This window comes from Chenopodium quinoa, unplaced genomic scaffold, assembly GCF_001683475.1.
Source record: "Chenopodium quinoa cultivar QQ74 unplaced genomic scaffold, ASM168347v1, whole genome shotgun sequence".
Taxonomy (NCBI): Eukaryota; Viridiplantae; Streptophyta; class Magnoliopsida; order Caryophyllales; family Amaranthaceae; genus Chenopodium; species Chenopodium quinoa.
The window spans coordinates 165,234-237,322 of NW_018742385.1; the positions used below are offsets into that span (position 1 = coordinate 165,234).

A 72,089-nucleotide genomic window follows, 5' to 3' on the forward strand; every position below is an offset into this window, starting at 1 on the left:
GTTTGCGGTTATCCAATTAACATATATTGTTTTACGATTAAAAACAATCCCAGATTCATACACGAATCCAAATTTCGAATGAACTCTTCACATATAATATGTAAATCGATGCTTATTTTCAATTTTCGTTGATGTGCGAGTGTATTTACGGGACAAAGCTTACCACAATGGTAGTTAATCTCATCTGTGGATGAACAAACTTGAAGAACAATGATGAATAATGAACATTGATGAACAATTTTTTGATTTTGATTTTTTTAATTTAATGTTATTTTTTTATTTAATTAGATTCTGATTTTATAAATAAATTTCAAAAATTATAAAATAATTTTCGGAAATTCAGTAATTATATTTTGTAAAATAAAAATTGAATTAAAATTCAGTAATTATATTTTGTACAACCCGGTAATTAGAAGCTAATAAATTAATTTTTTAGAAATCAGAATAAGGGCAGAATAATAAAATAACGTGGCAACGCATATCGGCTATAGATATACCAGTAATAATATCGGCCGTATTGCAACCACTTAATACGCCGGTTATGCAGATGAATTGTAACTAGTCGGCCAAGTTTTTATTAATTATTAGGAAATGTGAAAGTTGAAATCTTGCCTTTATTAATGCACTAGCTATGCAAAGAACACTCCTTAAACGGGAGCATAATTAGTATAAAAAGGTGTCGTATACTAATTAATCGAGGTCAAACGTTTATTTTTTCTTGGTAAAGGCAATATGGAGAGCCTCGCTGAAATCTTATTTGACTAATTTTTTTAAAAAAGATTGTGAAAAGTAAATTCTTACAAACAAAAAAAAAATATATGCTCATTAGATGAACTTTGAATCTGAATACAATCAAGTGCAACATTGATAGCAATAGCGATAGTAGTGGATTTTGCAGAAATAAAGGGTGTTTTAGATGACAAGGTTATAGTCGGCAGACATCACCACAAAAAGGGTACATGCCGATAAACAGCATTGTAAAAAAAAAATTATAAAACTTACAAAAACAAAGATTCAAAATAAAACATTAAAACAGATAAGACCAATCACACAAGGGCCACATGATGATGTCAGTACTTTGGACATCGGAGAGTTCAAAATTTTAGGGTACGTAGGAGCATCATCTCCGCTAGGCGCACTACATTGAGGAGGTCTTCATCAGCAAATTGCTACTACTCGAAGCCGGTGGCAGTTTTATGAGCTTTGTCATTAAAGGCTTTTTAAACTTAGCCCAGTCGACTCTCTTCTAGCTGGTAACCTTAACTATACACCTCTGAGCCGCTGTCCATTCACCATCATAATGGTTTTGCAGCCTCTCAATGAAGTTTCCAGAACTCAAATATCGGCCAACAGCTCTTTGCCGAATGCCAGGCTTGTTTGCCTCTATCTTTTAGACCTTCCCCTCTAAATGGCCAATGGAGCTCTTGGCATCAGCAAGCTCCTTTTACAGTAATGGCAGTTGCTCCACTACCTTACTCTTCTCATCAAGTTAAGCACAGAGAAGCTTAACTTTGTTTTCAGCAGCCTCGAGCTTGCCAATCCTTTCCCTGAGAGCCTTTAACTCCTCATTATATTTCCACTTCACTTGCCTGATACCGTCAAGTGACACTACGACATTTTTCAAGGCTATTTGCAGGGTTTCTTGGGTTGTTGAGGCCTGGTGATGCTGCTCTTGGTAATACCAGTACATCTGTACGAGTTTAGTACTAGACGCGACAGCCTAAAAGAAAATAAAAGTGTTAGTTAGGACATGAATAATAAAAGCATTTGGCATAGTTTAGGCCAAAAGAGAGATACCTTCATTAAATCATGCATATGTTGTGCAGCAATTGGCTCGACAAGGCCAACAAGCCTGTCAACTAGAGTGCCAAGTTTTGAAGAGGTCAATATCCAAGGTTCCCACCTGGCATTGGGTCATTGATAAAGATAGACTCATTTTGGCACACATCAAAATCGGGCTGCCATCGTTCTCCTGAAAGACCTTTAGGGACGGAAAATCGCTTAACAACCTCGTTAGGAAGTTTACTAGAAAGACATTTAATCCATTGGTTAGCACGATATCCTCAACAGTGACTCCAACCAGAATCGTCTTCTTTGCAGGCTCTATGGAGAAATAAACTAGTTTATCTTTTGGGACCTCAGGTTACTGCTTGGGAGTTGATGGTTTTTGCTGATCTGGAGCTTGCCTAGATCTGGAGAAATAAACGAGTGAACTTGCTGGTTAGACGAATAGAGTAGTAACAAAAGAGAATGCAAGTAGAGAAGACGAGATGCGATACAACCAAAATACATAAGTACAAATTGCAATAAAATGCAAGGTAAGCACCATAATTATCGGTCCAACACAGACCGACATGGAACAAAGGATCATTGCTGAGAATATACTTCACATTTGGCACCCAAACTTTAAGGGAAATATGAATTTTACCATCACTTACATCAATTTCCTCAACGTCAAAATAGTCAAAAGCCCTGCGTTCCTGTTCGCCGAGTTCCCTATCAACAATATAACCAAAACGGGGATGGGAATGATAGAAAGTTTGCCTGATAGGAAAACCCTTATGAACACACAAAAAAGAACTTATCTTGCTAGCCTTTACAGTTAGGTATCTTAGGATGGAAGGTATACTTATGGGGTGTTATGTATAGCGACCACCATCTCTCAAACTACCCATCACGTTTTAGTGACAACAGCTTCCGGAATAAGTTAAGGGTCAGCGGGAAGTTCTTGTACAACAAAACCCAGACCGGAGCAAAAATGGCCCGAATGGTGGGAGGAGTAAGTTGGGCAAGGCAGACATTCCAAACCTTAAAAACCTTGACCATAAATGGATGAAGGGGAAAACAGAGGCCGAAATCGAAGTGCTTGGTATAGTTGGCGACATGTCCATTTGGATAGTCGCGAACATTAGATTCCAGGGGGGAAGGGTAAGCTCATATCCTTCACCAACTTGTAAAATCTTTTGGCATGTCGGCAGTAATCCTTCTCAAGAGCTAACTTGTGCCAAAATTCGCTAACTTTATCCTTTGCCACTTTGCTGTCGACGGGAAGATTAAGGGGGTGGCAATGGTCGGCATCGTCGATCTCAGAGTTATACTCATCATCAAGACTTTATTCATCAGTAACCTGCGCCATTAAGTATATTAATCTATCTTTCTCTTTGGCGTCAACATCTTCTTCTTGATTAACCTCTTCACCCCCTTCGTCTTCGTCATTCAACACAGATTTAACAGCGGAGTCATGGATAGGAGATTTGGAACCTCTTTCTAACTTAGAACTTTTGGAGCTTACCACCTGAGCTTGCTTAGGCCTCTTACTAGGCCTAGCCTTGTCAGAAGCGCACTACTAGAATCCGCGAAAACTACAACAATTTGATTACGAAGACCCATAAAACTGTCGCAAAATTTGAAGTTTACAACAGTTTTCACTAGCTGTCGTAGATTTACGACAGTTTTTTCCTCCGTCACAAAATTACGACAGTTTTGATCCATTTAAACTGTCGCTAAGGTGTCTAAAATAAATGGAAAAAAAATTAAATATCTACGATGGTTTAAAACTGTCGTAAAAATGTTACATTAGGACAGTTAACAAAACTTTCGTTATTAGCGACAACCAAAACTGTCGTAAATAATATTTTTTAAAAAAAAGAAAAAAAAAACAGGTATAAAACCCTTCCCCTTTCTCCATCCTAACCCTAAAATTTTATCAGCCGCCACTCTACCCCTTGGTCTTTCTGACTCTCTCTCTCCGCTCCCTCTCCATCTCTTCTCTATCTCCTGCTCTGTTTCTCTCTCCTTTCTCCTTCTATTCTCTGTCCGCTTCCATTTCCTTTCCTTTCTATCTCCTTTTCCTTTCTTTCTCTGCTGCCATTTTAGCTTCTTTTTTTTCCTTTTTTGATGAGTTAGCATGAAATTCGACCATGAAATTTAACCTAGATTATGAATTCACCGTATAATCGACCATGGTTTCGAAGTTAAGGGTTTTTAGGTCAACTTCGACTACGAAATTCCAGATTTGGAGTTTTCAAGGTCGAATTTGACCAAGTAAGCCCATAGAAGAAGCATTCGAGAAAGGTATGTTGTTTTTGTGTAATTTTTGTTATTTTTGTTGTGGTTTGTTTTTCTTTGGTATATTTTTCTAATTATGTCGGTTTATTTTCGATATTTAGGGTTTTAATTGCTTTTTTATTTGGTTATTTTTATTTTCGTTATTTCTTGGTTTCGATTTCAATTCGTTTTTGTTAATTTTGTTTGATTTCAATTTATGTTTATTCTGGTTTATAGTTTATTTATGTTTTAGTTTCATTAATTTTCGTTTATTTTTCGTTTATTTTTGATACTTTCATTTAATTTTGATATTTGTTATTTGATTTGAATTTCAATTTTGTTATTTTCATTTCATTTCGATTTATATTTGTTTCAATGGTCATTATATTTGTTATTTTTGGAGTTAATTTCAGATTTACTATATGTGTGGGTATTTGTGTTTTTGGGTTTCATTTGGGGGTTTTTGTTGGTTATTGGTGGCAAACTGGCAATAGGTAGTTTGGGATGAAGGGGCTGCTGGTTTGTGCTGGCGATTAAGAGTTACTGTGGATGAAGGCCTGAAGGGGCTATATTGGCTTTCGTTTTTTTTTTTAAAAAAAAAATTTGCGACGGCTTTTTACGATGGTTGGTCGTTGCTAAATTTGTTTTTTTACGACAGTTTCCTAGACCGTCGTAAATTGCGACGGCTATAATCTGTCGTAAGTTTATTTTTGTGATAAAATTAAAAACTGTCGTTGAAATTAGTAAAACCGTCGTAATTATTTTTTATGACAACCAAACTGTCATTAAAATGAAATTTTGCAACAATCGTTATTACGACAAACTTATTACGACGGTTGACTGTCGTAACTACTTATTGCGACGGTATTAGGTAATTCAGCGACGGATTTCGGCTATCGCAAAATTGTTAATTTCTTGTAATGGCGACCTGAGGTTGGTAGTTGGTTTGTTTGACTCTCGGCATTAAATGTAATAACCCTTATTTTCATACGTATTTTCTAATTAATTAATTAAGAATTATTTTATAAAAGGGTATTTTAGTAAATTTATTATTTGGAGCCAAAATAATATTTGAATTTTGGCGCCAAAAGTATATTGAAAATTAATCATTTTTTTATAAGATATATTATCCATTTATCTTATCTTAAAAACCGGATTATTTACATATTTTAGAAATTTTAATTAAAGCAAAAATAATATTTATATTAAATAATTATTATGGCCGAAATTACCTAATAACTAGCTAGGACTTTCGTATTTTCCATGAATGGAAAATCTGATTTTTTTTTTCTTGGTTATTTATTGGTAAATAATTGGTATTTTATTATTTAATTATTTATTCTATAATTTTATACAATTATTTTATTCCTTAAAAACCGAGAAAAATCTTCCGAAATATATCTAGAGGAATCCGAAAATTTGAGCTATGGTAAGCTCAAAATTTTCGGCCCTCATGAATTATTTTGGGGGAATTTATTTAGTAAGATTATATTTTTAATTATCTCCCAAAATTTCTTATTTTCCTTAATTTTAATTCTCCATCATTTTAATATCTAATCATCATGTTTTCTTTTCATTCATTCTTCTTAATTATTCCCCAAGTAATTCTAATTTCCTTATTATTTTTCATGGCATACATACCTTCCATATTCAAGTATACACAATAACCTTAATATTCAAATTTTCCTTAATTCTTTTACTCACTTCTCCAAGTAATCCCATAAACCCTACTTACCATAATTCTTCCCACTGCACATTCTCTTTCCATAATTCTTGCATGAGATAGCCTATAAATACCCCTTCATACCTCTCACATTTTTCACACCAATTCTCTTCTTTTCTTCTCCTCAATTTTACACAAATCATCCCGTTTATCTTAGAATCCAATTTTCGGGCTCTTCTGGCCAGTTTTGGGGTTTGTTTCACTGATGATTGTTCCTCTCAAAAAATCCTTGAGGTTAGGCTCAAGAATCACCCAATTTGGAGTAGTATCAAAGGAGTTATAGCCTCTGCAAGTTCTGCCTATTCTTTCCAATGCAAATCTAATTCTTCTCTTTTCCTTGGTTTCTTATCTTTTCTTATTCTCTCTCTTATTCAATTATTATTATTATTATTCTTATTATTATTATTATTATTATGGGGGATTTATAAATAATTATTATGAGTAGTTTTAATTATATAAAATCAGATTTTTAATGATGTTTATGAGAAATTAATTTAAAAGGTTCATGTACATATAGATGAGGGTTTTTAATTATTTGTTAACCTTATATTGATTAAGGTTATACTTATTTGTAGGGTTTGTTTGATCAAGGTTCTTGAGGTTCTTTTTGTGTGGTTTTTCTAGCAAGGATCAAGGTACGTTTAGGTGGCTAGATACCTTTGAAAGTGATTAGTTTGAATAACATGTTTTACATGATTTGATTAGTGATTGAATGAAATTGATTTGAATTATGATTTTGAAATAAATTATGTTTGAAGGTATTGATTTTAATAAAAGTATTTTCAATGATTGATTTTTAAACCATGTTTTGAATGGTTTGGATTACTTATCGTGTTTAAATAAAGGAATTGATTTTAAAAAGTTTTTTGAATTAAATAAAGGTTTTTCAAGGAAGAGTTGTTGATTTTGAAAAGTTATTACTATGAGATTTTAATCTCAAGTATTTATCTACAAGGTTTGATTTTGAAAGCATGTGGAATTATTAAAAAGGAGTTTTAATTATATTGGAATTATTGGATATTGTAGGGAATAATTTCAAGCCCTTAAAAATCCCACTAGCTTGAACCCCACTGTGATCATACACTAAAGTACGGTGGCGTCCAAAAGGGAAGAAGATAGAGAAAAAGAGTCGCCAACAAGTTTTAAAGGAACTTGTAAACCGTTCACGAGGTGAAGGTTACACCCCTTAACGATCCAAGAGATCGTCAACTCCATAAGGTCATGAACCAAATAAGGGTTCGGGGATGATGGTACAAATCCAACCTAAAAGAGATTGAATCTGCCCTAATAATAGGCCTCTACTTTATTCTGCTCGTATTCATGTGCGCTTTCTGACTAACATACAATCAATAGATTTAACCCTAAACCTGTTTAATCTATGTTGGTTGAATATTAATGCACAAATAAATCTATTATTGACGATCACTTGAATTTATAATCACAATTAACCTAACAAGATTATTAATTATCTTATTAAGCGTGATTGCAAATACCAATTCCCTTTAAACATACATAAAAGGTGATCAAGCAATAACAATATATAATATATATCGAGCAACATAATCAATAATAATAATATCAATCATAATAATAAATATTAGGAAGAACATAGGAAGCATCATACTTTTAAATCGTACTTGATATTAAAGATACCCTAGACATGATACTAGGAACCATAAATAACAATCTAAGCGTGATATCTACATCATAAATCAATTAAATAAAATACTTACTTGGATGCCTCGTACCTCTTTCTAATAACAAAATACACACGTTAGTAACTTCAAGGAAAATAAATAATCAAAACAATTAAATTAAATAATTGAAAGAGAGATTTGGGACCAAACCCTCAGAAATTAAAACCTTTCACGTCTAGGGAGAAGGCAACTTCGAATATGGCTAGGTGTTTCTAGATCTTGCGAATGCGGAATTTTGTGTGAAAAAGTGAAGTATAGAAAAGAAAGAGAATAATCAAGAAAATCTTGATGAGAGTTGGTGAATGATTAAGAGAGAATTAGAGAATTAATGATTGCGAAAGAAAACTGATTGTTGATGAATTAAAACGGAGTTTTTAATACGATATTTATAGAGAAAAACATCCAAAAAAGATAATTTATCAAAATAGAGTTTGAAGATCGAAAAACCAACTTGGCGCCAGGACCAGTGGCTAGCCAGGCGCCAATGGCTGGCGTCTGGCGCCAATCCTGGTTCCAGGCGCCAAGGCCTGGGGTTGGACGCCAAACCGAATTTTAACGCGTTTTCGAAAATCTGATAAATTTCCCGTACTGGAAGATAAATTAATATAATTTCAGTCGAAAATGCTATTTTATCTTGATTAAAACTCTGAAGAATCTTAATTGAATTAAGAATGATAAAACCTTCTAGAATGTTCTAGAAGACCAAAACCATTCCTAATTACATTAGGAATGATAAATCATATTAGGCCCTCCCCTAGATCATTGGGTCGTACTTAAAGCTCACCGGACCTAGTTTAGTAAATTGGCCATAAATTCCTCAATATTCATCGGAATTGGGCTTATAATATATCGTTGGAAAGGTCTTTGCAAGCCCCATCCAACTACACCACTATTGGACCCATATCATGGACCAACCAAACTGGATTGGCTGTTTTCTTAAAATAAAGTTTTCAAAAACAGAGAGAAGAGAAGAGAAAAAAAAAGAAATAAAAACTTTCCGCAACACTAGACCTTTCCACACTTTCGTTTCATTCGATTATGATTCGACGTGAAAGGTACTCATCACTGGGTTTTGTTTTAGGGAGACACAAATGGGTGTCTACAGAAGCCCCCACTTTGACTGAGTTTGGAGAAACGCAAGTTTCGAAAACGAAAGCCAAAGTATCGATAGGGGCGGAGAATGATTCAGAATGTTCTGCGATCCTAAATCAATCTTATAACGCCGATACCTGCAAAACTAGCATTAGTTAAACAGATAGAAGAGTTAAGAAACGCGTATCTTGCACCGTCGAGCACACGTCTCTAAAAGTAACCGATTTGTTGTATCCTTGCTTTGATGACCTCCAACAAGCTAGAGAATGCCATCCCGCTTGAAAACCGCTACGCCTGTAACTGCTTCCATTATAGAAGATTGCTTCACCTGAAACAATCCTCTTCCGCTTTGATAATATGCCATATCCAAGGGAATACTATCAAAGATTATTTCTCTTGAAACAATCCTCATCCGCATTGATAATATTCCACGTCCAAGGGAATACCATCAAAGATTATTTCTCTTGAAACAATCCTTAGTTTTTTTTTTTTTTTTGTGACAACCCTCCACAATCTAGGGAACTCCATCTTACTGTTTGTTTTGACGATCTTCCGCAATCTAGGGAATGCCGTCGATCAATGTTGTTACATCTTGAGCCTTTTCTTGAATCATAGTGACAACCTTCCCAATCATAGCAAAAGTCGTCGAAGACTGCCCATCTCGTGCTATCCTCTCAAATCTTGGTGACAACCTCCACAATCTTAGCGAATGCCGTCGAAGACCGCCCATCTCGTGCTATCTTCTCAAATCTTGGGTGACAACCTCCACAATCTTAGCGAATGCCGCCGAAGACCGCCCATCTCGTGCTATCTTCTCAAATCTTTGGTGACAACTTCCACAATCTTAGCGAACGCTGTCGAAAGTAACTTTACTTGAAGTCATCCTCATTTGATGCGATAATTCTCCAAAGAAAATTACCGAAGACCAACACTTGTCGATCTTTAAAGCTCGCTCGAACTTTGCTTTTTCTATGCTTGTACGTCGGCGCTCTTTGCTCTTGAACCTGTATGTCGGTATCTTTTCTGCTTTTGAGCAAATGCCTAGGCGCTTTAAGCTAAGTGAGACGATCTTTCATCAGGTCGATCACTTATTGCAATTGTAATCAAACTGACTACTTAATCATGTCAAATTGCTTATAGGGGCTAACTGGCATACTAAGGAACCCGTAATTGCTGTATGAAGTCGAAATCACCTTTCTGGGAGGCTGTCGTTGCTGAGATATTTCTGGCGCCAAGAATTTACTCTGTTGCCGAACGCTGTGATAGGGTCTTCCCTGTTCTGCTGCACCTGTATTTATTTTGACTATAGAACTTTGCCAATCTTTTTAATCATCTTAGGATTAACCTAAGGCTAAACGTTGCTTGACTCATCGACTTGACACAACTCAAGGCATAAACTTGACTCGATATGATTGACTGACTCGAGGTTGACTCGACTCGAAGTGTAATGAAACATGTGTTAGACTCAAATCAAAATGATATGACACGACATGACTCAATGTACATGACTCGTGTGTGCATTGTAATGTGATCGTACGACTCGAAAAAAGCAAAAAAGCAAAAAATTTCCGTCAATTGTGGAGGGTACCGACTTTCTCCCGAAAAAGAAAGACGTGAAAAAGAAAAATCAAAAGTTTGAAGATGCATGTTGAAGGAGCTTAGTCAAATGTCATTTGATACTATCTCTCAAGGTTCAAGGATTAATCAATCCTAGGCTATCTCAATGGTTGACTCAATGATGAAAGTATTTGGGTAACTTAGGCACGGAGGCTAAGCACTTCATACTTCGTGATGCAATGATGATTATGAGTGATGTGACAAGGCGTGCTTCAGCGTTATGATTTCATGACAAAGGGTTCCTAAGGGAAAGACTATTTGGTCATGTATCTGTGCAGTGTGTGATAGTGACACTAAAGTTAGGCCGCAAGAGCTAAGTGTGTGGGAAAATATTATTGTTAGAAGAGCCAAATAATGGTGACTCTTAGGCTAGGCAAGCTAATGATATAAGGATCAAGCCCCCAAGTCTAGCTCTAAACGAATAGGGATGAGCATAGGGAATTCCTTGATATGATCATGGTGTAAGTGTGTGAATGTGAATATGAATGCATGTTTATTACGGCCGCACCTCGATGTGAGGTTGCCTACGTATCCGTTAGGAATCATGCCGAACGTAGCTCTAGCCAAACCTCGCACAAGTGTGTGTATACCTCAAAAAGGTCTTTTTAAGGGTTGTAACGTGGTTAGGCTAAAGGCTGAAGAAGAAAGGGATAAAGGCTCAAGACCCTAGATAAGCCCCCAAGGTGTGCAACCTTGATTTTGAATATTTGTATTTTCATGCTTGAATTTCTATTCTTTTTTAGCTCTTTTTGCTTTAGCATTTATTTTATTTTTATAAGTGTGGGCAATCCCGATCATGCGGTCTATCACTCACTTGGCATTCATGTTTCTCAGGCACGGTACCGAGCACTCGATAAGAGACGCAATCTAAGACGTGTTCTTATCAAAGATATATTCACATCAAAGACATTGGAACACTTACCCTTTTGTACACTTTTATTTATTTTTTTGTTATTATTTATTTTTTGCTATTAATTTCTTTTGAATATGCTCAAGCTCTCTTTAGAATTGCATAAGTTGCACGCCATCACATCCCAAGGTTAGGTAGATGTAGGTTGAAAAAAGAAGGGTCTATCATTAGATGAGGCTCAAAGTGGTTTATGAAGAAAGGATGTGTAAATTGAAGGCCGAAAGGAGATATGATGTGGCTACAAGGGGTGCCTCAAATCATTAGTATACCTTGTGCTTAATTCAACATGGGTTTTTTTTTTTTTTTGCAATGCAATGTGATGATCATATGCAAGGAAATAAATGCTCATTTTATTAAAAAGGAAAAAGGAAAAAATCCTATAAAATTAATCTAAAAGAAAAGAAAAGGTGCCTATGCTAGACTTATTGGGGAAAGAAAAGATGAAAACGAAATAGAAAAAAAAAGGTCACGAAATCTTGTCGTTGCAGCTCGCCTCTTGTCTTGTGTCATTTGTTTCATCATCACCCAGTCTTCTTATTAACTGGAGGCATGGGAAGCTTGTTATTATCAATCAAATGTTGGATAGCCTCCTTTAGCTTCCAACAGCTCTCAGTAGTATGACCCCTACCTTGATGGTACTTGCAGTGTTCATCTGGATTCCAACTAGGCAATCTCTTTTCAGGTGCGGGATCTTGAATAGGTCCAATGGGATTAATGAGTCCTTTGGCATGGAGTCGATCGAAGGCAGTATCGTAGCTCATCCCAATGGGGGTGAAGTCTTTCCTTAGTTGCTTCTTAGATCCTTGGTTATCTATGGCTAAAACTTCACTGCGATCAAAGGTACTAACATTGTTACTAGAGTGGGCGTTTTCGGAAGAAGAAGGATTGTCATTCTTCTTTCCTTTCCAGCCACTGTGGTTACTATGTTTAGTAGCTTTTTGCTATGCAAGGTCATCTTCGATTTCAATTCCGATGTCATAGACGGCCTTGACAGTATTCAAATTGTGTTGATATTTTAGGTGCTTCGAATACTTTTCTTGGAGATTCTTGATAAACATCCTCACAGATTCCTTTTCGGTGGGGACCTCAATCATCTTGGCGGAAGTTTCCCTCCACTTATTAAAGAAAGAAGTAAAGCCTTCATTTTCTTTTTGTCTTAGCATCTCAAGTTGTCTATGATCGGTTTCAACTTGGATATTGCACTTGTACCTATCAACGAAAGCGTTTGCTATCAATTCCCAGGTAGAGGTTTTCTCCTTGTCAAGGGAGAAGAACCATTGTTGGCAAACGGTTTCAAGAGATAGTGGGAACAGAGAGGGGAAAACCTTCTTATCGATACCCTTAATGGTCATTATAGTTTCAAAAGCTCTTAGATGGAAGTAAGGATTATCTGTTGCCTTGAATTTTGGGATGTCGTTGGCATTGAACTTCTGCGGAAAAAGATCTTTGTCCACCGAGACCCCTTGTGATGTAATCTCTTGAAACTTGTAATCGCTAGACAACTTGCTTAGGCTCTCTTGCATGAGGTCCATCTGTTGTAGCTTCACGGGACCATCAACCTTGAGGGTGAGTAGCTTCAGTGTTTCAGTCATGGTAACCAATTGGATCCTAAGCTCATTGACTTCTTCTTGAGTTGCCATTATCTTCTTAGCCTTCCTCTTTTGACGAATCGGTTTATCAAAAAGCGAGACTTGAATAAAGCGGTTGTCATCGCCCTTCTCTCCTCGACCAAGTACTGTGGAAAAGGAATTTGGGGATACTCATTGTAAATTATTTGACTCAAACTTTATTCAACATGCAATGGATGGAGGAGATGAAGAAAGATGGTAGAATGTGAAGAAAGATTTAGATGGAGGGATATGAAGAATTAGGAGTAGAATGTACCTCAACTCAAATGACGGAAAAGACCGACTTATGCATGAAATTAAGACATGGCCATGGTGATGTGTACTCAAAGTGTGTGCTAAGACTAGTGAGTGTAGGTAACATGTTAAGACTCGTGTCATGACCATCTGGCTAGATTATGTGACCAAGACTAGATTAATGACTTGACAAGGTGTTATTGACAGCGAAAATTAACCGAATTAATTAGTCAACTGGTTAATTAGACCTTAGGTGATGACTCGACAAATAATCTGAACTGTCGGCCAAGCGACAGAACTGGCGTCACAATATGGTGATTGGCGCCAGACTTTTTAGTAAATGTCTGGCGCTACACACCATACAGTGGCGCTACAACTCATATTTTGGCACCAATATCGGAGCCTCGATCTGGGACTGTTTTCGGTATTATTAGTCAACTAGGGTATGCCTAAAATCGTACTAGGTCAATTCCGATTAAAAGAAGAAAAAAAAATTAGGGTATTTTGATTTTTACCACCTTCAAATAACCAAATAATTGAATTTACCACCTCCAAAAAAAAAAGATTTACTTTACCACCTCATAAAAAAATTAAACATCAGTTTTACCACCAATCACCTCCAACTAACGGATTCCGTCCAAAAATCCGTTAGTGGGGCCTACCTTGCACACGTGTCACCATATTATTGGTTAAGTTTTAAAAAAATAAAATAAAAACAAAATAAAAAATAAAAAATCCCCATCAAGCAACCGATGGTTGCTGCCACCGTCGGGACCCCCACCGCCGGACCGGCTACAACCAGCCCCACCACCTAACCGTTACAACCAGCCCCCACCACCTAACCGCTACCAGCCACCGTCGGGACCCACAGCCACCACACCGATTTCGACCTCAAAACCCTAGCCACCACCTAACAGCTACGACCAACCCCACCACCTAACCGCTACCACCGCACCGCACACCACAGCCGCGCCGATTTCGACCCCCTTTTCACCAATTTCCGACCTCAAAACCCTAGTCAACACCTAATAGCTACGACCAACCCACCACCTAATCGCTACCACCGCACCGCACACCACAGCCGCACCGATTTCTACCCCTTTCCACCAATTTCCGACCTCAAAACCCTAGCCACCACCTAACAGCTACGACCAACCCCACCACCATCCAAACCCAGACCAGAAACAACCGCCACCCAGACGCGAAACCACCCCGACTCAAAACCACCACCACCCACCAGAAACCACGCCAGCCAGACGCGAAACCATCGCGACTCGAAACCACCACCACCCAGACGCGAAACCCACACGAAATTCCGACCAACCGAGGTAGTTGATTTCGTTGCTGGTTGGTTGACATGGAAGATCGGGGAAGATGAAGAAGAAACGTCAAAAATGTGGGCCCTACTAACGGATTCATGGACGGAATCTGGTAGTTGGTGGTAAAATCGATTTTTTGGAAATTTTAGTGGTGGTAAAGTAAATCTTTTTTTTTTGGAGGTGGTAAATTCAATTATTTGGTTATTTGAAGGTGGTAAAAATCAAAATACCCAAAAAATTATTGACTCAAATTAATTAATTAATTAATTAATTAGGCAAAGTTCTTTAAGACATTAATTATAATCTCAACACAAATCAACAAACGGTTAAGAGGAGCATATAATATATATGCACAACAAATAATGCACTATTAGTCAAGTAGGCACAATATGATGCAATGAGTTCGCAACCTAACCATGGCTCTAGTTCTCTAAAGTTTGGGATATGGTTTAGTCAAATAGGGTCCATGGTTAATTGTCCAGATGCACCGCGTAGAAGCCTAACCGTGAAGGGTTAACGCGTGTGGATAGAATACCGCGAGTTTTTAGAAAAAACTCACTTCCATGGTTTGGTAAATTCAACCTCTCAGATGTACCCTTTGTTGCCAGGAGCGTTCAATCGGGTAGATAGAGCATGAATTCCCAGAGGGTTATGTCCATATGTAGAACACATATAGGTTTCAGAAAAGTGAGAAATAATTCAATCAGGAAGTAGGATCGAGCAAACAATAAGAAAAACCGGTCGAAATTAGAACGCATATTTCTGGCTCGGTATTGGGGGAAATTGGCGCCAGAAAACAGAGACTGGCGCCAACTTTTAACTGTAGCGCCTGGCGCCAATACTGGCGTATGGCGCTACGGCTAAAAGTATGGCGCCAAGCTCTGGCCCCAGACGCTACTTCCCACATGCCTCAGCAGCTTTCTGTGCTCAATAAAATCATCCAGTTTCGCGCGGTGTTATTTCAGTCCTAGTTGTGAAAGACGTTTCTCAAATTTCCTACGTGTAAAATCCTATGTTTTTGACTCATTACGGATGGTCTTTCCAATGAGAACCTTTTTATGCATATGCCACAATGTTAATCAAAATTACGCACATGAAATACTTAGAACTTTTCGAGTCTCATCCACTCATTCTAGATCATTGCCGAAACAAATTCAGGAATTAAAATAGAAATCCTCCCCAGTGGAGTCGCCAAAAACTGTAGGGAATAATTTCAAGCCTTTAAAAATCCCACTAGCTTGAACCCCACTGTGATCATACACTAAAGTACGGTGGCGTCCAAAAGGGAAGAAGATAGAGCAAAAGAGTCGCCAACAAGTATTTAAGGAACTTGTAAACCGTTCACGAGGTGAAGGTTACACCCCTTAACGATCCAAGAGATCGTCAACTCCATAAGTTCATGAACCAAATAAGGGTTCGGGGATGATGGTACAAATCCAACCTAAAAGAGATTGAATCTGCCCTAATAATAGGCCTCTACTTTATTCTGCTCGTATTCATGTGCGCTTTCTGACTAACATACAATCAATAGATTTAACCCTAAACCTGTTTAATCTATGTTGGTTGAATATTAATGCACAAATAAATCTATTATTGACGATCACTTGAATTTATAATCACAATTAACCTAACAAGATTATTAATTATCTTATTAAGCGTGATTGCAAATACCAATTCCCTTTAAACATACATAAAAGGTGATCAAGCAATAACAATATATAATATATATCAAGCAACATAATCAATAATAATAATAATCAATCATAATAATAAATATTAGGAAGAACATAGGAAGCATCATACTTTTAAATCGTACTTGATATTAAAGATACCCTAGACATGATACTAGGAACCATAAATAACAATCTAAGCGTGATATCTACATCATAAATCAATTAAATAAAATACTTACTTGGATGCCTCGTACCTCTTTCTAATAACAAAATACACACGCTCGTAACTTCAAGGAAAATAAATAATCAAAATAATTAAATTAAATAATTGAAAGAGAGATTTGGGACCAAACCCTCAGAAATTAAAACCTTTCACGTCTAAGGCGAAGGCAACTTCGAATATGGCTAGGTGTTTCTAGATCTTGGGCGAATGCTGAATTTTGTGTGAAAAAGTGAAGTATAGAAAAGAAAGAGAATAATCAAGAAAATCTTGATGAGAGTTGGTGAATGATTAAGAGAGAATTAGAGAATTAATGATTGCGAAAAAAAAATGATTGTTGATGAATTAAAACGGAGTTTTTAATACGATATTTATAGAGAAAAACATCCAAAAAAGATAATTTATCAAAACAGAGTCTGAAGATCGAAAAACCAACTTGGCGCCAGCCCTGGCTCATTGGCGCCAGGACCAGTGGCTAGCGCCAGACGCCAATGGCTGGCGTCTGGCGCCAATCTTGGTTCCAGGCGCCAAGGCCTGGGGTTGGACGCCAAACCGAATTTTAACGCGTTTTTGAAAATCTGATAAATTTCCCGTACTGGAAGATAAATTAATATAATTTCAGTCGAAAATGCTATTTTATCTTGATTAAAACTCTGAAGAATCCTAATTGAATTAAGAATGGTAAAACCTTCTAGAATGTTCTAGAAGACCAAAACCATTCCTAATTACATTAGGAATGATAAATCATATTAGGCCCTCCCCTAGATCATTGGACTAGCTCAAACCGGACCTAGTTTAGTAAATTGGCCATAAATTCCTCAATATTTATCGGAATTGGACTTATAATATATCGTTGGAAAGGTCTTTGCAAGCCCCATCCAACTACACCACTATTGGACCCATATCATGGACCAACCAAACTGGATTGGCTGTTTTCTTAAAATAAAGTTTTCAAAAACAGAGAGAAGAGAAAAGAAAAGAAATAAAAACTTTCCGCAACACTAGACCTTTCCACACTTTCGTTTCATTCGATTATGATTCGACGTGAAAGGTACTCATCACTGGGTTTGGTTTTGGGGAGACACAAATGGGTGTCTACAGATATTAAAAGGATTTATTGAACCATTGAATTATTATTATTGATGCTTTATAAGCATGTTAGTAATCCCACTATGCGGATTTGGTTTATTGATAAGGCCTTGGACTTTGTATGACCGGGTCTTTCCTCAAGAATAACCTTGTAATATAAGGAGACTAGCTTGGGGGGTGTTCTTACTTGGATGAGGAATTGGATTAAAAGGAATTGGTTCTTAATAAAGGAATTGGTTTTATTAACTATTATTTTGAATATGAATCATTGGAATCGGTTTTTGAATAATGAGTTTTGAATTTATTGGATTAATTATTGGAATTGGTTTTAAAAGCATGTTTGCAAATAAATTGATTTTACACTATCTTGCACTTATCGTACTTAGCATAATTTGCTAATCCGTATTTCTTATTTGTTTTGGTTCGCCCTGTTTAGCGTAATGGTAAGTAATGTTGACTATTTTCAGGTGGAGTCATGAATCGCATATGGGAGTCCCGGGATTTGCTTCACATAGTTTAGAAATGTTGGTCTTGTCTTTATTTTGAGTACTCATAACAATGTTACTGTTTTTATAAGTATTAATAAAAGAAAGTTGAGTTTCCGTTGCAAGTTTTGTTGTTGAGTTAAGTATTTTGAGTAGCCTTGCGTAATCACGCGGCGGCTATACGCCCAAGTCCATCTCTACAGTATAATTATACGTATTATACTAGTATTTCTGTAGAGGGAGACTTTGGGGTGTTACATTAAAGAGGTATTAAATCAAATATGACAAACGTTAGAGCCGTATAAGTCAAGATTTGGTTTATTGGAGACATTACGTAAATGATAGCGGTCACTGACCGGCTCAACGTCAAGAACTTTAATATTATCAAATATGACAAACCTTCTCACAATCGACCAAAATCTTATGGCGGAGGTAAGCTTGCTTCTACTCTTTGGAAGTTAACAATTGAAAGAGATCATTAATGTTGTTAGAAAGAGATGATGATGTTCCTTTAGGTTTCCCGATATCTTAACCAAAAGATTTCCTAATAACATTAGTATAAAAATACAAAAAGGTAACCCCCAAAAGGCACCGGTTCAGGCCAAACCGGTGCTAAATACCTGCCTAAAAATGGGCGGAATTTCAGACCAAGAGCAATGGCACCGGTTCAACTCAAACCGGTGCCAAAAATACAAAGGGCACCGGTTTGAACCGGTGCCACTAAACCGGTTAATCTATATAATTAAAAAAAAAACCCCGCCCCATATATAACCCTAACTCTCCCTCACTTCCTCAGCCGCTCCTCCTCCTCTTTCTCTCTCCTCCTCCTTCTCCTTCTCTCTCCTCCTTCTATCTCTCTTCTCTGTTCGCCTTCGATCTCATCTCCTTCTCTCATCTCCTTCTCACTCGTTTCCACCACCAAAGGCCACCACCGAAGAGGCGAAGACCACCACCAAGACCAACACCCAAGACCACCGATTCTAGGTACATGCATGTGGTTTTTGGGTTTTCTTTTTTTTTTCTTTATTGTGAGATTTCTGGGTTTAATTAATCGAGTTTTGGGTTTAATTGGATTTTTATGGGTTTAATTAATCGATTTAAATCGATTTTTGGATTTTAATTCTATTGATTTGGGTTTCATTCATCGATTTAAATCTTTTTTCGGATTTTATTTCGATTTTTCTTGGGTTAATTTTCGATTAAAATAATCGTTTTTTGGGCTAATTAATCGAGTTCTAGGTTAATTTTCGATTTTATTTTCGATTTTTGTTGGTTAATTAATCGAGTTCTGGGTTATGGCTAGCATTTCAATTTTTCTTAGTTAATTTTCGATTAAAATAATCGTTTTTTGGGTTCATGCATGCGTTTTGGGGTTGTTTTCTGGGTTTTGTTTTTAGATTTTGAATTTTTTTTTCGATTTCAAGTTTTTTTTTTCTGTGTTTTTTCGATTTCAATTTTTTCTGGGTTTGAATTTTTTTTCAATTTTTGGGATTATTATTTGGTTTTCGATGTCAATTTTTTCTAGGTATTTTTTCATTTTTTTTAATTTTCTGGGTTTTTAACTAATTTTCAATTTTAATTTTTTTATTTATTTTTTAATTTTCTGGGTTTTAATTTTTTTCGATTTTCTGGGTTTTAATTTAATTTTTTCTTCATTTTCTCGATTTTCTGGGTTTTAACTAATTTTTGATTTTAATTTTTTTGATTTTCTGGGTTTAAATTTTTTTTCAATTTTAATTTTTTCGATTTTTTTTAAATTTTCAGGGTTTTTAACTAATTTTCGCAGCTAATACATTTTAATTGATTTTGTTGGATGAACTAATTGGCGCAGGTATACTATTTGCTTTGCAAGCCCAAAATATTGCACATAATCGAAGAATCAAGAATCAAGAATCAAGAATATTGATTTAGATGTTTGGTTTTTTTTTTTTTTATTGTGATGTTGTAATATATTTTTTTTATTTATATTGTAGTTCTTTTTTATTTATTCATATGTTGTAACTGTTTAATTTTATAATTCGTATATTTTAATTTTTTCTTGACTATATACTGTAAATTTCGGTTATATTCAATGATATTCGATTAATATGTTGTTGTTCTTATTTATTTTAGTCAATTTGATGTTAAGAGAAAAATGACACCAACAAAAAAAAAAAAAATTGATTTTTGGGGGGTTTTTGGCACCGGTTAACCGGTGCCAAAAACTTTGAAATAATTTTATGTGGGCCTTTTTGGCACCGGGTTAACCGGTGCCAATTTCGATTTTTGGCACCGGTTTGAACCGGTGCCTTTTTGTCCCCCTTTTTGGCACCCTCCACATTGGCATCGGTTCAAATCGGTGCCTTACGCTGGGTTTGAACCGGTGCCAAATACATTTTTTCACGTAGTGTAAGACAACGCCTAATAGTGCTAAGGGTAGATTGATCTTCTTTGAGACTGCTATCAGACATTTAACACACTAACCTAGGATAAAATCGAAAAAATCAAAAGCATGCAAATTTTTAAACATAAGCTAAGGTTCGTAAATACCTTAAAGGGTTTGGCCAATGAGCGCGTTCACAGTTGTTTCCCACCGAATTTCAATTACGCTTCGCGAGAATAGTGGCTGCTACGAGAAACACAAAATTCGCCTTAAAATTCACTTTTCCTACACTTAAAAAGAGAGGGTTTTGGATGAAGTAAATATCGAAATGAGAACAACATAATATAGAAGTCGGGGAATGACGATTGATATGACTAACCTGCCAGAGATCCAACGGTGGGAAAATTTTTGCAAATTCAAAATTCTAGCGTTGGATTAAGAACTCGTGTCCCAATAGCACTCGAAGTCCCCCTTAAATATTAAAACAGTTGGTATTCTTAATATATTTAAAGTACATCTTTTCTGTTAACGACATATTAGGTCACGTTGGGGGAAAACAAAGTCTTTTCGCTCCCAACTTATATTTAATGTAGACTTTATTTGATATCAGCAGATAAGGTCACTTGGGGAAAACGAAGTTTTTTCACTCCTAACTTATATTTTATGTGGACCTTATCTGCTAATGACAGATAAGGTCACTTGGGGGGAAAAAAAAGTTTTTTTGCTCCCAACTTATATTTCAAGTGGACCTTATCTACTATCGGCAGATAAGGTCACTTGGGAAAAAAACGGATTTTTTCGCTCCCAACTTATATTTATTGTAAACCTTACCTAATAACAACAGATAATGTCACTTGGGGGGGAAACTGGAATTTAAAGTGGACCTTATCTACTCTCGGCAAATAAGGTCACTTGGGGAGACCAGACACTAACCGGCTCAACGTCAAGAACTTTAATATTATCAAGCAGGTCAGGATTGTTAGGACGTACAACCTTATGACAATCGACCAACATCTTATGGGGGAGGTAAGCTTGCTTCTGTTCTTCGGAAGTTAATGATTGAAAGGGGTCATCAATGTTGTCATAAACAGATGATCCTGTTCCTTTCGATATCCCGATATCTTTACCAAAAGATTGCCTAATAAGACGATGCCTAACAGTGCTAAGGGTAGGTTGATGCTCTTCGAGACTGCTACCAGACATTTAACACACTAACCTAGGATAAAATCGAAAAAATCAAAAGCATGCAAAAGTAAAACATAGGGTTCGTAATTACCTTAAAGGGTTTGGCCAATGAGCGCGTTAAGAGTTGTTTTCCACATAATTCCAATTACGCTTTGCTAGAACAGTGGCTACTACAAGAATCATAAAAATCGCCCTAAAAATCGTTTTCCCTTCACTTAAAAATAGAGGTTTTTGGATGAATCAATGATGGAAATGCGAAAAACTGAATATAAAGAAGTTAGGGAATGATGATTGATATTACTAATCTGTCAAAGATCAAACGGTAGGAAAATTTCTACAAATTCAAAGTTCTAGTGTTGGATCAATAACACGTGTCCCAATAGCACTCAGATTCCCGCTTAAATGTTAAAGCGGTAGGTATTCTTAATAGATCTAACGTAGACCTAATCTACTAACGGCAGATAAGCTCACTTGAGGGGAAAATGGAGTTTTATCTCTCCCAACTTATATTTAATGTAGGCCTTATCTGCTATCGACAAATAAGGTCATTTGGGAGGAAAATGGAGTTTTTTCGCTCCTAACTTATATTTAATAACGGCAGATAATTAAGGTCACATGGGGGGAAAAAGGAGTTTTTTCGCTCCCAACTTTTATTTAAAGTGGACCTTATCTGCTATCGGCATATAAGGTCACTTGCGGGGGGAAAACGGAGTTTTTTCGCTCCAAACTTATATTTAATGTAAACCTTATCGGCTAGCAGCAGATAAAGGTCACTTTGGGGGAAACCGAAGTTTTTTCGCTCCCAACTTAAATTTAAAGTAGACCTTATCTGCTATCGGCGGAAGGTCACTTGGGGGAAAAACGGAGCTTTTTCACTCCTAACTTATATTTAATGTAGACTTTATTTGCTAACAGCAGGTAAGGTCACTTCAGGGGAATCTGGAGTTTTTATGCTCCTAACTTTTATTTAAAGTGGACCTTATTTGCTATCGGCAGATAAGGTAACTTGAGGGGAAAAAATAAGTTTTTTTACTCCCGGATTATATTTAATGTTGACCTTATCTGCTATCAGTAGATATGGTCACTTGGGGGAAAACGAAGTTTTTTCGCTACTAACTTATAACTAAAGTGGGCCTTGTTTGCTATCGGAAAATAAGATCACTTGGGGGGAAAACAGAGTTTTTTTGCACTCCTAATGAAGATATAAGTAGGTCTTCTGTCTAGATCTTCTCACTTCAACAAACCAAAGTTTCATAATGATAGATGATCAACTTAAAGTACATCCTAGACTGCAAGGAAAGTGTTTGACAAAGTGCAAGAAACATACAATACTAAGTTCATTCTCAGTCTACAAAAGTCAAAATGATTGAGCTCAAAGTAAAAACGTCTACAGAGGCCCCCTACGTTCTACGTAATAAAGAAAACAAATATAAGTGTGAACATTAGTTTCTCTAACATCCTCACTTGGTAGGCTAGGTTTATGGGGAGATATCGATATTATATGTTGTGCCGATGTCAATTGAATTATAGAATAATCGAGTCCGAGTTAAAAAAAAATAATGGTCATATTGGTAAATACACATAACAGCAAAGATATCGGCTTGTCGCAAATTAACACGTGGTGTCGATTAATCAACACTTGGCACAAATGGGGCTCGCATGGCATGCAGCCACCTGACATTTTAAATAAATAGGTTTATCTCATATATATAAATATATATATATATATATATATGTATATATATACATATACATATATACATATACATTGTAACACCCCAATAACTCTCTCTTAAAAACCTGTGAATAACTTGAACAATTTCAAGAGAATTACTGGCGTGCTACCACCACGTGTTCAAACGTTAAGGCTTTTTCAGAAAATAGCAGCAGAAAAACTAAAATAAATATATATAAGTTTCAAAACTAATAAGCAAAACCAAATTAAATCATACAACTTGGAACCATTTTTGCCCTTATTCAAAACCCCACAAAAGTAGTAAATAAATAAACCAGAGTTTAATACAATTCAAACTTATGAAAAGAAATAAACTGCGAATAATAACCAACTCTCCACTCAAAATCCCAAAACCCTGATGCGAATGTTGCGTGTGTAAGAACTATTACAAGTGTAAAAATTAGATCGTCACAGGGTCATTGAAAGGCGAAGGCCATGACCAAAGAAAGACGCACACAAAAGCACGCAATCAACAAAGCTGAGTACATACAAGCTGTGAAATAAAATAAGAAATCCATAACATGCTACATACTAATAGTCAATCATCATGCATCATTAAATCATAGACTCAACACACGACTCATCTATCAATTTTATTAAGACTTCACTAGTTAGTAGTAGCTAACTCATTTATTTATTCATTGGATTACGCAATAGACAGGGTTGTCCAACCCATGCTCCATTTGGAACATCAATAAAAGAAAAACCCCATGCCTCCTTTCGGAAACATCAATAAACATCCAACGACCACGGGCACGACTCCGTGACCGTAGTTAGTATGAGATCTCACCTAACTCCTAATTTTGAAAAATATTTGAAATAAGAGACTCGTAGATCAGACGGCCTCGAGAAAAGTACACGGCTAATACCCCGTGTACCCCAACCCCTGATTGTCATTACTCTAGAAGTGCACCAATCCAGAGTTTTATTGCTCATCCATATTGCACTTTACGTGACTTACAGGTTTAGACCTGGTGATGACTCATATGTAAACAATACAAACATTCTAAACACAATTCAATCAAACAAGGCAAGTTTCCAATTTCAATTCTTGATTTATTAGTGACAAACAACACTTATTATTTATTCCTTTACTACCTCGGTGTATAAACACCTTGAGTGCATAAGGCACCCCAAAACCTTAACCTCGTCTTATAAGACTTGAATTCTTCCTTTACTCATCTTGTTTGCATAATCATGAATGAGTAATAAATTAATCTTTACACCAATTGCATACCTTTGCCTCTAAGCGCACCTTGCATAATTAGAGCACAAATAATACTTGCAATATAAAATAGTACACATCATATGAAATTCACAATGTATAACCAAACAATTTAACCCAGTCATCCCTATACATGATTCTAAGTTCTCAATCCGTCCTTAAACATGCACCTAAAAGCAAGGTTTCGTAACTCGTACGTACCTTGCGAAAATGATTTGGTATGCCACTTGACTAACTAGAAATCACCTTCAATAAACTCCTCTCCTAAACCAAATAATAACATATCAATCAATACCCAATCAACCAAATTTACAGCAATACTAACTTACTTTAAAACTTTCAAAATCCAAATCAAACAACACTTTAAAACCTTCCCTTTAGTCAAAATTAAAGGCTTACATATAGTTCTTTAAAGTTTTTTCATAAAAACCTCAAAATACACTCTTATACATGAAATTACAGCAAGTTCAAAGTCAAATAAAAATCTGAAAATTAATTTAAAAACGCCTAATAATCTCCCTTTTTAATGGGTGATTAAATCCTCTTTATAAAACATCAAAAATAATACTTAGAAACTATTTCCAGCACTTAAAACTTCAATAAAACATATATTTAAGCTTAGTTAATTTTAAAAATAATTAATTTTATTAATCAAACTCAAGGATAATATCTTAAGTATAAAAAAACTTCGTTAAAATAAAAAATTGCCCGAAAATCATATTTAGAGGCTGAATTTAGCCACGAGAGGGTGGTTCACACTACCTAAGGTAGTGAATCTTTCTTAAAACGTTGTTTCCATATGGAAAACACTATTGTTTTGTCAAAATCGGATGATTTCAGAACCTGATCGGGATTAAAACGGGATTAATATTAACGAACGGAATTCTGAAAATTGAAACACAAATTTACGTGTTCAAAATAATTTGGAATTAAGTTAAACTAATCTTTAGTTATAATCACCAAAATTTTAAAACATCATACTATAAAATCCCTAAATCAATTGTTCATAAAAACCTTAAAATCACGATCTTCAATAATTAAAAACCCTAGGTTATAAAATTTACAAAATCTGAAAATTATGACATTTATAAAATCTGAAATTATAAAGTTTAATCATCAAAATACAATTTGATACTAATTAAATTAATTTCAACCAATAAAATCAAAACTCATAAATCAATAATTATAATTACACAAATTAATAAAATAAAGGAGAAAGAAAATAAGACTAACCTTTTTGTGTGGGAAAATTTTGGGGATTCATGGGGTATTTATAGGAGAGAATTGTAGGGTAAGTAGGAAGATTGGGCCTCATAAAAATAATGGGTCAATTAAGTAAACAAATGGGTTAGACTTGTTTGATTGGACATAAATTGTAGAATAAAGGTGCATAAAATAATTTGTTCAAATAATTTTCGACCCAGATTAACAATTTGAAACTTTTGAAATTAAATTCCGGAAAATAACAAATAAATATTATAAATAAAATAAAATTTCATTTATAAAATATTTTAAAAATACGGGGGATTACATACATATACATATATATAAACACTTTCTGACTTTGTCATCGGATAGGGTTTTCACGGATCTCAGATACGGGTTGTCCAAATCTGAGCAGCAACAATCATTGTCATTGTCATTATTATTTTTTTATTATTTTTTTTTTGTGACTAAATTTCAAACGAAGAGAGTGGAACTGAATTTCTACGTCGATGTATAAACATCAATACTATTATAAAAATATATCTTTCCTCCGACCTTTATTAGCTATTACATTCAGTTAGATATAATTCTGATTGTATAAATTAACTGACTAATTTGATAGAAATTTTTTATTTGTGTATTACTTGATTAATTTTACTAATGAATATAAATTAAATATCATAATTTATATAATTTTGTACGTAATTAAGTAATTGGTTGTTAATTTTTATTAAAAAAAAAAAGTTTTTGCTGATTGATAGATCCTTCCATTTTTTAGTTGATAAACTTTCTCTTTTAAAAAAAAAAAATTCTTTAATTTATATATACAGGATGAGTGGTATTTTAGGACTTGTTCTCTTCAGCTTATTTTCATTTCAGTTCAGTTCCTAATTTCCTTCTCTCATAAACAATTCAGTTCAATTCAGTTCATTAAATCTGAACAGGCCTTTAGGGCCTATTCAATACAGCTTAATTTCAGTTCAGTTTAGTTCAATTCTAATAAGTTCAGTCCAGTTTAGTTCAACTCCTAATTTCCTTCTCTCATAAAATATTCATTTCAGTCCAGTTCATTTCAGATCAATCCAGTAAATGTGAACATGCCCTTACTTTTTACAGAGGGGCACCACAACCCTCTGCTATGGTGTATATAAAAGAAATAATCGTGATTTTCCTAAATAAATTATGGAAAATTTGTCACAAAGGGAATTTTATAATTTATACTCACTTTCTTGTGAGAATGACCTTTTTAATGTTAAAATTTAAGTGGCACAAAAAGACCATATAAGTGAGTTTTGTTGTAAGAGGGGCCTTGTGATCGGAAAGTGGGAGTTGACCATTGAAATCTACCGTTGATCAACATATGATTTTCCAAATATTTAATTTCTCAATTTTCAAGCCAAAAAATTACCCAGTTAAGATTTTGGGGGTCATTATAATTCTTAAGGATCCAATTTAAAGTCTAAATGGCAAAAAATGCTAGTAATGTCTTGTTTTTACGTGTCAAAAAACACTCAATTTCCGTATCATTATTTTTAAGCGAAATTTTTTTTGAGAAGAAGAGATCCCTAGAAAACTGATGATAAAGGGTGGAAGACAATGATACGGGTGAAAACGTTGAAAAAAAGAAATGAATATACCATCTTAGAGAATAAATAACGTAATTAAATGCACAAGATTGTTTGTGAGACATAGGTAGAGTCAATTATAAAAGTACTCTGAGTGTACCTGAAGCAAAGTGTACCCGAGTGTATATCCAGGAGTTGTATATTACTACCTCCGTTACAGGTTATGTGCAACGATTTGACATAAAGCAGAAAGGGAAAATGTCTAATCGTTGCACATAACCTGTAACGGAGGTAGTATTAAGTTTTTTTTTTTTTTTTTTTTTTTTTTTTTTGGAATAAAGCATATTATTAAGTTGGTAATGGGAAATGTGAGCAAATAAGTTTAATATTGATATGGTTTGACAAAATTTTTATCACTAGTGACATAACATATATCGATCCTGACAAATACGAAAACTGCAAGTATACTAAACGTATAAAGAAAGGAAAAAATACACAAAAATTATGGTGTCATGCCGCGAATTTTATTCTTAATCATCCTCTAAGCTTCATTAGGAGTCTCTTTAATGATACCGAGATCATTAGCAACATTTGCATTGTCTGTAATTGTGCTTATTGTGGAGTCTGGTGATTCAATAATTGGTAAAGTTTGCTCTTTTTCATCTTTGCTTTTCCCCCATATCACTATGTATAAACCCATAACTATTACAATTGCTCCGGCTATCCTGCAATAAGAAGATTCTTACAAGATTAAATATACAAAAGAATTAAGGTATTTTAAGATATAGATATGAAAGTTTTTTTTAAAATATGTTTTTTATTTTGTTTGGAAATGATTGAACTAAAATATCACAATTATTAAGAGCATTATAGAAACGTTTATAGTTTAATTTGGTAACAATAAAAAGTACGTGAAGCGTATACTAGGATATCCTAAATGAGATTTGACATATGATGGATGACATAGCTAGAATATTCTATAATCTATATTCTATACTTGTTTTATCTTGTATGCTTTTCCAAAACAAATTAGTTTTGTTGGCACAAAATCCATTAATTTTTGTTTGTTATACTTTTTAAAAAATTGAAAACAATTAAAAAAAAACAAAATCAATACCTCCCCAAAGTAAGTTGTTCAGCTAGAACAAAGGAGCCAAGGAAGGCGACGATAACCATACTTAAAGGATTAAAAGCGGTCACAAAAACCGGTCCTTTTTCCTTCATTATTTTCCCTTGTAAGTAAAATCCAATTCCCGAACATATAACCCCCTGCAAAATTACCAAAATGCAAACATTTATCATTTCAATACCCTGGATTTGTACTCGAACTAGATATAGCTGTCACATCACTAATTTAAATGATGTTATCATCGTGACAAATAAATCTAAAGCATCTGTAAAATAAAGTGTTACGTACACTGTAGATATAGGCAAATAACTTAGAATCCCAATCAAGCGCCCAAATGGAAGTGTTTCGTTCGGCAACAAATGCTACAATAGTACCTTCTATTGCACCCGCAAAACACATCAGTGCCGTTAAGGACATTTCTGCCGGGTATGATTTTAGTGTTATAGCCTAACACAAAACAAACAATAACCCATGTGAGAATTTGTTACGTAACATTTAAAAAACCACATGAAATATATGTGAAATAAAATTCCCTAAAAGAGTGCATTAAAAACAAAGTGAGGATGCCGTTGTATTTCTTACATCAACTACGTATCAATTTCCAAAAAAAATAAAATAAAAAATAAAATAAACATTCAAAACCACATGCAATATATGCCGTGTATTTCTTACATCAACTACGTATAAATCGAAGTTTAGTAGTAAAAGTGAGGATGTTCTTTGTAACTAATAGCTAAATTATAATTGTTCAAAACTACTCACTTAAAACTATTTTTTAAAGACGGCTTGCAATTGAAATTATTTTGAGTTACCACAAATCCAAAATTAAATTTTTAATAAAATCTTTGAAAGTTTGGAATATTCCTACGGCGGGTTTGTGAATATAACCTAAACTGGGTTTATTTTGATTGAGTGAACAAAAATTGGAACAAGTTTCATAATTAAGATTGTTTATAAAGTTGGGATTATTCGGTTATTCCTATGGCAAGTTTGTGAATATAATGCAGAATAAATAATGGATGCTTACTTGTAGAATAACAAAGCCTGCCCAACCCATACAACCAGAAGTGATCATAATTGCACCCTTTATAGGATTTTGATGATAAACAGTTTTAACAACATGATGATTGTAACTTCCGTTACTCCATGGCATATTAAGCCCTGGACCTTTTACAAGAGTCATTATTGTTGCACCTCCAATCGTCACTATCGTTCCACCGACCTTCGCTAAGCTCGGAACTTTCTTATTCACTACTTCGAACCTAATGAAAATATGCATTATGATTAATAAGATTGTGCACAATACGAGGAACAAGATACGTATAAAATTTAGATGTAATATAAGTATGTGTTATTTGATCGTGTTTGTACCTAAACATCCAAGCTAATAGAAACGTTAGGGCTGGGACGGTGTTGCTTAATGCACTAACAAAGGTAGCTGTTGTGTACTTCATCCCCGCATAGTAGAGGTTTTGATCGATTACTGGCCTGCACCAAAAAATTCGATTTAATAAATAAACTACATATATACTAGGAAATTCTATGTAGCGACCATGTGTTTTAAAACTTTTTTTCATTTGAGATAGTTCCTTATTCTCTACCGAGAAAGTTAGGAAACAGATGGAGTACTTACTTAGCCGATTGCTCCACGTACAAAAGAGGTTCCTTGCACAATATTATTATGAGCATGAAATAAAATAAATATACTTCATGATCGATTTTCATTTATTATTAAAATAGTGTATAGATATACTTACTCTAGCAAACCAAGACCTAGTATCTTGATGAAAATGGAGAGGGTCATTTGCGGCCTTACCTTCCTGCATATATAAGAAATCACACAATAAGTTACAACTCTTTCTTTAAGCATGGTATAATACAGTGTTAGAAATAGGTGTAACACGAACATATGGTACGTAGTCACGTACGTACCTTTCAAGTACAAAGGCGAAAGGAGAGATGACAACGGCAGCCACAGCTTGCCTATAAACAACGAACGAGTAATTACTCATTCCATTGTTAAGGGCAGACTTAGCTATTATAGCTAGCCCGGCGATCCCGAATTGCATAAAGATGACGGCCACGTACGGTCTAGCTCGACTCCAAACCTTTGCCATAGATGCCATTGTTGTGAAATCACTATCTTTTTATTTCCTTTTCTCTCCTTAGTGATTTCAACTAGTTGGTAAATGGCAGTAAGCCATGCAAAATATGCACCTATTTATAATATAGGAACTATAAAGTTTGGGTGCATGAAAATATGAAGTTCTAAGAAAAATATAACACGGCTTCGAGTTTTCGAATCCTAGGGATTCCACTAATTTAATTAATTGAAGAGTATATAATTAACTAATTACTAATCAAGTTCCCACCATTTTATTTTATTGTTTGTGTTTTTTGTTTTTTTGGTTGATAAAACGTTGTAAATGAAAAATAAGAGAAAATGATGACTTAGTGGAATTATGAGCTAGAAATTTGACATATTAAATAAAAAAAAGAGATAATGAAGTTAATAAAATCATTGAACTTGATCAATTTATAAAGGGAATTGAGTCATCCCACTAACACATTAATTATTTTCATATGTGCACATACCGTATATTGCTTACCCACAAGTTACAACATAATCAACTTTAAGTTTGTTAATTCTTTTTCTAAAGGTTTGTTTATCAATGTTTTACGTACTTTGTTCCAAAAAGCCGAAAATATAATCCTCGTTTGATTAAAGATACTAATTTCTTAAAGATTAAAGTTAAATTATCATGATTAAATACTCTTCCATATTTGTTTTTTTTTTCATAACTTACTCTATGGTACACAACTAACACTTTGTATGATTTTGCTTTGAAATTTAACCTAAGAGAATCAAGAGAAATACATACGGAAATATCAACATCCAACTGAATTGCTAAATTTGAAATGACACCTATAACTTTTGAAAGATGTTAAGCAGAAACGTGGCGTGTTATTTATAGATCGAATATATTAATCTTGTACATGCATGATGCATGGACTCCTGAAAACATGCATGTTGAATCAGCATCTACTACATGGAATAGTAGTTTTCATAGACAATTTATTAGAAAATGAAACGGAAATTAGTATGCTCAGAAATTAGAATCCTAGAATAAGACGGAATCAAACATAGTAATTAGTTACATTGATATTTTGATAATATTTGGTTATGCTTCCCTAATTTAGCTACCTATCAATTATCAAGTAATATATTGTGCATATTTTTGCACTTTCTTTCGGAAAAATGTACACACATAAATAGATGAGAGAGTTTTATCAGACAACTATAAGCTTCAATTGTCCTTTAAATAGCAATGAAATTCACATGCTTCAACCTTTATGATTTTAATGCATTGTTCAATTTAGAATCTTGCCTTAGCTTCAACAATACATATAAGAAGTTGTTTCACGTAAACTTCAAATTGAGTATAAAAAAGAGCGTAAATGTGTAAGAATCATGTGCGTTTAGCAAATTGGTTCGTTGTTTATAATTAATAACTTTCAAGCGAGGAATAACTGATATCTTATCAAATTATTAAAGTGTAATGTTCTCCTATATTAAAATAGTCTATTATTTCAAATTCTACGAATCAAATTTTAGCATGAAATAGTCTCATAAAAGACAGAAACTGTCACTCTAATGTTCCACAATGGTTGCTTTGCAATACAATATTCAATGTGTAGTTCGCTACGGGAAAAATTAAAGAAGAGATCGGTCCAAATCACTTGGTTGAAAGATATTTACCTATATCGTCTGCTAATCAAGTATTCTCCTCGTCATCATCCTTGTTTATGTGATACACTTTGAGCGACACAAAGTTTTAGCAAACTAATTGACAAAATCCATGGTAGTCTTGTAGATACTGTTAGAAGTTCTTGACATAAAACAAGAGAGTTGGGAAAAACAAGAGAGAGATTTTGGACTTAATGACTTTGATGATAACACAACCGCACTTACTGACATACTAATAAGACCTTGATTGTTTGAGTGTGTGATCAGTTGCAATGAGTAGGAGAACTAATTGTCTTGCGAAGATACCATGAGGAACAGGAAATCCATAAACAAAGTTATCCAAAAAGAAGAGTTCCTTTGCAGGATCTGGTGCTTCAGAAATGAAGTGTTGAGAAGAGAAGGTTCCCCTCAGGAAACAAAAGCTGCAGAAGTTTCACCAGAGAAAAGAAGTTCCCCTTGAGGAACAAAAGCCTCGGAGTAGAAGCTTCATTAGAGAACATGAAAACTTTTTATATTTTAGGATTTATGTGAGTATATATATAAGAATTAAGTTACATTCGAAATAGCTGTGTGGAATTGGTCTTAGAAGATAAAATAGTGCAAGCATGTTATTAGGAAAACAGTTAATTTCTTACGTTTATCTTTCTAATAAAAAAGAATTTTATTTTTATTTTTATTTTCGACATATCTTTTTTGCAAATAAAATCTGATTTAAAGTTTTCCAAAACTTGTGGCTTACTCCCCATGATCTCTTTCATACCATGGTCAAGTACATTGAGGAGTTCATGAGTTCATGTCACTTGAATTGAGGAACATGATCTTCTTAGTGGGTTGGAGTCGTGGCGTAATGGAGTTGTTGCACAAAGAGGTTTTTCTAATGTGTTTGTTGCTCTATAAAATAGTTTTTTATCTCAGTTGGAAAAAATCACCCTTGCTCAAATAAGTTATAGCTTTTTCTTTCTTTAATCTAGTTAAGAGTCCAATTCCACATTAGTGAAATAGAGTACTAGTGTTCTATGTTCTTATACTAGAGTTATTTCTTTCGAGTTGTATTTTGGGGAATTGGGAAGTTTGAGTGAACTTCTGTTTGTGGGAAAGAGAAGTGAGAAAGAGAAGAGAGATAGAGAAGAGTGACAAGTTGGGTGACTTGTTCTTCGGGGCTTTGAGTTCCTTGAGGAACTTGAAGTTAGAGTCCATATTTTGTAATAGGTCCATTTTCCCTATTCTAGTGAAGATTCTTTTCCTAAAATTCCAAGTGGTCGTGGTTTTTCTCCTTTTTTAGGGCTAAGGAGTTTTCCACGTAAAATCTCTCTTGCACTTTCAATTCCTTTAGCTTGTTTTTTATTCCTCAAAAAGTTTGACTATTCTGTCATAATACAATTCAACCCCCCCCCCCAACTCTTGTAGTATTCATTGAAACAACAAGAGAGAAAAAAAACAAATGAAAGGTAAAAGTCCCACATTGGTTGGGGAAAAAGGTTTTGCCTTGTTTTTATATTGTAGTGCTTTAGCACTACTTAGTTGAGTGATTGGGAGGTGGGTGTTATACCCCACACACACGTGCGCGCGCCGAGCCGGGTCGAGCTCGGGACTTGGGGAATGCGATGCGCGGGCGTGTGTCCTTGTTATCTTTTTAGAGAAATTATATTTTCTTTCTTTGTTGACATAATATTCCTTTTTCATATGTTTTTTACTGTTGGGATTTTATGACTGTTGCGTGATTTAATCAGCCATTAATTCCTTGATTGTAGATGACTGATTCAATTCCTTGATTACTGCTTCTACTCTTGACTGGCCAAGTTAATCTAGACAGTTTCTTATCTAAGTTCCTCCCTTGTTTTATGCTGGCTGTTTTCCAATGGGTGGCTATATATACTTGGTCTTTCTTCAGCCAAAACACAACAACAACAACAACAACAACAACAATTGTCTTCTCTCTTCTAAAAAATTATCTAAACATGAGTTCTTTCTTTTCTGTTTTCTTGTCAAGTATCTGAATCCCAATCGGTTTGTGAGTGCACATAAACTCTGGTGCCATGCTTATCCTGGAGGGCGACCACTTCTAGTCTACTGCACCGGCTGGTAGCACAGAATCGTCTTTTAGGTCAGTGGTTCTCCACGACATAGCTACTGTCAGTTTGGTTCACGCATCAAGAGATAAGTAATTTCTATTTTATTGCTTATTAGAATAACAGATACTAGATATAAAGTACGGAGAGGCTAATATTAAGGTTTTTTTTTTAAAAAAAAAGAATTAACTCTATTAAGTGGTAGTGGAGTTTTTTTTTATATTATATCTAGTTGGTGGCAAAGTATTTTCTTTATCATTTTATTACTACCTCCGTTTCATAAAATCTGCAACAAACTAGCTTCCACAATTCCGAAAAAAAATTTTCTTAAACAAAGATTAGGAAATAGAAGGGCATGTAATTAATTGGATGAGAGAGAAAAGAACTCCACTAGTTCACCACCGCCAACACTCACATACTCCACCAACAACACCAATTGGCCGCACAACCACCATACAAACACCCATGCCACCTTAACCACCGAAACCACCATATACCCAAAATCCCCTCACCCGTCTTGAAACCATAACCACCCACCTTGTAACCACAACCACCCACCTTACCACAACCACCCAAAACCCACCCAACCGAAACCCCACATCACCGGCCACCACCAAATAATCGCAACACAGTCATCAACTAGCACCAACGAACCAGAAACAAACGTTACCTGTCACCAACCAACACCAACGAACCAAAACCCCAACTCACCACCACCAACAAATCGACACTTAGATCTGAAACCCTACCACCACAAAGATTGAAAACACAACCACGAAGACCTCACCCTTATTGGTTACATAAAATTATCGAACCCAACCCAAATTAATTGCAAATTGAATACTTTGAAAAGGGAATGGGGAGAAGAGAACGAGGCAACAGGCGGCAAGTCGATGAGAATGGGTGGCGAATTGATGAGAATAGGTGGCGTAAATGAGAACGGGCGTGGTGAGAGAAGAAAGAGAAAAGTATTGCTGGTGGTTGAGAGGGAGGAGGGAGAAAAGTTAGGTGATGTTAGTGGTGGAGGTGGTTGTAGGGAGGAGAGAGAATGTGGGTTGGGGTTTTAATTAGGGATAAATTAATTTGGGTTAATAAGTTAATATGTGGTTTATTAAAGATAAGTAAACTTAAGTAAGGGTATGATGGTAATTTTATCAAAAAAAATTGCTAAAAGAGGAAAGTTTTAGTTTGTTGTAGATAATTTGTAGCTTCCCTTTTTGGAAAATATTGCAGATTTTATGAAACAGAGGTAGTATTATAGTTTATGGGTAGCTGTCCCCATCCGTTTTCAAAATTCCACGATGTAACCCCAAGATACCTTTAGTGTGTACGATGTAACCCTGCCGTAAAGTTGTCGATAGCTATTGCCGCTAGTTTTTTGCTGCATCACCACAAAAACCCAGCCCTCACGACCCAACCTTAACCACCCAAACTAACGCACCCAACCACCGCCACACCCAACAACCGCCACACACCACTAACCACCACACTTAGCATAACCGCCACACACCAAAAACCATGAAGAAAATTGAACCCATCCTTAACCCTAACTAGCTCCACCACCCACTTCCACTACCGGCAATAGCTACCGGCACTCCCATCCCCACCTACCCCAGCCAATGAACCACCTTAGCCTAACCCCAAACTTCGTAGCTGACGCACCACCCTAGCCCAACCCAAAGCACCTTAGCCCCAACCACTAACGCGCTAAACCACCCCCCTTTTCCCTTCCCTTTAAACGGCCAAATCAACCATTCGGGGTTTCAATGGTCGATTCCGAACAATTTGAGGGTGAAAGGGTATTCGGTGGCGAATTGTTGTTGTTGTTGTTTTGGTAGTGTATTGTGCTAGGTGTGGTTCGCATGGTGGGTGCGGTTCATAGGGTGGGTGCGAGTGGCTTGGGTGAAGTCCAATGGCTGGGGTGAAGTCCGATGGCTGGTTTGCTGGGTGGATGGGTTTGGAGAAAGGAAGGGTTGGTGGTGCGTGGGTGGTTTTGCAAGAGGGAGTGAGGGTTTTTTTTTTCATTTTTAAACAGATTTTTTAACAAATGTTAACGGTATTAACTTTAGGATTAGTGGGGTTACTCGTACACACTAAAGGTACCTTGGGGTTACATTGTGCAATTTTTAAAATGGTTGGGCACAACTTAGAAAAGTGAATACCTTAGGGGTACTGTGTAGAAAAACCCTTATAATAATGAGCCTATCTGTCACGGCCTGGGATTTTGAGCCCCGAAGCATGCAGGTGCTGTAGCCTTTTGACAGCAAGAACTATATCCTTGTGCAGAATAGGGGATTGTGAGCACAAAGCTACATAGGCGGGCAATTAAATCTCAGGAGCACTCGTGTCTATTTAGGTGCGAGTGGTTGGGGCCTGTGACAGCCGATACTTAAATTAAGGTGGGCACAAGCGGGTCAGAACTACGAGTTCTTAGTGCATTAAGATGGTGGGAGGGGAGCTATTATGCAAATAAGACACAATATTTATAAAAGTCTAACAACAAACAAGCATAAAAGTAAGACAACACTTGGTAGAAGGCTTCTTGATTTCATTAATCATTCGCCCTCTAAAAAACTTTAATTTGTTTACATGGAGAATCCTTAGTGAACATTGCACTGACAGTAACACAATTATGGGATCTCAGGCCTAGAAACATAAAGTAAAATCTAGGAAAGCATTATGAGAGGATCATATACATCAAAAGGAGTTGGGTTCTAACACTATGTCATGTATGAAAGTATTCCAAACAAATGGAAACAAAATTATAAGAAAAATATCTCAAGTATATAAGGAGTATTTAGATAGAGAGTAAAAGTATCTTGTCGACCAAGTATGTGTCACTCATTTTATTGGCCAATGAATATGCACATTGTCCCACCATTATCTATACTAATATATTTAAAGATTTTCCTAAGAAAGTCAATGTGCCACAAATACCCTTTCACTTACGTCACATCATCTATTATATTTAAACTCTCATTTTGCCACATCACCACTCAATCAACCTTAATCACCATGCCTTGTCACTATTTCTCCATATAAAAACATAAGGATAAGGATATTTAAAAACCTAACCTCTTATAAGAAAAATGATTATTTAACCATTTAAGCCAATTAGCACTTGTGTTATAAATATGATAAATAAATGTTTATAATTGCAAATCACAAGGATTAACTAAAAAAAAAAAAGAAAAAAAAAACGACACCAAAAAATCAAATACATATTAGGGAAATTCTCTTTGGTGAACTCCAACTTTTTAATTTTTCTAAGTGGTAAACTTTTTTAAATTTTATTATCAATGGTAAACCTTACTTTTTTTTTAATAATAAATCAACTATAACATTAATGATTAATTTAACTAAACATTTAACTATAGTTAGTTTATAGTTAGTTTTTTTTTTTTTTACATTTATCTTAGAAATATATTTTTTTTAAAAAAAATCACTTATTCCCCGCTTCTCCCTCCCCCGCCCCCACTCACGTCGGCGCGCCGACCGCCCAAACCTCCTTCACCGGTGCACCGGCCTCCCACTTGCGCGCCTCTACTCCCTCTAACTACCAGCCCCTTCCTCGAAATCAACAACCTTAGCCCCAAAATTAATAACCTCGGCCCCAAAAGCCCCTCCTCGAAATCTCAAATTCTCAATCTCTCCTCCCTAAACAAAATCAGGAAATCATGGTTTCGGGATGAAGGTCGAAAATCATGGGTTTCTTCAATTTTCGAAGCTTTAGGGCTTGATTTCTCTCGATATCAGGGTTTGGTTTCGCTAGGTTTGATTTTGCTCGTTTAAGAGTTTGAAGGAGGCTTTTTTGCCGGTAAAGAGGGGGCCATCGGCGGTGGGAGGAGAGTGCTCGTTAGAGGAGAGAGAGGAAAGGTCGTCGGCGCTACTATTTCGACGGTGCTGGGTTGGTGGTTGTTGAAATCGGGGAGGAAAAGGGAGAGGGGAGTCCAGAAATGGGGAGGAGAAGGGAGAGGGGAGTCCAGAAATGGGGAGGAGTAGGGGAAAGGGAGAAGGTGGGGTGGGGGAGGCTAGGCGTCTCCGGCAGAGGCATGGTCGCAGGCAGAGAAGGGGCTGCTGGTAGGTTATGGGTGGGGGAGGAATTTTGGTGTCTTTTTTAAACAAAAAAAAATTCTACAATGATTTAATTATTAAAAATAAATATAAAAAACTAACTATAGTTAAGGATTTTTATTAAAATAACAAATATCAATGGTAATGAATAATTTAGGTTTACCATTGATAATAGAATTTTAAAAATTTTACCACTTAGAAAATTTCAAAGTTGGAGTTCACAAAAGAGAATTAAAATAACAACCTGTTGCACTAGTTTTTTTTATTAAATGTGACACCATAGTCTCAAATTTGAATTATGCACGACATTAAAAGGCTCAAACTTGACTACCTCATATTGGAACCATCCGAACTTGAGGCCTTAAGGGGCTGGATCCCTTCCTAAATATTTTAGTATAAAAGGAAAATTTGAAAATCATCTGTGTATATTTGACTTTTGTCATTAATCACAAATTTATAAATCATTATGATGGAGAATGGAGTTAATCTTTTCCCAATTTAATTAAGGTTAATTAGGTTTGAAATCGTTGAATGTGAGCCCCTTTTTTTGACAGCATGCGTCATCATGTAGTGGCACGCTGGTAGTAAAACAAAAACAAAATAAAGGTATTTGGTTTTTCTAGATTCTACTAACTTTTGCTTTATTTCATTTATCTCAATCATTTATTCAATTTTATCATCTTCCATCCCACTTCTGTGACCGACGTATATACTCTCTATCTCTATCTCTATCTCTTTCAACTTAGAGATTTTCTATATAATAACCCTTTTAATTTCACTTTCCTACGTTGTTCCCCAACACATATCACTATACACATTGTTCCTCAAATACATTTTATTTTCATACGGTAACCTTGTCGTTATTCCACCATTAACAAATTCCTTTAGTGGGCCCACTTCCAGTAAGGCCAAACTGAAAGAAGTTCGGATATGGCTAGATATGGTGCGCGTATCCCGCGCTTTAGCTGCCCTCACTACTATATTTTTTACCTAATGCAACCCCTAAATTCGTTGCATTAGGCGTAAAAATCCGTTGCATTAGGCCTAATGCCACGGCCATGTACTGTGGCATCTGCTGGCGTTGCAATAGGTCTAATGCAACGACTTATGGTACCTAATGCCACGACATCAATGATCCGTTGCGTTAGATCAATACCTATTGCAACGACAACATTATTGCCGTGGCATTAGCTATTAAACCTAATGTCATGGTACATATACCCTAATGCCACGGTTCCCTATACCTAATTCCATGATCCATATACTCTAATGCCCATAATAATAATAATACAATTAAAAACAAAATTCTAAAAAAAAAAAAAACAGAATTTTATTAATATAAATTCAAAGTTTGTACATTGTATATATATCGAGAACATTACAAAATTAAATTATCACTAGTTAAACTTAAAAAAATAATTAAAATTAAAACTAAATCATTTTGTCCCCCCAAACACTATTTGAAGCAATTGTTTGGACTGTAATATGCAAAAACCAAGTTTTGAAGCTGAAGAGTGCTTTCATCAACTTCCATAAGGCGAAAACACCAACATCAGAGACATCGACACATTCGGCAGCAATATACCGCTGGTACATCACCCGTATTATGCAGTAGGGACATCATCAGCAATATACTATAGGTCAATAAGGATACCGACCAGTAGTACCTAAACATGAGTTAAAAATTACACATATTAGATTGTATTTGATTTTGAAATAATCCTGCAAATAATAACTTCAAAGTTAATGAACAAAAATAGCAACACGTCAAGCAAGTTCAATTTGGTGAACTGCAAGGTGTGTAGTGGTGAATTTTTATCCCACCTCCTAGACCAATGGCATGAGTTTTAATGCTCAAGAAAGAGGAAGTGGAGTGAGATGGAGGAGACCAGACAGGGGCTGTATGATAACATGACAGGTAGAGGGTAATTGTGCTAGATTGCTGGCAAATATAATACTGAATTTTCACCAATGTATTAAGTAGGTATGAATTCTCAATTAGTTTAGACTTCAAGCAATGGCTCTTTGACACAATACCTGTTCGTGACACAACCTACTCATGAATATCAAGTGGTAAAATAAAGGAAGCGAAGTAATTAAAAACTTAGCTAGTCGTTCTTGCTAGAAAAAAGGTCATATGATTTGACATTGTTCCCCATGCTTCTACCTTTTATGTTGTCCCCTTTCTGCTACTCGCTTGTTGTTGACCCCTGATTAGGGGATTTTTATCCACCAAGCGCCGTTTGACAAGTGGACCAACCAGGTTCCGCCACGCGTCCTCCACGGACCACTTAAGACACGCCACGTGTCCACCCATGCCAAATGGGACAACCGGCCATCAAGGCCCATTTCAGTCTAGAAGCCCGTTCGGCCCTAGGTTTACCTTAAACCTAGAGAGTTGCACGCTTCCCAAGGCTATAAATACTCGATTAATCCTCATTAATCAAGGGACCGAATACATTACGGAACACACTAATAACCGGCTGATCTCGCTAGCAAAGCAGATTACCTACATTAAATACTCTCACCTAGAGAGACCTTGTTACTTTAATTTCTGTATTAATTACTCCTTAATCAGGTACTAACTTGACCGTTGGAGGCGGAGCTCTCAGGAGTCTCCGTTATTTTGCAGGTACAGGCGTCCGGTTCCAGTCTCGGAATTGTAACTCTCCCGCAGGACATCAGAAAACCCCGAAACATTTGGCGCCGTCTGTGGGGAGAGTACTTCAGAGATGGCATCCAAGTCTGTACCGACCCCAGAAGAGAGGCGTCCCCTAGACGACCCTCAAGTTCAGTCGGACCATGATACCGAAAGTGAATTTGAAGTTGAAACTCATACAGCTCCAGACGGGACCCTAAGGGCCCGCCGTACCCGTCATACTGAAATAAGGGAACGGGAGTATCTTCAAACAGGAAGCGAGCCAGCAGGCGCACCGCTTGCTCGGCAACAGCCGACTGATGGGTCTGCTCCCATCACAAGGAACGAACTCATGACCTTCATGAGGGGATTCAAGGGAGAGATCCAAGAGTTGATCAACAAAAAACCGCCTGCTTCAGTCAAAGAGCAGGCGGCCAAAAAACCTTCCACTTCACTGAAGAGGAAGCCAGTTCAAGGGCGAGAGGCGACTCCCCATCCTAAATCTAAGAAGCGGGAGCCGTCTGCTCTTGATTTCACAAAACTCCGTTATCCTACGGGAAATAGGAAACCGGTTCGTCATATTCAGGCGGACGGGTCAAAGCAAACGTTCACAGATGCTCGGCACCTGCTAGAGCAGAAGAAGAGTGACCGATTATCAGAGTCGGCTTCTACTTCAAATTTTCAGGACAGTTTGCAAAATGCCTCGATGAGGCCAACTCAGTCGTACCATGAGAGTCAGTCAGGCGGCACCTCCCGTCAGTCTGGCTTTCATAGTGCGCAGGCGGTACCAAATTTACCATTTGTGCCGCAACAACAATATTTTATGCAGCCACCTCCATTTGGTGGACCTGCAGCAAAAAACGTCCAACCTATGGACTGGCAGCTACGGCTGCTTAGACTTGGTGAACATCCGTCGGCCTTCTCCAAGGAAATTACTGAAGCCGCTCAGCCGGCCAAAGTAAAAAATGTTTTAGTAGGCGCGTATGATGGCACTACTAACCCGGAAGACCATCTGATGGCATTCACCAACCTGATGTACCTTCAAGGGTTGGATGATCCCACTTGGTGCAAGTGTTTCCCAGCAACTCTCAAGGGAATTGCACAGCAATGGTTCGGCAACCTGCCGACTGGTTGTGTAAACAGTTTCAGGACGCTTGCTTACTTATTTGCCTCCAACTTTGCAATGAACATCCCTGCGAAGAAAACGACCCTTGATTTGGGAACAATTCAGCAGGGTGAAAAGGAGGGGCTTCGTTCCTACATCAGGCGGTTCAACCTGATGAGAATACAGATTCAAGGGTTACCGGATGAGGTAGCTTATACTGACTTTTTTAGAGGTCTCAAAGACGGGTCTACCTTCAAATTTGATTTAGTTCGAAAAAGGGTGGCGACTCTTCAAGAGGCCTTGATTGAAGCAGAAGCCTATATACAGGCGACTGATCTGTGTACAATGAAACAGTCGGACGGGAAGAGGTTCGACAATAGAGAAGGACGACAGAAACAGTCGTCCAACAAAGATGAAAAAAGAAAAGGGGTCTGGGCGGCTGATTCCTCTAAACAGCCGGCCAAGAAGAAAAAGGAATTCAAACCATACTCCCCAAAGTATGTGTTTAACAAGGATAACCAGTTTATCCTAAAAGAAATAAAGGGACGGCTCTCAATTGAGAAACCGCTCCCCATGAAGGGTTCTGCGAGCAACCGGAACCAAGACAAAATCTGTGCTTATCATGATGACATTGGTCATCACACCAACGACTGCATTAGTCTCATGCGGTACCTAGACCGCTTGGCTGATCAAGGTGATCTTGACACTTATGTCAAGAAATCTACGGGGAATACTTCCTCAAAAAAGCAGTCGGCCAAAAAGAATCAACAGGCCGACAGTTCCGATACAGATGATGCAGTCGTCTACACCATTGCAGGCGGCTTCTCAGGAGGCGGCCCCACTATTAGGGGCAACAAAGATAATATAAGGCGGTTAGATGTAAATTCCGTTCACCAAGAACGACCGTCCAAATATACATTTCCTGAGATTGTCATCACTGAAGAGGATCTAGGAGGAATAAGGGGGCCGCATGACGACCCTCTCGTTATTGAATGTAAAGTGGCCAACCAGAGAGTTGGTCGAATCCTCATAGATACTGGGAGCTCTTCAGATCTCATCAGCAGCAAATGTCTGTCAAAACTGAAATATCAGACGGACTGCATACATCCGGCCTCCCACCCTTTAATAGGGTTTGGAGGAGGAGTCGTCCACCCACTGGGACGAGTTGATCTACCCGTCCGCCTGGGCGAAAAAGGGGAAGGACGACACATGGTAGTCCGATTCCTAGTTGTAGAGGAACTCTCTGCCTACAACATGATTCTGGGTCGCCCAACCCTGAATAGTGCCAAGGCTGTTATAATCCCGTCACTTATGCTGCTTAAGTTTGAAAGGGACAATGGAACATTCGGCTCCCTAAGGGGAGATCAGAGGATGGCCCGAGAGTGCTATCTCTCGGATGTCAAACCCACTGCTAAGGCCACTGGGTCAAGTGGAGAAAAAACAGACCTTGACAATGTCAAGGAAAGTGCGCCTGTTCAAGAAACAGGCGACAGAAAAAGAAAGGCGTCCCAGACAGAGTCCGCCAGAAAGGCAAGAAAATAGCAATCATTGGCAGAGGACCGGCCGGATGAGTTCCGCCCTCAGCCGGCTGGTGAGCATACGGACCTGATATTAGACGACTCCCGCCCTGACCGAACAGTCAAAGTTGGGACGACTGCTCTGAGAAACCTTGGTGATGACTTTCACAACCTGTTGAAAGAATACAAGGACATCTTTGCATTTGAAGTCCATGAAATGCCAGGCATTAGTCCTGATCTGGCAGTACACAAACTCGCTGTGGATCCAAAAAAGAAGCCGGTACGGCAAAAGAAGCGGAACCATGGTGAAGAAAGAGGTCAGGCGGCCGCCGCCGAAGTCAAAAAATTACTTGATGCAGGGTTCATTCGGCAATGTTACTTCCCAGATTGGGTTGCAAATGTGGTACTTGTTAAAAAGCCGAATGGCACCTGGCGAATGTGTGTAGACTACACAGACTTGAACAAGGCGTGCCCCAAAGACAGTTACCCTCTGCCCAAAATTGATAACCTGGTCGACTCAACAGCCGGCCATGCCTTGATGAGTTTTATGGACGCCTATTCTGGTTTTCATCAAATTCCTTTGTGGAAGAAAGATCAGGAGAAGACGGCCTTCGTCACTGATCAGGGATTATACTGTTATACGGTCATGCCGTTTGGTCTTAAGAATGCCCCGGCTACATTCCAACGAATGATAAACACAGTGTTCTTTGATCAGATTGGGAGAAACGTCGAGGCATACATTGATGATATGATTGTTAAGACTAAACTTCAGAAAGATCATCTGACGGACCTCCGAGAAACTTTCGCCACACTCAGGCGGCACCATGTCATGCTCAATCCCAAGAAATGTGTATTTGGAGTTGAGTCTGGGAAATTTCTCGGATTCCTTATCAACCAGAGAGGAATAGAGGCGAACCCTGAGAAGGTACAGGCGGTCATTGACATGCAGTCGCCTCGTACCGTCCGAGAGGTTCAGAAGTTAACAGGTTGTCTGGCGGCCTTGGGAAGATTTCTAAGCCGATCAGGCGACAAATGCCTATACTTTTTCCAGGCAATTAAGAAAAAGGCAAGGTTTGAATGGGGGCCGGATGCTGAGGCCGCCTTCCAGAAATTAAAGGTTCACTTGCATTCCTTGCCGAGGCTGGTCAGCCCTTTGCCCAAAGAAAATCTCTACATGTACCTGGCCGTCTCTGATCATGCGTTAAGCGCGGTGCTCCTTGCTGAAAGGGACGGCTGTCAACTTCCGGTCTACTTTGTCAGTCACGTACTGAAAAATGCCGAGTTGAGGTATCCCCTAGTGGAGAAATTTGGTCTTGCACTCTTCATGGCTGTTAAAAAATTGAAGCCCTACTTTCTGGCACATGCAGTCGTCGTGTATACCGACCAACCGATCAAACGGCCCCTTACCACCATGGAGTCCTCCGGACGAATGATCAAATGGGCCATAGAAATGCAGAGTCTCGAAGTTACTTTCGAGCCTAGAAAAGCAGTGAAGGGGCAAGCCTTTGCTGACTTTATTGTAGAGATGACTCGTCCTCCTGACTCTCAAGTTCCAGACCAAGTCTGGAAGGTATATGTGGACGGAAGCTCTACTATTCAATTTTGTATTACGAGGGGCATGCCGTCTGTACCTTTACAGTCGGCTACTCTCCATTGAGTTTCACTCTTTATCTTTACAGGGGCATGCCGTCTGTTCCATTACAGTCGGCTACTCTCCCTCGAGTATTTCTCACAATACTTAGCTAAAAAGTTTAGGGCCTGGCCGATCCTGTAACTAACAGGCGGCTACCCTTCTTTTACTTAGCACATACGTTCACCAAGAACATACCAAGGCCACTGGCCGAATGATCAGACCAGGCGCCTAGTCAACTGATCTAACTTTTAAAAACTAATCCGACCTGTCCCAACATTATAGCAGGCGTCCGGCGGCATCCATTCGGATGAAATTCGTCGCAGAGAGCAGCTCCCTTTTGGGTGGAACATTGTTCTATAAACTAATTACACGGCACCTATACGACTGTCCCAAAGGGCAACCACGTAGCCGTTTTTGAGACAAGGATAACTCTATCACTAACCAAACCAGTGGTAGCAGTTGACATCTGAGTCAGATGACCGCCTGTATTACTTGGGATAAATGCAGGGGGTACCTATTGAGTTAATAGCCAACAAACATTGGCGAATCAAGGGGTCTAGCCGGCCTACGCCGCCTGGTACCTCTACTTCTCAAACAAAAGTGACGGCGACTGAGTAACTCCAAAGTTAACTCATAGTCACTCCTTCAAATTTGGTATGGAACCTAAAAAGTTTGAGTCGTCCGCCTGTTTTATACAAACAAGGGCACTCGAACCCCTATTCCTACTGGATAACCTATTGAGTAAATAGCCAACAAACATTGGTGAATCAAGGGGTCTAGCCGGCCTACGCCGCCTGATACCTTTACTACTCAATCAAGATTGTGACGAAGACTAAGTAACTCCTATGTTAACTTAATAGTCACTCAAACTTAGTACTGAGCCTAAAAGGTACGAGTCGTCCACTTGTTTTTAATAAACAAAGGCTCTCAACCAATACTCTTGCTAGGTTAACAAATAACAAATTAGAGGCCAACATTGGCAATAAAGGGAAACAACCGGTACCCGCCGCTTGTTTTCCTACTGAAATTCCTTGGCTACTTGGTAATTCTATTTACTTGGTCAAATTGAATAAAGAGTTCGAATACCGATTGATTAAATGGCCGACTGATCATCTATCCTGGAAACAGACAACCAGTCGTCCAGGGGCATAGGCGGCATACTTACTATTTGTACCTGTCTTAACGTTCGGCCATACACAACAGTCTGTCTAGTGAGCAAATTTCAAATACTTAGACAAATTTGATTAAAATGAGCCGGCCATAAAAGACCAGCAGAATATTCAAAACCCCGGCCCCCTGGCCGGGTAATTACAAAGCAAACGGCACGCAGGCCGTGAAAAGAAAAAATATACTTAAAGCTTAAGAAGGGGGCAGTTCAGTATCAGCAGCAGCCGCCTGGTCAGCACTCTTCTTGCTGGACTCGGCCTTCGCTGCATCATCTTTTGATGCCTTTCCCCCAAGTGGCACAAGCGCCACAACAGGCTCTTCCTCCTCCAACGCAACGTCCATCGCCTCTTCTTCAGCAGCCGCCAGGATCTGTTGATTATATATTTCCGAACACTGGCGGTACGTTCTTTCCCATGAGGCAAAGTCGGCACTGGGGAACAGTCGTTCCCAGGTCATGCGTTGGATTTGGGCGGAGTCTTCCACCATCTCCCGGACGAGCTCTTGTTTTTCTTGCTCGGCCTTGTCCGAGAGCTCTTGGGTAAGACTCTTCTCCTGGTTCACCAGGCGTTCTTTTACGTTAGCCAAAGATTTCTCCATGGCTTCGTAAGAGTGCATTTTCTGGCGAAGGGGTTTCAGCTCGGCTTTAAATTTGGTGACGGTCCCCTCCAGCTCGTCAACCTTCTTTTGGGCCGCCTCTAGCTGAGCCCGAACAGCGGCGGTCGCCTGCGCCTGATAATAAAGAAGATCAATGGTCAGTACTTCATTTTGGGCAATTTGAAACATTGCTTTATCACAGCTGGAGGCGGCCATAGCCTTTGCGGCCTTTACCTCTTTGTTTTTCCGATCAATCGGCTTGCGAAGGCTGTTGACTCGGAGCAGGGCCTAAGTACAAAGAAAAACAGGCGTCAGTTTCCAATCAAAAGGGTTAACAGGCGTCCTGGAACTTCAAAAGGGTATACCTCAGCTAGGATCCCCGAAATTCCATCGAGGTCAAGGGTGCCGGCACCCTTGACCGCCTCCCTGTCAGAGGGAGGAACTACTTTAACCATTGACTTGGCTATCTCAACCAAGTCAAGTCCCTGGGGGCCGGCTGCATTAAGCAGAAGGAAAAACAAGTTAGACCTAATCAAGAAGGAAGCAAGAGTGAGTTTTTACAAGCAAGTGTCCATACATCTAGGCGGCCCCGCCTGGGTTTTTGAAGAAGTGGCCGGCTGCTTCTCAGCCGCCACTGTTTTCCTGGAAGACCCAGGAGAGCTTGCAACAGTCGTTCTCCGGGCCTTGGGGTCCGGCTGTTGCGAGGAAGAGGCCCTTGGAGTGCCAGACTGAAAACAAAAAGAGTTAGTATATGCATAATACAACTTAAAGGGGAAGAGTTTTCAAAGCTTACCAAGGGTGCCTCCTTGCTGGGGGAGTCGGCGTACGACTGCTTCATTAGCGAAACCCGCAGCATGGCCGCCGCAGTCTTAGATGCTGTTATTTTACTCATGGCGTCGGCTGAAAGAAATAAACAGCAAAGTTAGTAAAAATCCCAAGTAAACAAGGCGTGAGAAAACAGAGTATTCGTCAGGCCGGCTACCTCTAGAGCACCGACTGCCGAGGCCACAGGCGGCCAAGAAGTACTCATCATAGAGCCACTTGAAGCTCGGGACGCAGTGTAGGGGTACTTGCTCTCGTACCCCTGAAGTAGAGTTCACCCTAGTCTCTACTTTGAAGAGTCCTTTGTCTAGGATCTCTCTTTTAGCCTTTGGGGGAACAGGCGGCATGCTGCGGCCGCCTGCAAGAAGAGGCGGATCCCTGTTCCACTTGTTAAAACGTTTGTTCAGCTCCGTGTCTGAACTCTCGATAATAAGGAAGGTGTTCCGCCAATCCTTCCATTTGTTTGCCTTACCTCTCGTCATGAGGTAACCCCTGTGGCTTGTTAGTTGATACCAGCCGGTACCTCCCGACTTAGGGGTCCGGCTGAGATAGTTCATCTGGGCGAAAGCCTCAAAACTTGGCTCCACCCCGTTCAGTTCGCACCCGGCCACATAGCCGAGTACGTTTACCCAAGAGTTGGGGGCTAACTGCCATAACCCCAGATCATACCCATCTAAAATCCGCTGAACAGCCGGATGTAATGGGAAGCGCAGACCAGCTTTGATGGCCGCCACATAGCAGCCAAAACAGCCGTCACCATAGCTGGTACCAGCCGGCCAGACGACAGTATCTTCTGGATCCGGCACAAACAGTAAATATTCCGGGCTCATTTTGTGGTTAGCAATAAAGCTCGCCACGTTGTCTCGCATGGTTGCGATCCGGCCCCGGGGCACCCTGCAGTAGTAGGGGGTGTTTTCCTCTCTGTAAGAGGCGGACGGCTCTGCCCAATTATCCCCCTTCTCCACTGCATGGGAACTTCTCGCCTCTTGTAGGCGGTTATGTTTTTCTTCTGAGTCAGAAGAACTATGGTCAGAAGAGCTGGAATCGGACTCGTCCCCTGACGAGTCCGAAGAGGACGACTCCTCCCCTCTCCTAGAGGGGCCCGCCTCCTCTCCCTTAGAAGGAGCAGAAGGTAAATTAGACATGTCCACGGTTAGATGAGAAGGGAACACCTTGGTCCCTCTCTCAGAACTGTCAGCTTGACAGTCGCCTCGTTCCACATCTGGCGCCTGGTCAGATGTTTCGCTAAGGAGTACCCTTTGGGAGGAGCCGTCTGAGTTTGATATTCTAGCAGTCTTTTTTGTTCTGGCCATCACGTTCTGCATAGACACAGATTCAGTCGGACTTTGTATAAAGGGCAAAGATGGGTCCAGAAAAGGGCAGGCGGCACTCCTAGTCCTAGATTCAGCCGTCCCCGGTGACCGGCTGATCACTAACTTAGGGCGTGTCGTGTGCTTCCATGGTGCCATTTCAAAAAATAAAAAGAAAATTAAGAGTAAGAGAACTGAGTTACCTGAACGGATGACAGTTGATGAAGTCCTGAAAGTTCGGGTCAGTCGGCTTGTCAGAACAGGCGGTAGGCAGAAAAAGTCCGAAAATGTCAGATCAAGTTCAGGGGTCCGAATGTTCTCGCAAAAATTCTCAAATGTGAAAATGACCGAAGTCAACACTTCCTTTTATAGGCAAAATGAGAAGGCGAAGGGTCGCTTCCGAATTCAAATTTGGGCGGGAGAATCTCCCGGCCGTCTGCAAGGTGACACCTGTAACGGGCCGTCGCCTGTCACCGTGCGACACCTGTCACAGGCGACACGTGACCAGTCGCGTGCCACCTGTGAGGGGCAAATGATTAGGGGATTTTTATCCACCAAGCGCCGTTTGACAAGTGGACCAACCAGGTTCCGCCACGCGTCCTCCACGGACCACTTAAGACACGCCACGTGTCCACCCATGCCAAATGGGACAACCGGCCATCAAGGCCCATTTCAGTCTAGAAGCCCGTTCGGCCCTAGGTTTACCTTAAACCTAGAGAGTTGCACGCTTCCCAAGGCTATAAATACTCGATTAATCCTCATTAATCAAGGGACCGAATACATTACGGAACACACTAATAACCGGCTGATCTCGCTAGCAAAGCAGATTACCTACATTAAATACTCTCACCTAGAGAGACCTTGTTACTTTAATTTCTGTATTAATTACTCCTTAATCAGGTACTAACTTGACCGTTGGAGGCGGAGCTCTCAGGAGTCTCCGTTATTTTGCAGGTACAGGCGTCCGGTTCCAGTCTCGGAATTGTAACTCTCCCGCAGGACATCAGAAAACCCCGAAACAACCCCTACCCCTTTTTTCTTCACCTTTGAATCTATATTAGAATGATAATTAAGGCCTAGTATTTAGTAAAATTTGGTTCAAAAGAAAATGTTTGTATAATAGTGAATTAACTAGCATAATGTCCGCGCGATGTACGGTTTACAAATCAACATATAATTTATGATTTTACTTAATGATTAATAATGGACTCACTAGTATTAACAAATTAAACATTCATCATTGTATATACACACAAATAAAGACTCACAATAATGATCTATAGATAAATTAGGAAATGACAATGTAAATACTACATTCTCGTATCTACCGACATTCATCATTGTAGTAATATTTTATGATCCCGTAAAGTAAAATTATATTTTAAATTATTCTCATTTCTAATTTATTTTTGATTTTTCCAAATTGTAGGTTTCAATCCAGTGGAAGAGTCAAACTAATAATAAACATCATGATAAAATATTTTTTTCCTATGATTTAAGGCTTTATGTAGGTTTTACTTACAACAAAAAATTTAAGAAATTTTTTATTAGCTACAACTAAGAAATAATGATTTAACTCTGTTTTTTTATTAGCTACAACTAAGAAATTTTTTATATCCCATAAATAATACCCGGCCCCCTTGTTACAACTTGCAAGCAAAAGAAGCGGGGGTAATATTAAAAAACAAATATGTTAAACAATAGTACGATTCATATAAATTTTAGAATATGTGCACTCAAATACCTAGCCAACCCTAGTACATGCTACTCATCATGTCTTTTTTTTTCAATAAAATTTCTATTTTTAAACCCCGCATGATACCCGTTATATATATATATATATATATATATATATATATATATATATATATATATATATATATATATATATATATATATATATATATATATATATATATATATATATATATATGTATATATGTATATATATGTATGTATATACATATATGTATATACATATATATATATATATGTATATACATACATATATATACATATATACATATATATATATATATATATATATATATGCATATGCAAAAAATATTTTACATTCACGTTATTATAAACGTCCTAATAAAACATTTTTCTCCTATGATAAAGGTTTTATATAGGTTTTTACAATACACAAAAATTTAAGTTTGACTTTTAAAAACTAACACTAACTTCGTTCTTTATTAGTTGCAACTAAGAAATATTTTTATATCCCATAAATAATACCTCTTTGTTGCAAGTAATAAGAAGCAAGGATAATATTTTTTTTTTATTTTTTTTAGACACAGGTTATAAAGCTTTAAAGCCAAACAATCACCTACCCATTCCAACTAGTATATTTCCAGTTCATGGGATGGAAACAACACTAGTAGACTTACACGACTGACACACAAGTTCATGACACTGACGTAAGAACGTGAAACTAGAACTACAAGTACAATAGCTAGCATTAAAAGTGGACTTCTTCTGGTAGTGAGGAGGATCAGAAATGGGGGGAGTAACAATCTTTCTCTTCTTGCCAATTTGGGACCTGCAACTAGAAAACATGTTAGTAGAAATGTTAGAGGCAGCACTACTCAGGTTCGTCCTTCTTCTCTTCCCTGTGTTCCATTGTCGAAAAGCCTTCCTTGTAATTAAACATCGACTTATCCTTCGTGAATTACCCTTGGATTTGCAGATGAAATTGAAATTGTTGGAGGATGCAATAGATAATCTAGATGAGACATTAGTGATTTCTGTAGAAGAGTGGACCTCTTCTTTGCGCTCAACATCACTTGGGTTTCTATTTGGGGAACTTGTAGAACACTTCTCCATTGTCACATCTATAACCTCATGCTCCTTTTCTTGGCTTCCCGTGCCTTTTTCACCACCCAAATAAATGGCTGGTTCACCAATTGAAGGCCTCACCACCTTTACCACTAGGTAAGAGCCTGACCTTGGGTCAAAATAAAGAATGGATTTCCCACGAGCCATGCGTTCATAATCTTTCTTGGAGGTTGATATAATGGAGCCCCGCCTCCGTCGGTTTCAAAACCGAAATTTGGGCTCCGCGAGATCGACACCATTGCCGTGATTTGAAAAATTGTGACAATGAGAGCTCATAGAGGGAGCCCCCTGTTTGTCACAACTAGAAATACCAAATTCCTCCGGTTGACAAACTTCCTTAACCAAGTAAGCAGCATTTGTAGTACTTTTCTCTTGCGTACTACTCAGATAACCTTGTCCATTTGCCTTGACACCATCGACTATATCATTGCCCCTAAGATCCTCCACACGCCTTTTTATGGGAAGCAATCCCACTCCTAATCCAACTGGAGAACTAGAGCCTTCACTCAACAAAGCATGAGTAGAAGAAGGGCTCTCCTGAGAATAAGTTTTGACTCTCTTTCCCTTGGTATTCATCAATCCACATTGCTCTCCTGCCATTACCTTTCCATTTGGCTTGATTCTTAATAACTCTTTCATGGTGTCAAATCTCCCTTAAAATATCAGGGTTTTTGGGATCGCCAACTCAAATCTTTCATGGCCTCCTCTAACCTATTCATCCCCTTCCAACTAAGAGCTCTTCTATATAGCGCTTTCACAATATTTGGATCGAAATCCAAAACAAGAGAACATAAATCCTTTGCAGGAGCAAACAAATAATTAGTTTTAATTGAACAAAGAGCAAGGTTGAGATTCAAGGAAGTAGCAAGCTCACAATACAAAGTACCATCCTTCTTACTATTAAGCTCAGAAAAACATAACATTTTAGTGGCTCTAACATAATAAGACAAAGCCTTATCAAGAAATCTTTTCTAATACAACTGGTTACCCTCCTCCTTTAACTTAACACACATTGGAAAGATGTCTTCGGGCCCCTTAAAATGCATAATAATATTCGAGCTCTTTCCCAAATTAAAGTCAAGAAGAACCGCAATTCCCAAATTGCAGCCAAAGTTTTAAGAATTCCCAAAGTACCGTCCACGTCACCGGTTCAGGGGGAAGAAATTTTAAATCCGGTCTACAGCAAAACCGCTACCTGAAGTAGCGGTTTTTACTAATAAACCGCTACTTCAGGTAGCGGTTTCTTTTTAATAAACCGTTACTTCAAGTAGCGGTTTTTGTTTAATAAACCGCTACTTCAAGTAGCGGTTTTCTAGCAGGTATAATTTCCTGGTTTCACTTTCCGCTTTCATTTTCGTCTTCTCACCAAAATCCCATCCACGCCTTCCACCAAAATCACACCTCCTTCAACGGAAGCCGGCGCAGCCAAGGAATCCACCGACGCCGCCGGAGCATTCCTCAGCAACGAAGGCCGCCGCTGTTGACGCCGAGGGTTCGACTTTAGTGGTCGGCTTCGCTAATTTCAGAAGAAACGTGCTGATCTTCTTGTTTGTGGTAAGTGCCCTAATTATTTTTTGTATTCAGTTATTGGGTTTGTTGTTGTTATTGAGTTTGTTGTTGTTATTGAGTTTCAGAATTGTATGTATGTTTGTGGTTGGTTTTGGTTGTTGTTGTTGATTTACTTACCTTACATATAACCCTTGTAGAATTATTAATGGTTTCGATCACATTACTCAGTTTAGGTTGCTATAATTGCTGATTTTGAAAGTGAAAATAGAGCTTCTATACACAAAGTACATGAGCTCAAAGTACATGTAGTCATGACTTATGCCCATGTTGAGCTTCAAGAGGTATTAAGACCTTCATAGCTCAGTTTAGGTTGCTATAATTGTGTAGTTTGCTTGCTTGATGTTAGGACATTGCCACACTGTTAATGAATTTTTGCAATCTAATATCTTTGATTAATAATGGTCTTTTCTAGAATGAAACATGGAGGTTCCGAACTACCCTCTATATTGCTATTGAGGTGGAGAAATTGTCCACAAAGATAGCGATATAACGTATAGGGGTGGGAATCAAAAATTTGTGTTTGTACATTCTGCGATGACATATTCACAAGTTCTGAACAAGCTATATGAAGAATTGAGTGTTGATCCTAGAGGTGTGGAGTTGAAGGTGGTTATGCGTTATCCTATGGCTGGGGCATATGTTGCAATTCCGTTAAATGACGACAACGCTGTTAGAGCTATGTGGATTGCTGTGACTCAGAGTTCTTCTGTTGCAATGCAATTGTTCATTGAACAAGTTCCAAAGGAGCCAGTTGTGCAAACTAACACTGGTTCCTTTCCGGGGATGGATTTTTTTGGTAGTGTGGATCAACCGTTTTCCACTGGTGTTCAAAGTGTGGGCATAGGGTCATTCACAAGAAGCTTGTTGATCCACATTATGTCAATGACCATCACTCACAGTTTAGGTCTCCGGCCTCATCGCCTAATGTTGGAACCTCGACAAGCACACAACCACAAGGCATTCTTGATTCTCTTGACCCAAACAATGTTGATGTATTTGGCGATGCAGAGATGAATGACACTGATGAAGATGATGATGAAGAGGTAATTGAAGCTCATGATAAGGCAATTAAAGGAAGCGCCCCCACTTCAGACTTCAATGAAGTGGCGCAAGTTGATCCTCGTTTGAATAACTCATGGATGTCTTGGTTAGGAAATGAGACATATAACAATGGGGGAGAATTTGAGGTTGGTCAGCAGTTTGACTCATTGCAACAACTGAAAGATGCTGTGAAATCTTACTCCATAGCTAGAAATCAAACAATTCGAGTTGTGGAGGTAGAGCCAGAGAAATATGTTGTTGAGTGCAAGAGGAAAGAACAATGTAGTTGTTCGTGGAGGCTTAGAGGAGTGAAAGATCCAACACTCTCTACGTTTAAAATTGTGAGGTACAACGGCCCTCATGCAAGTAACTGTGTTGGTGACATCGACTCGGGAGATCATAAGCTACTGACTTCCGAGTTCGTTTGCAATGCTCTTCTAGATGTCATTCGCGTTGATCCTTCATTGAAAATCAAGACAATGGTGCAACTTGTGAAAGAGAAATTGGGAGATTCGGCATTCGGACCATGTACACGAGTGGAGTCGACGAGAGGCATTAGTCGTCCAGGGATACCCGTTCACTAGGACTTCTTCCCCGGCCATGACAGAGTACATGGCTTGGTACCGTCGCATCACGAGACTGGTCATTACTCCACCTTCGCAGGAGCGCCCCCCGAGTCATTACCAGCCAGCTACCTCTGACCTCCTGCTTGTATGAACTTCACTTCATTTCAATCTAGTTCTTACGTTTTTGATTTCATTTTACTAACATTAAAACTACACTTAAATGTAGGCACATGCATTTGCTGATTTGCACGTCCAGCTATCGGGAGCTACTGAGACCATCTCCCACTTGCCACCAGAGACGGCTATACCATTTGCCATACAGACGATGCAGGGTTTTACATCATTTTGTGGCCAAACCTTGTCTAGGGTGGGGCAGTCACACCTTATTCAGCAGCCTCGACCGTCCACGTCTTCATCTTCTACTGTGCACACTATGCCGATCAGACCACCACCTCATCGTGGAGGCCATTCAGCACGTGCCTTCCGTCCACCGACTCCTTCTCTGCATACTATAATGACATCTCCTCCACTAGTGCATCGCCAGTATCAGAGAAACCGACGGCGTAGCAACACTACGTCTGGGGTTGGAGTTGGCCTGGATGACATTCCAGAGGAGACAGCTGCATCATCTTCATCGTCACCTCATGGGAAGAAGCAACGCCCGAGCTAAGTGTATATTTTGGAACTAAACTAATTTTTTTGTAAATGCTTAGAATTGGATTTTGTTATATTTAATCAATTGAAAAATATTCGACTTTGCAATTTCGACTTCCTTAGATCTTCATAAACTTGTTATTTATGGTGGTTGTGTTGAAAATATGCTATATATCTCATGTTTTACAGGTACACAACTTGCAGGTTTTTTTTTGAGTGATTATGCAAGTTTGAAAAAAAAACCAGTCCAGGGTAAACCGCTACTTCAAGTAGCGAAAGTAGCGGTTTTTTCAAAGTAAACCGCTACTTGAAGTAGCGGTTTTCCAAAATAAACCGCTACATAAAATAGCGGTTTTTTGTAAACAAACCGCTACTTCAAGTAGCGGTTTTAAACTAAGAAACCGCTACTTGAAGTGGCGGTTTATTGCAAAGAAACCGCTACTTCAAGTAGCGGTTTACCCTGGACCGGAAAAAAAAAAACCGGTTTTTTAACCAGTGCTTACGTGGACGGTAGAATGGGAAAACTTAAAACTTTGGCTGCAATTTGGGAATTGCGGTTCTTCTTGACTTTAATTTGGGAAAGAGCTCATAATATTCATCACATCATTTACCTCCTCTTCATCCTTACCCTCTTCTAAATGGAACATGACATGTGCAGTATGAACACTAGCAGGATCCATTACACTCTTGACAAGAAACAAGCTAATCCCCAAGAAACAAGAACCCCAACTAAAAAGAACTAAAACTCTAAAAGAAAGAACAAAGGAAAAGAAACCAGGAAATAAAGAAGGAAATTGCTAAGTTACCTCCGATAATATCGCTTGAGATAAGAGGGAAAGTTCCGGGAGGTCGCAAAGTACGCTTGCTGGCGACCACAGGCAAGAAGTAGCCGCCGGCGAGCTTAGTTAAATGAGCAGTTTACTTTTACTTGAGAAGAAGTTGTTGGTAGGTGGTAGGTGGGAGCTCGAGGATTTTTTCTTAAATTTGCATAAAATTAAAGAGAGTTCCAGAAAAATTCAAGGATAGTATTTTTTTAAAAAAAATATGTAAAACATTAGTATATTCATATAGATATTAGAATAGGTTCTCTCAAGTACAACCCGTATGATACCCGTTTTGCATTATCTCGGGAATGACAATGAACATATATACACACAAATATATATATAATGACCAAGGGATTAAAAATGACAATGCAAATAATATTTTACATTCCCTTCATCATAAACACCCTAATAAAACATTTTTTTCCTATGATAAAGGTTTTATATAGGTTTTACAGTACAAAAATTTTAAGTTTGACTTTTAAAAACTAACACTAACTCCTTTTTTTATTAATTGCAATTAAGAAATATTTTTATATCCTATAAATTATACCTCTTTGTTGCAATTAATAATAAGTAAGTACAATACTTTTAAAAAAAAATATGTAGAACATTAGTATGTTCATATAAATATTAGAATAGGTTCACTCAAGTACAACCCTAGTACAGTAGTACATGGTACTCAACATGTCTATTTGTTCAAAAAATATCATTTTTAGACTCCGGATAATACTTGTTATGCATTAGCCCAGAAACAACCCTAAAATAAACTAAAAAGACGAAGATAATGAAATAGAGTAATTACCAATTAAAAGGTAAAAGTGAAAAAGGTAAAAGATTGCAGAATGTGAATATGTATAGTACAATTAAGAAAAATGTTACATATAATATAATGGCAAAGTTGATGACAAGTATTATTATTCCAAAATTAATTATATATACTATGAAAATATAGATATAATAAAATTATATATATATATATATATATATATATATTATATATATATATATATATATATATATATAATATATATATATATATATATGAATCAATCATTTCAAAAAATTGTTAACATATTAGCATAAATTCATTAAATATATAAGTTGCCCTAAATTAACTTATTTCCAAATAGTTTAGATTCTATAAAATTTTATTAACAAAATTCTAAATCAAAATGATTTATACAATAAGTTTTTTACCAAAATTATTGTTCTAAGGTCTCTTTACATTATTTTTTTTTACCATTATAAGACAAACAAATCATAGAGCGACATGTGTCAGCTTCACATTGATTTGCTTGTTTTTAGTAATATATATTGATTGATTGATTGATTGATTGATATTGATGATTGATTGATTGATTGATGATTGATGATTGATTGAATTGATTGATTGATTAATACTCTCTGTAAGTTTTAAACTATAAATCATTTGCCATATATAATTTCCGTAAATTTTTGGAAATGAGAAAACATGGCCTAAGTTAGCAAAATTAAGTCCAATAAAAATAAGTTCAAAAAAACTGTAAAATAATTGAAGTACCTTAAATGAAGTTAAGTTCAAAAAATAAGCTCCCATCATCCCATGATCATGAAGTTAAGTACCTTAAATGAAGTCCAATAAAATTAAGTTCAAAAAAACTGTAAAATAAGCTCCAATGATCACAACCGTAACCACATTTATTCAATGGTAAAAATAACATACAAAGTGAAAAATGGTAGGAGATGGGATTATGCATGTCTTTACAGAAGTCATCATCTTTACCAAGGAAAATGAATTGGTTCAGGCTGCAAGGCCTTCTGCACAAGCTCACTTTGTTCTTTGACATGAACTTGATAAAACCCGGTGGCTGTAGCAGCAGAAGGAGGACGACCCACATATTTTATACTCTCCATATTTCCTCTCCGAAGAGCTTTCATGGAAGTACAAAGACGGGGTGCTATGTAGTTGAATGCGCCCATATTCATCGGCTCCTCTTGGCACCACACAATCTCAGCATCTGAAACAGTCAAACAGTTAAAAGAGAAGTACATGAATTTATAGAGATTATATGATACTGCATGTTCACAGTCAGAATTTTAATGACTAGCATATAACAATATGCAGTATGTTTAGTGAAGATTCTGCTGGATATTGCTGCAACATACTTGGAAATCGCTGCAGTTCCTGCTGGATTAGATCATAGGGAAAAGGACAGATTTGTTCAACTCTACATATCGCTATATCCGTGCTGTTATGTTTTTTCCTCTCATCATCAAGCTCATAATACACCTGCATATTACACAAAACAAAAAGATGTAGTGAAATACGCCTCAGTAGAAGCAAATTCAATTCAAGGCACCAATACCTCAAAGTTTTTAAATGCTTTGGAATCTCAATATGTCACAGATATGGTAATGACAGATATGATGATTCAAGGTACGGGTACATACCCAAGCATCGGACAAGTTAAGGCTAAATAATATGAACAAAGTATTTCAACTGCTCAAAAAATTAAACTTTGGTTAATATTTTCATGTATAAATGCATGTGTACAAATATCAGATAGACTGCATTTAATCAAAATTATCTCAAAGGCCATTTGTGTGCACATATCGCGTTTCTGCTTTCTCTTGTTACTATTTCCCTACAAATAAATGGTTCAAGACAATCAAGTTTACACGTGAAATTTTGAGTATTTCCGAAGCGAATTCATAACCTTTTTGAGTGTCAAGTTTCCTACTGTCATACTGCACTAGTAAATAAAACAATATAAAGAGTTGCAGAAACAAATAAGGCAGGATTCAAAAAAGATCTGTTTCAAAGCGTGCAATCAATTTTTCCCAAGTTAGACTGATTTTTTCTCCTTTATACGATTTCAGATATGAATCAGGAAAGGTGTGAATGTTAAATACCTTGCCAGAACAAAGAACTAGACGTCTAACACCCTTTTCAAGATCAGACTGATAGTTTTTGTCCTCCAAGAGACGCTTAAAGCTAGTTTGATGCAGATCATCCAACTCAGATAAATATGATTTACAGTCCTTATGGCGGAGCAAGTTCTTAGGAGACATCACTATGAGAGGCTTTCTGAATTCCCTGTGGACCTGATAAATTTGGCATTTCAATTCTTCTGAACAACAATAAACTTTCAAAAGGGGCTAATATGGATGTCTCATGCTAGATTTATATACCTGACGTCTCAGAACATGAAAATAATTTGCTGGGGTTGTGACATTAACCACTTGCCAGTTGCATTCTTGGATCTGCTTTGTCGGATCAGTTGCGATCTCATGTGGGTTGTCATCACACATCTGAACATCACAAGTTTTACAAATAAGAAAAATGATATATAGAGCTATTAGTGTCAGAGTCCAGTGCAGGAAAACTGCAAGGATAAAAAATATAAAATATTCAGGGTAAATTGCCTGAAGAAAACGCTCTAAACGAGCACTCGAATGTTCAGGTCCTTGACCATCATAGCCATGAGGCAACAGTGCCACAAGCCCAGTTTGACGTAACCATTTTGCCTCCCCACTGCTTAAAAACTGATCAAATATAATTTGTGCCTCATTTGCAAAATCACCAAACTGAGCTTCCCAAAGCACCAGTGAATTTGGATTTTCCATCGAATAGCCCAACTCAAATCCAAGAACACCAAATTCTGAGAGAGAGCTACAAAACAATATTAAACACGTTTATCAGGGAAGTTTTCTTGTAAGCATAATGAAGCCAACAGATAGATGTAGCTAACTATGCAAATGGATCAGCATGATTCTCAATAAGGTCGAAAACCAAACTTTGCTAAAACTGATAACTTAAGCTCAAAATTAATTTCAGCATAATCTCAGATAAAAATTAAGTTCGGTTCAGCAAGATTACATTAAGAAATTATAGGTTAAAAAGGTAATAGAACCTAGAATAAAGTCCATGATTTTAAGACCATTCAACCAGCATGTACAAGTATGATCAACCAAAACAAAAATGCAATATATATAAACCTGACCTGCTGCTGATGGTAAACATTTCGGCCTTTTGCTTCTCCATGACATGTTTAAGCGGGTAGTATTTCTCTTCTGTCTCTTGATCAACAATTACAGCATGCCTATGACTGAATGTTCCCCTCTCAACATCTTGACCAGATATGCGAACATGAATCCCTTCTTCCAACAATGTCCCAAAGGCCAGAGCTTCAGCAAAGGCCCAATCTACACCTTGACCTGTTTCAACCATCTGAAGACGTTGCTCATAGATCTTCTTTACCACTTTGTGGGCATTGAGATTCTTTGGAAGGGTTGAGATAGCATTCCCAACACTTCTTAAGATGTCTGCCTTAACCCTGTGATTGAAAAAACTTATCAAAGTAACAAATGTAGAAGGTTAAATTGCGATATTTGAATGATCTTATAAGATGTACCCGGTATCCTGTATCTGAGCAGGCTGATCTGGTGACTTAAGTATTCTGCTGGGGAACATAGCTTTTACTGGCCTCAAATTCCTCATTTAGTATTCTGCTGACCTTTTTCTGAATCTCTTCAATATCTTCTGTTGACAAAATTCCGGATTCAAGAAGTTTTCTTTTGTACTTCTCAAGAACTGGGGGATGACTGCGAATGACCTGAAATCAGCCACTTCAATCATAAGTATAATGCATCTATAACTTACAAGAAATTCGTAATTGTAAAATTTAAGGAAACATCATTTTTGTATGATACATTTTCATCAAGTGCTAACATGTTTCGATCAATTTGATTTTGTTTATTTACAGTTACAGTTTAACTCCACAATGTTTTTTCCATGTTTTTGAGAAAGAGATTATAGTATTTACTTTATCGATCAAAAGAAAGTATGCAACATTCTGTCAGATAGCCTAAAATGCTGATGACTTTTGAAAATGCAGATGTATTTCTGGAAATAGAACAAGTATGAAAACCAAAATTAAACACAGCAATCAAAGTCAAGATCGCAATATAGCATGATGCAGCACTTTGATCCAGCACAGGTAGGATGCAAGCTAAAGAAAACTAGTATACTATAAAGGACTAACCTTGTTCATGGTGGGTTGTGTGAATGATGGCTCATCAATTTCATTATGACCAAACCTACGATAACAGACTATGTCGATAACAACATCTGAATGGAAGGTCTGCCGCCACTCTGCTGCAAGCTCAGATACCCGAACAACAGCTTCCAAATCATCCCCATTTACATGGAAAATAGGAACATTTAATGCTTTTGCAACATCAGAACAGTACTCAGAAGATCTTCCAGATTTCGGATCAGTTGTGAATGCTACCTGGTTGTTAATAACAATATGTATCGTTCCACCAGTAGTGTATCTTGGAAGAGCACTTAAGTGAAGAGTCTCATAGACAACACCTTGCCCGGCAAAGCTACCCTCACCATGAATCAAAGTACCCAAATTTTTAGTCCTTTCAACATCATCAGAATAAAATTGTTTGGCCCTTGTTTTCCCTACAACAACGGGATCCACAGCTTCTAAATGACTCGGATTTGCAACCAAAGAGGGGTGAATCCTCTTCCCGCTTATAGTAGGTCTGTCAAAAGAAGTTGCTAAATGATACTTGACATCACCAGTTCCAACATAGAGCGCGTCTTCAGGGATAGGCTTCCTGCCACTACTGAACTCGCTAAAAATCTGATGAAGTGGTTTTCGAAGAACATTTCCCAAGACATTTAGTCTTCCTCTATGAGCCATTCCCATAACTATACTCTCAACTCCAAGCTCAGCTGACCGATCAATCATCTCTTTCATGCCTGGAATTAGAGCTTCACAACCTTCCAACCCAAATCTTTTCGCTGTTGACCACTTATTTGCCAAGAAATTCTCAAACTGTGTGCTCCATACAAGCCTATCAAGCATCACTTTGCAGCGATCTTTACTGTACTCCACCAGTGTTGGAGTCTCAATTTTATCTGTTAACCAGTTACACTTTTCTCGGTCAAAGATATGCACGTATTCATAACCCATGCTCCCACAATAGGTCTGCTCAAGCCGGTCAAGAATACTTCTGAGTGTGTTCACAGGCCTGTTTTCTGACAGAAACCCTGATAACTTCCAAACACCAATAAAGAACTCCCTATCAAGATCAGCTTCAGTGAAACCATAAAATTCCGGGCTCAATACCTCAGGCACTACCCTGTGTTCTAAGTTCAGTGGGTCTAATTTCGCTTTCAGATGACCATTAACCTGATAAGCCCTTACAAGCAACAACAGTTTCATGCTTTCTTGGATAGTCTGCCCTGAAACACCAGGATGTTTTGGAGCATCCCCAACAAAATTCCTGAAAAATTGGTCCCATGATTCATCCACACTACTCGGATCAGCTTCCCAAGAACGCTGAAGTTCCTCTAAGTATACACTGTTAGTCCCATCCAAGAAACTGTCAGCAAGCTTAGAGAGGGGCACGGGGTGTGGAACCGGAGCTGTTTGTGCTTTCGGTTTGAGGTGTGTAGAGTGAAAGTAACGGTTTTGTGATGGAATAACCGAATAATATGTGTTCTTCTTACATAAGAGTGTCCATAAGATAAAGTTTTCCTCACAGCAAACTTTGCTGCACTAGAACTAGCTCGAAACCATGCCATAAATGTTTGCCTATATCAAAATCCTAGCAATTGCGTGTATTTCATTGAGATATATGATCACTTCAATGACTTCTACACCTGAAAAAAACTAAGGTTTGTTACTTTCCATATTCCATGTATACTGATATATTAAAAAGCGTTCCTAAACAAGTAGAAGTGGCACGTGGATGTGGAACCTAGAGTTAGAAAAAAAAAGGTTTAATCTTGGGGCTAATACAATTAGATAAAAATCTTTACCATTTTATCTACTTATAGTTATGAATTATGATTAGATAAAACACTCCATTACTTTTACCCAGAGTTTAACTACTACTATATACAAAAGATTAGCCATGATTTCACATTGCTTCTCATGCTCTGTCCACAAATCCAAAGTAGCAAAATAGTAAAAGTATATTAATTCTACAGTTAAGGAGAAGTATTCCATATTACTAGTAAATTATAAAAGGTCGAGAAAATGTGACGACTTGTTTGATAAATTCCTAACAAGGTGCATATGCATTCTTAAGAAAATGAGATCAAGGGAATCCGTTTTTTTATAATGCTTAGTTGAAATCACAATTGTCAACTTATATAAAGATAGAAAAGAGTGGATTATATTCTACTTTACCAAAAGATAAATCAAGTAAATTAACATAGCATCATAGTTTAAAAATATAATAACAAGATTACAAACCTGAAACAAAAGAATCAATTGATCCTTTAGCTTGCCTTTATTCTTCCACTAGGTATAAAACTAAGCTACTAAAAAAATGCAACAATTTGGGTGGAATAAATTAGAGTGGGTTCAAATTTGAATAACAATAATAATAAGAGAAGAAATAATGTGGGGCAACACGAGATATGTGAGAAATAAAGTGTGAAGATGATGATTTGATTGATTTCTCTGGATGCTCCTAGTGAGTTGGGAGTAGGGAACTTTAATACAAAAATTAGTTTTATAATTATATTTTCCCGCGAAGCTTCTTCTTGTTTTTAATTGGTTTCTTCCTTGTGTGGGACCAATCTTGCTTATACAGTCCTAACTCCTAAGTCAACCCATTAAACCCAAAGAAACGGCCCGACCCAATTTAATCCAACCCGCCGAATTTTTGCAAACCGTCAATAACTCAACCCGTCATCAAGGTGAGCGTTACAATCCGAAATTAAAAACAACCTAAATCCAAGGCCGTTGCAATTATTTTAGGGGTCCTATTCTAAATTAAAAAAAGGGATCTTTAATAATTTTAAGATTATGCTCCATACAATATTTTTTATCTACTACTCTCTCAGCTCCGTTTTTAAATATTTGCTTTACTTTTCTTTTTCAGCCGTTTTTAAATATTTGTTCCATTTCCTTATTTGGAAAACTTTTACAATATTTTATTAATTTCTCTCACCAAGTGGACTCAATAATATTAAGGATTTTTTGTAAATAACCTCCCCTAAATGTACCTTGTATTGAATTAACCACCCATTTTTTTCGAAATTAAAAATAACCACCCATTAATGTCAAAACCCGTAGATTTCACTACCTTTCTTCAATTCTGATCAGTTTTCTGACTTAGGATATACGTGTTACCATATGATAGGTTAAAAAAATTTAAAAAAATCAAAATTTTTTAAATAAAATTCCCCATAACTCTCAACCCATGGCAGCCACTACCTCCTTCCATCTCCCACCACCCACCCAAATCAACCACCTGTCGGACCACCCCCACCCCAACCAGTCTGCCGGCGAAACCCCACAAAACCCCAGCCATGTCCACGAAATCCCCAGTCGCCGCTTTCTCACGAAACCCCACCCACATCACCGCTTCTTAACGAAAAACCACCCACGTCGTTGATTCCTCACGAAAACCCACCGATGTCGCCGCTTCCTCTTCTCAATTCAAGGTTGCGTTCTTCTATTATTTTTTTTAATTTAATCAAATTTTCTACTTTTAGGGTTTAAATTTGTTGGTTCAATTTTTCTGGGGAAGGGAAGGATTGCTAGAAACAAGGACGGGAAGGTAGGGGTGCCGAAAACGGAAACAGAGAAGGGGAAGGGGTGTCGGAAGTTGCATAGCTACCGCCTATCGAAAGTGGCAATGGTGGGTTGGGGTTTTTTTTAACTTTAATTTTGATTTTATATGTTGTGGGCCCCTAAGTCGGAAAACTGCTAGACTAAGTCTGAAAACTGGCCGGAATTAGAGAAGTTCTAGGTGGTGAAATCTACGGGTTTTGACAGTAATGGGTAGTAATTTTTAATTTCGAAAAAAATGGGTGGTTAATTCAATACAAGGTACATTTAGGGGTGGTTATTTACAAAAAAACCTAATATTAATTCCATGGGTGGTTATTTACAAAAAAACCTAATATTAATTCCATATTCTATCTCCTTCAATTCTCTCCACTACTTTTGATTTTTTACAATATTTTATTCTTCCACCAACCCCACTACCTCCATATTTTATTATATTCTCCAATTTCTCCTAAAACTCCGCACATGGAGAAATGGTGCAAGTATTTAAAAACGGAGGGGGGTGATGCACAATTTCCTATACGTTACAAAATGAAAAATGCGTTCCTATAGCAATTATATACGAAGTATTTATTTCACCAAAAAAAAAAGTATACGAAGTATTTAGAAAGTGAGAATTAACTCAAGTGGTTAGAGCTCCTCCCCCAATTTTAGGGGATCTTGGGATTGATTCTCACCCCCCTACGGCTCTCTAAAGATATTTTATTCAAGTTGATAATAACAACTAAATACTTTGTATAACCCAATCTTAACTTAATCTTATGGACTTATTTTAATACTCGTCTCCCTAATTTGCTTCAGAAGATTTTAACCTTCACCCAAAAAAAATGCATCAGTTTAATAAACTACTTCGTTTTTGACATCATCAAAACTAGAAAAATTATAAAAATAAAAATTTAAAAATTTAAAAATAAAATAAAAATAAAATTACCTAAAATCAAACAAAGGATGGACAAAGAAGGAATAACTCAAATTAGTAATTCACTAATTCCCAGTTCATTTTTGTTCAATTGGGATTTTGGCTACAACAAGTACAATTTTTGTTTCTTTTTGCCATTGATAATTCTTGAATGGAGAAATAAGCAATTCTAGTATACTTTTTCATGAAATTAAATTGATGTAATTATGATAATAGTAATTTGAATTGATAAAGAATATAGAAAGTTGTAGAAATTAATATAAAAGCTAGATTAAGGCTAGAAAATTGGCAATTGTTAATATGTTGGATTGCTTGGTGTTAGAAACAAGAAGAATTTTAACAACTTTTTTTTTTAAAAAAAGGAAAAATAAAATGAAAATGAGCCCTCTTGAAATCGGGCCCTGTGCAAGAGGGCATATTGCACTTGCTCTTCTATGGCCATGCCTAAACCGATTACATCCAAACTTGATGGCAACCCCACCAATTTCAAAACGAAACCGTGTAAACTCGGCAAAAATTTGATAAACCCAAACTGATTAGGGGATTTTGCTCCCACCAATCGGAATGCGCCACGTGGGCCAATCAGGTCCTGCCAAGTGTCCCCCAGTTGGACCCCTCAGGGCTTGCCACGTGGCACACGCTTATTCGTCCACCCTGGACTTATTATGTCATGACACGTGGCATACTCCATGCCTAATGGAGAAGCCGGTCACCTAGGCCCAACTTCCGAGGGAAGCCCAATCAGCCCAAGGTTAACCTAAACCTAGATTGGCACGTTTCCCGAGGTTATAAATACCTCCCTTAATCCTCATTAAGGGAGATTACACACATTAAACACTCTCACCTAGAGAGACCCAATCACTTTAATTTCCGCATTAATTACTCCTTAATCAAGTACTAACTTGACCGTCGGAGGCGGATCTCCAATCATCCGGAGCATCCGTTTGTTTTGCAGGTACAGGCGTCCGGTTCCAGTCTCGGAATTGTAACTCTCCCGCAGGACATCAGAAAACCCCGAAACATTTTGGCGCCGTCTGTGGGGAGAGTACTTCTGAGATGGCACCCACGTTTGTACCGGCTCCTGAAGAGAGACGTCCCCTGGACGATCCTCTAGTTCAGTCGGACCACGATACTGAGAATGAATTTGAAGTTGAAGCTCACACAGCTTCAGACGGGACCCTAAGGGCCCGACGTACCCGTCATACCGAAAGAAGGGAACGGGAACATCTTCAAACTGGAAGCGAGCCAGCAGGCGCACCGTCTATTCGGCAGCGCCGACTGATGGGTCTGCTCCCTTCACAAGGAACGAACTCATGACCTTCATGAGGGACTTCAAGGGAGAAATTCAAGAGTTGATCAACAAGAAGCCGCCTGCTCTGGACAAGGAGCAGTCGGCTAAGAAACCCTCCACTTCACGGAAGAGGAAGCCAGTTCAAGGGCGAGAGGCGACCCCTCATCCTAAATCTAGGAAGTGGGAGCCACCTGCCCTTGATTTCACAAAATACCGTTTTCCTACTCCAGGAAATAGGAAGCCTGTTCGTCATATTCAGGCGGACGGGTCGAGGAAAACATACACAGACGCTCGGCTACTGCTAGAGCAGAAGAAGAGTGACCGATTGTCAGAGTCGGCCTCTACTTCAAACTTCCAAGACAGTCTGTGAAATACCTCGATGAGGCATACTCAGTCGTATCATGAGAGTCGGTCAGGCGGCACCTCCCGTCAGTCCGGCTTTCATAGCGACCAGGCTGTACCAAACTTACCGTTTGTACCGCAACAACAGTATTTTTTACAGCCACCTCCGTTTGGTGGACATGCAGCAAAAAATGTCCAACCTATGGACTGGCAGCTACGGTTGCTTAGACTTGGTGAACAGCCGTCGGCCTTCTCCAAGGGAATTACTGAAGCCCCGCTCAGCCGGCCAAAGTGAAAAATGTATTAGTAGGCGCCTATGACGGCACTACTAACCCAGAAGACCATCTGATGGCATTCACCAACCTGATGTACCTTCAAGGGTTGGATGATCCCACTTGGTGCAAGTGTTTCCCAGCGACTCTCAAAGGAATCACACAACAATGGTTCGGCAACCTGCCGACTGGTTGTGTAAATAACTTCAAGACGCTTGCTTACTTATTCACCTCCAACTTCGCCATGAACAACCCTGCGAAGAAGACGACCCTTGATTTAGGAACAATTCAGCAGGGCGAGAAGGAGGGGCTTCGTTCTTACATCAGGCGATTTAACCTGATGAGAATACAGATTCAAGGGTTACCGGATGAAGTAGCCTATACTGACTTTTTCAGAGGTCTCAAAGACGGGTCGACCTCCAAATTTGATTTGGTCCGAAAGAGGGTGGCGACTCTTCAAGAGGCCTTGATTGAAGCGGAAGCCTATATACAGGCGACTGATCTTTGTAGTACGGTAAAACAGTCAGACGGGAAAAGGTCCGACAAAAGAGAAGGACGACAGAAGCAGTCGTCAAACAAAGACGAGAAGAGAAAAGAGGTCTGGGCAACTGATTCCTCTAAACAGCCGTCCCAGAAGAAGAAAAAAGAATTCAAACCATACTCCCCAAAGTATGTGTTTAACAAGGATAGCCAATTTATCCTAAAGGAAATCAAGGGACGGATCTCAATTGAGAAGCCGGTCCCCATGAAGGGTTCTGCAAACAATCGGAACCAAGAAAAATTCTGTGATTATCATGAAGATGTTGGTCATCACACCAATGAATGCATCAGTCTCTGCGGTATCTGGACCGCCTGGCTGAGCAAGGTGACCTTGACACTTATGTCAAGAAATCTACGGGGAATACTTCCTCGAAAAAGCAGTCGACCAAAAAGAATCAACAGGCCGACAGCTCCGATACAGATGATGCAGTCGTCTACACCATTGCAGGCGGCTTCTCAGGAGGCGGCCCCACTATTAGGGGCAACAAAGACAATATCAGACGATTAGATGTAAATTCCGTTCACCAAGAACGGCCCTCCAAATATTCATTTCCTGAGATTGTCATCACTGAAGAAGATTTAGGAGGGGTAAGAGGGCCGCATGACGACCCTATCGTTATTGAATGTAAAGTGGACAACCAGAGAGTTGGCCGAATCCTCATAGATACCGGAAGCTCCTCAGATCTCATCAGTAGAAAATGTCTGTCGAAACTAAAATATCAGAGTGATTGCATACATCCGGCATCCCACCCTTTAGTAGGGTTTGGAGGAGGAGCCGTCCACCCAGTGGGACGAGTGGATTTACCCATCCGCGTGGGCGAAAAAGGGGAAGGACGACACATGGTAGTCCGGTTCCTGGTAGTAGAAGAACTCTCGGCCTACAACATGATTCTGGGACGACCAACCCTGAATAATTCCAATGCTGTTATAGTCCCATCTCTTATGTTGCTCAAGTTTGAGAGGGATAATGGAACAGTCGGGTCCCTAAGGGGAGATCAGAGGATGGCCCGAGAGTGCTATCTCTTGGATGTCAAGCTCACTGTTATGGCCACTGGGTCGAGCGGTGGAAAAATAGACCTTGACAATGTCAAGGAGAGTGCGCCTGTTCAAGAAGCAGGCGGCAAGAAGAGAAAGGCATCCCAGACATGGGCCGCAAGAAAAGACAGAAAATAGCAATCATTGGCAGAGGAGCGGTCGGATGAATTCCGCCCTCAGCCGGCTGGTGAGCATACGGACCTGATCTTAGATAACTCTCGTCCTGACAGAGCAATCAAGGTTGGGACGACTGCTCTAAGGGACCTGGGTGACGACTTTCACAAACTATTGAAAGAATACAAGGACATCTTTGCATTCGAAGTCCATGAAATGCCAGACATTAGTCCTGATCTGGCGGTACATAAACTGGCCGTGGATCCAAAAAAGAAGCCGGTACGGCAGAAGAAGCGGAACCATGGCAAAGAAAGAAGTCAGGCGGCAGCCGCCGAAGTTAAAAAATTACTTGATGCAGGGTTCATTCGGCAATGTTACTTCCCAGACTGGGTTGCAAATGTGGTGCTTGTTAAAAAGCCGAATGGCACCTGGCGAATGTGTGTAGACTACACAGACTTAAACAAGGCGTGCCCCAAAGATAGTTACCCTCTGCCTAAAATTGATAACCTGGTCGAATCAACAGCCGGCCATGCTTTGATGAGCTTTATGGACGCCTACTCTGGTTTCCATCAAATTCCTTTACGGAAGAAAGATCCGAAGAAGACGGCCTTCGTCACTGATCAGGGGTTATACTGTTACACGGTCATGTCGTTTGGTCTTAAGAATGCCCCGGCCACTTTCCAGCGAATGATAAACACTGTGTTCTTTGATCAGATTGGGAGAAATGTCGAGGCATATATTGATGATATGATTGTCAAGTCTAAACTTCAGAAAGATCATCTGTCGGACCTCCGAGAAACTTTCGCCACACTCAGGCGGCACCATGTCATGCTCAATCCCAGGAAATGTTTCTTTAGAGTTGAGTCTGGGAAATTTCTTGGATTCCTTATCAATCAGAGAGGAATAAAGGCGAACCCTGAGAAGGTGCAGGCGGTCATCGACATGCAGTCGCCTCGTACCATCCGAGAGGTTCAGAAGTTAACAGGTTGTCTGGCGGCCTTGGGAAGATTTCTAAGCCGATCAGGCGACAAATGCCTATACTTTTTCCAGGCAATTAAGAAAAAGGCAAGGTTTGAATGGGGGCCGGATGCTGAGGCGGCCTTCCAGAAATTGAAAGTTCACTTGCATTTCCTTGCCGAGGCTGGTCAGCCCTTTGCCCAAAGAAGTACTCTACATGTACCTGACCGTCTCTGATCATGCGTTAAGCGCTGTTCTCCTTGCTGAAAGAGACGGCTGTCAGCTCCCGGTCTACTTTGTCAGTCACGTACTGAAAAATGCCGAGTTGAGGTATCGCTTAGTGGAGAAATTTGGTCTTGCACTCTTCATGGCTGTACAAAAATAAAAGCCCTACTTTTTGGCACATGCAGTCGTCGTGTATACAGACCAACCTATCAAGCGGCCACTGACCATCATGGAGTCGTCAGGCCGAATGATCAAATGGGCCATAGAAATACAGAGCCTCGAAGTTACCTTCGAGCCTAGAAAAGCAGTGAAGGGGCAAGCCTTTGCTGACTTTATTGTTGAGATGACTCGTCTCCTGACTCTCAAGTTCCAGACCAAGTCTGGAAGGTATATGTGGATGGAAGCTCTACTTCAAATGGTTGTGGAGCAGGCGTCATATGTCAGTCGCCAGAGGGCGACAGGTACGAGTATGCTCTACGCTTCAGTTTTCAGGCCTCAAACAATGAGGCAGAATATGAAGCTTTACTAGCCGGAATCCGCATGTGCAAGGCGGCAGGGGCAAGAAAAATAGACGCCTGTTCCGATTCACAATTGATAGTGAGTCAGTACAATGGCGAATACGAAGCAACCCATCCGGCCATGATCAAGTATTTACAGGCGGTCCGACAAGCAGTCGACTCCCTTGAGGATTTCCATCTTACCCAAGTGCCGAGATCAGAAAACAACCAGGCGGATGCACTTTCAAAATTAGCATCATCCGCCTCCTGTGATACTCCTCGAACTGTTTTTTGGGAAGTAATGGAGAGGAGAAGCATTGAGGAAGACCCTATTGGAATCTTAGACAGAAGCTCAACCTGGATGGATCCAATCAGGGCATATCTGACAAATGGTACCCTGCCGGATGATCATCAACAGGCGGCAGCACTGAAAAAACGAGCAACCAGTTTTGAAATAATAAAGGGAGAACTTCACAAAAGGGGGTACCTTCAACCCTTCTTAAAGTGTGTTACTCCAGAAAAGGGGCGAGAGATACTAGATGATCTTCACTCTGGTTATTGTGCTTCCCAAATAGGCGGTAGGACGCTTGCTCAACGGGCAAGGCGGCAGGGCTACTTTTGGCCTACTTTAGAAGCAGATGCGATGGAGATGGTGAAAAAATGTGACAAGTGCCAAAGGTTTGGCAAACTAATTCACCGTCCGGCTACTGACCTCACTACCATTCATAGCCCACTACCGTTTGCTAAGTGGGGCATGGATATTCAGGGTCCATATACGCCTGCTACAGGCGGAAGGAGGTACATACTTGTTGCCGTCGACTACTTCACTAAATGGGTAGAGGCGGAGGCTGTAAAGGGAATCAAGACGAAGGATGTAATTTCATTCATTTGGAAAAATGTCATCACTCGGTTTGGGGTTCCCATGTCTATGGTTTTTGATAATGGTCCCCAATTTGAGACGCCTGTTCTCAAAAGCTGGTTGGGTGACCAAGGAAT

General features: G+C 38.4%; 2 protein-coding genes and 1 pseudogene across 2 annotated transcripts; 1 reads left to right on the forward strand and 2 right to left on the reverse strand.

Annotated features, from left to right (window-relative positions):
- Positions 1–27,379: 27,379 nt before the first annotated feature.
- On the reverse strand, positions 27,380–30,755 carry LOC110698794 (WAT1-related protein At2g39510-like). The gene is made up of 7 exons (XM_021876318.1): positions 30,074–30,755; positions 29,899–29,961; positions 29,513–29,629; positions 29,169–29,403; positions 28,430–28,588; positions 28,130–28,281; positions 27,380–27,737 (listed from the first exon to the last, which is right to left on the reverse strand). The coding sequence occupies exons 1-7, from the start codon at positions 30,265–30,267 to the stop codon at positions 27,554–27,556; spliced, it is 1,104 nt and encodes a 367-aa protein (XP_021732010.1). The 5' UTR covers positions 30,268–30,755; the 3' UTR covers positions 27,380–27,553.
- A 22,224-nt stretch (positions 30,756–52,979) lies between these two features.
- On the forward strand, positions 52,980–55,597 carry LOC110698806. Its single transcript, XM_021876328.1, has 2 exons — positions 52,980–54,980; positions 55,062–55,597. The coding sequence occupies exon 1, from the start codon at positions 54,239–54,241 to the stop codon at positions 54,851–54,853; it is 615 nt and encodes a 204-aa protein (XP_021732020.1). The 5' UTR covers positions 52,980–54,238; the 3' UTR covers positions 54,854–54,980; positions 55,062–55,597.
- A 2,365-nt stretch (positions 55,598–57,962) lies between these two features.
- Positions 57,963–63,017, reverse strand: LOC110698816 (annotated as a pseudogene).
- Positions 63,018–72,089: the final 9,072 nt, after the last annotated feature.

Coding starts and splice junctions, on each gene's coding strand:
- LOC110698806 (XM_021876328.1), top strand. CDS start 54,239: ATGAATGACACTGATGAAGATGATGATGAAGAGGTAATTGAAGCTCAT.
- LOC110698794 (XM_021876318.1), bottom strand. CDS start 30,267: ATGGCATCTATGGCAAAGGTTTGGAGTCGAGCTAGACCGTACGTGGCC. Junction 29,630..29,898: donor CTAGGTCTTGGTTTGCTAGA/GTAAGTATATCT, acceptor TTTTTGGTGCAG/GCCAGTAATCGATCAAAACC. Junction 27,738..28,129: donor GAACAACTTACTTTGGGGAG/GTATTGATTTTG, acceptor TTCTTATTGCAG/GATAGCCGGAGCAATTGTAA.